The 63,533-nt window shown below is 51.1% G+C and overlaps 3 protein-coding genes across 3 annotated transcripts in view; all 3 read right to left on the bottom strand.

The window, feature by feature from the left end:
• Positions 1-9,090, bottom strand: part of LOC125355687 (proprotein convertase subtilisin/kexin type 9-like) — an 11,401-nt gene extending 2,311 nt beyond the window's left edge. The window contains exons 1-10 of the mRNA XM_048352125.1: positions 8,860-9,090; positions 8,171-8,362; positions 7,111-7,285; positions 4,190-4,332; positions 3,844-3,982; positions 3,483-3,679; positions 2,653-2,836; positions 2,108-2,281; positions 1,726-1,874; positions 696-864 (exon numbers count right to left, since the gene is read on the bottom strand). Of these exons, the coding sequence (XP_048208082.1) occupies positions 696-864; positions 1,726-1,874; positions 2,108-2,281; positions 2,653-2,836; positions 3,483-3,679; positions 3,844-3,982; positions 4,190-4,332; positions 7,111-7,285; positions 8,171-8,362; positions 8,860-9,090 (1,753 nt within the window). The remainder of the gene's footprint in view (positions 1-695; positions 865-1,725; positions 1,875-2,107; positions 2,282-2,652; positions 2,837-3,482; positions 3,680-3,843; positions 3,983-4,189; positions 4,333-7,110; positions 7,286-8,170; positions 8,363-8,859) is intronic.
• A 9,106-nt stretch (positions 9,091-18,196) lies between these two features.
• LOC125355686 (proprotein convertase subtilisin/kexin type 9-like) lies at positions 18,197-36,036 on the bottom strand. The gene is made up of 14 exons (XM_048352124.1): positions 35,836-36,036; positions 35,687-35,770; positions 33,961-34,152; positions 32,909-33,083; positions 32,015-32,154; positions 31,630-31,768; positions 29,400-29,596; positions 28,563-28,746; positions 28,017-28,190; positions 27,088-27,236; positions 26,727-26,895; positions 25,013-25,194; positions 23,492-23,630; positions 18,197-18,351 (listed from the first exon to the last, which is right to left on the bottom strand). The coding sequence occupies exons 1-14, from the start codon at positions 36,034-36,036 to the stop codon at positions 18,197-18,199; spliced, it is 2,280 nt and encodes a 759-aa protein (XP_048208081.1).
• Positions 36,037-47,709: 11,673 nt separating this feature from the next.
• Positions 47,710-62,901, bottom strand: LOC125355684 (proprotein convertase subtilisin/kexin type 9-like). The gene is given in 14 exon segments (XM_048352123.1): positions 47,710-47,828; positions 47,831-47,909; positions 49,269-49,453; positions 50,797-50,965; positions 51,835-51,983; positions 52,249-52,422; positions 52,796-52,979; positions 53,640-53,836; positions 56,145-56,286; positions 56,488-56,621; positions 59,093-59,264; positions 60,461-60,652; positions 61,820-61,880; positions 62,696-62,901. Coding segments are annotated over 14 exon segments (2,163 nt in total).
• Positions 62,902-63,533: the final 632 nt, after the last annotated feature.

Raw genomic sequence — 63,533 nt, 5'->3', positions numbered from 1 at the left:
TCTTGTCCTAGCTGCGTGGCTTTAGGAAAGGCACTCAGCAACTTTAGCTGCAAATGGAACTTGGGCATGGGCTACACAGTGAGTGCTTGTGGCTCTGCCAGCTTTGCCAGAGTCCAGGCTGCCAGGCCAGCAGCCACATGGAGCTCTTGTGATAGACAAGACTCCAGCCACTGGGCTCAGTTGACTGCTACTAACACAGCTAGATTTGAATCCCACCTAATCCTTACTATTCCAGAACCTTTAGACTCCCCAGTATTTAGCTGGCCAAGCATCAGCTCCTGAGCTGGGGATTCCAGATAATTCCCACAGCTTCTCAAACTCTTCCTGGCACCAGCTCCATCTGAGCACGGCTCCAGCCCAAGAACCACCGTCCCTAGCTCCTATGTGCGGCCTTCACCCATGACTTCCTGACACTTCCTGGTGCAGGTTTTTTATAGAGCGTCCCCAGATCAGAAAAACATTAGAGTGATGCTTGATGACAGTGGCCACCAGAATGCATACTGTCCCAGGGTAAACGCTGAGCATTTTTGATGAAGAAACTAAGGCACAGGGCTCATAAGAAACTTACTAGCTACTGTGTGGCCGATTGGATTCCACCCCAGCTGTGCCCACTTCTGACAGGCCTGACCTGCGGCTCCCCACCCACGCAACTTGTGAAGACCCAGTGCCCAAGCTGGAGACCATCTGTCACCTACCTGTGAGGACATGGTCAGGATGTGGGCAGTGGCTATAGGTCTTCATCCCCACCAAGGCTGGAGGAGCTGTGTGGATGCTGCAGTTGGCTCTGGGGAGCAGGCAGCATCTGGCCACCGCAGAAACATGTCTATCTCCAAATGATAGACAAGCATGCCTGTTCCCTAGGATCTGAGTCAAAGAGCAAAATGGGAACTTGTTGAGAAGAGGTTTTGGGAACTGCAGAACCTAGACTGAGAGGGACCCAATTTGTAAGTTCCCAAGTTCTCAGCACTGGTTGTCCTGCCCTCAAGGCAGGCTTTCTTAACAGCTATGACTTCTTTCCAACAATGACAATGGCTTTCAAGTGGAGACAAGAAGACCTGAGACAGCAGCACAGAGCCTATGGCTCCGTGGCCCGCCAGCCCTCTCCTGAGAAACCTCCCAGCATTGACTACTAGGCAGAAATGGTCTCCTGCCTCACCACCCAAGCCCTCTACAACTCCCAGGGCCACTTAAGGTCTGGGAACTCCATCAACTGCTTCTGCACCTTTGAGGTTCCCAACTCACAGAGCCTTTGTCATCCCAACCTGAGGGTCCTAGCTGTGGCTTTTCTGTGGGTATGGGAGGAGTAGGAAGAGTGCTAGCCCTGGGAATTGAACTCAGGGTCTGGGTGCAGTCCCTTAGCTTTATCACTCAAAACTGGCACTTTATCACTAGAGTTGCAGCTCCTCTTCCAGACTTTTAGTGATTAATTAGAGAAAAAGAATCACATGAACTTTCCTGCATGGACTAGCTTTGAATCATGAACCTCAATTTTCAGCCTCCTGAGTAGTTAGGACGAGAGGCATAAGCCAACAACACCCAGCTTGGAGATGGCTTTAGGCAAGGCAGAGAGCCTAAGCCACCACTGTCCTTTCTTTCCTATGAGCCTGAGGTGCTGTCTGTCCTGAGTGCCCTGGGAGCACCTGGCCTTTCCCAGGCCTTTAAGGTTTAGATAGGGACTGGAATCCAGAGGACAGAAGACTAGGCACACAGAGTGGAGCAGCTCACCCCCACATGCTCGCCCTCCCGATTCCCACTCGGGGAGAAACTGGAGCAGCCAAGCAGCTCCTCTTCTGGGTCACATTGAGCCTCAGCAGGGTCTGCCAGTGTTATGCTCCAGGGTGCTGACCACACAGTTCTGCAGAACAGCTGTCCACCTGCAACAAGGCCAAGAGTAAGGAGGTTCTGAGGGTGCAGGACACCTAGGAACTCCAGAGAAAGCTTCCATCCACTTCAATACCACATGAAACTTTTAGTTAAAACATCAGTGTTGTAAAAATGTCCTATCTGAGGGTGACAGTCCCTCTGTAGACTGGGTTGGGGATTGTCACCATCACAGAGGCCTCTCACACCCCTGGCTAGCCTCTGCCTACCCACCTGCCCTGCTCACCTGTTTCCTGGGTGGTGTTGGGCAGAGCGGCCACAAGGTTGGGGGTCATTACTCGTGCTTCCTCAGGGAACCAGGTGTCATTGATAGCGTTGTTGACAGAGTAGTGGATCAGCCTCTGCCTCACCTCAGCCACAGTGAGATTTGGCTGGGCAGTGAGCATCAAGGCTGCGATGCCTGATGGGGGAGGGAGAGGTCAGACAAGGTGATGACCTGGCCCTCCCTCCTGTCTGGAAACTCCTTTTAGGATACAAATGCACACACATACACACATCCTGTGCTCTTCCCAAAATGAAGTCACCTGCCATCCTTTGCTTAATGAAAGCTAGAAAGGGAGACATCTTGCTCTCCTACCTCAGGCCTTGGTATTTGCCATTGTGTGCACCAGGTGACCACCTATTTATCTCCCCAGACCCCATTAGTGCAAAATTGCACCATCACCATCAGGTCTGCCCATTTGGTCCTCCTGCTCAGAACCTGGCATTTGGAGGATCTGGCCAAAGGGGCTTCTGGAATCCTGGTGGCCCAGACAGTATTTGGTGACTCACCAGCCACATGGGCAGCCGCCTGTGCAGTTCCGCTCTTCATTACATAGCAAATGTCACAGTCATTGGCAGCACTGACAATGTTTTCCCCAGGAGCAAAGATGTCCACACAGGAGCCATAGTTGGTCCCCAGAGGTCCCTGGGTGAATGGCTGGTTCTGGGAATCAACAGCTCCTACTGTGATGACCTGGAATTTGGCAAAGAGTTGAGGGAAAGGGTGGAGGGGCAGACTGATCAACTCCTATGTACCTGTATGAGCCCCATGCAAATATCCCCTCTTGGAAAAATCTGGCTCCTGGGCACAGCCCCAGGGCTCCCACAGGATGCAGACAAAACACCCCTTGCCCCTGGAGACCAGTCTTAATTGGGAGACCAACAGTAAACAATGTGCTTATCAGGAAGCTGGAGTACTGTGGAGCAATCCACAATGAGGCAGGCTGGGTGCAGAGGGTTTTAAATCAGCATCTCTGTAAGACCATGTGGAACTAGAGTCTGAAAGTTTGTGGGGGAAATAAGGTGGCAGTACAGCTGATTTGCTTCTGCACCTTCCCCACATTCCAGGGCACAGAAATTCTGGAAGTGGGACACCTGTCTTCCCCTTAATACTGCCAGGCCAGACAAGCTCCACAAAAAGCAGTGGCTCTGCAAATGTCAATCAGGAGGGGGGAGGGTGGCAAAGATGGCAGATTTGCAGAAGGGACATAGTTGGTGGGAGGGGCTTTGAAGGCAAGGTAGAGCTAGTCCAACTGGTTTATTGTCACACTGGGGTAGGGGTGCTGGGCCTCTGACAACTTGCTAGGAGAACATGTGCACGAAGCCCTGTTGGCACCTACCTCAGGAGACGATGCTGGGGAGTAGGCACAGGCATTTCTCCGAAAGTTGCCTGCTGCGGCCACCAGCACTGCTCCAGCCCTTGCCAGGCGCTTGCAGGCACTATTGATGCTCCTACTGTAGCCACTCACCAGGGGCAGCAGCACTACCATCCGCTTGGAGGGCTTGGAGACCAGCTTTTTCCAAATAAACTCCAAACCTGAGAGAACAAAGCCAAGATGACTACGTGGAGAAGACATGCTGCTCTCCTCCAGCCCCTTGCCTACAAAACAGCAGTGATGGTTCTCTATTGTCAACCAGATGAGCCAATCAATGGTGGGTCAAATGCATCTGGCTAAAGTGGCTGTGGGGGTCTGCACTCACCCATGAGGATCCCGCTGACCGTGCCCTTCCCTTGGCAGTTGAGCACAGGTATGCTGTGTATGCTGATGTTCTTGGCAATGCCGACACTCTGCCCACTGACCAGTGCTGCCAGGTGGGTGCCATGGCTTTCACAACTGTCCTCCTGTTCCACCAACACAAGAACTAGATGAGAAAGCCGCCTACCCCATGATTTCCCAACAGGTCCCAGATGGACTGACAATGCCACCCTTCCTCCCCTACAATTGAGGACTTGGGATGGACAGTGATGTCTGGGGAGGGGCCACGGTGCTCCATGTCTGGTGGTCCTCACCTTCCTCCAGGATGGGCTTGGGGAAGGGCAGCTCACCTCTGTCCTGGGTGTGCTGGTGTTCAGCCACTCCTCCTCAGGTACTGTCTCAATGTTAGAGATGGTGACCCTGTCCATGATTTCCACATGATTAATCTGGATGCTCGTGCCCAAGAGATACACCTCAACAGGGTCGTCTTCATCTTCCCAAGGTGACATGTGTTAGAGGAGAAAGAGGAGAACCAGAAAAGCGATGTTATATGTGTTCATATGTATCAATGGTGTCATGCTCTGAGAACCCATTTTGAACACTGTTTTAAGGACTATAGATAAACTCAGTCTTCCAAAAGTCTTCACAAGCTACCTCCTAGTGGGACCATTTTATTGACCAGGCCAGTGAGACATACACATAGAAAGCTATTCAGAGCCATGTAGCTGGCCAATGAGAGAGTCAGGAAACTCCAATAGCATGCTGCCACTTACTGAGTCTTGTTATCAAGTCAGGTGGCCCAGCTCTACCTTGAGCTCTGTCATTGGCTGGGAGCAGCCCAGTGGGCAGGGCCTCAGTTACCTGCTCCTCCTACTGGTTCTCCTGAGGCAGAATTACAGCAACATAAGCTGTGTGGTTGCCCTGGTGACCAACTAGAACTGCAGTTCTGGTGACCAAAAATTCAAGATCAAGAGAACAGCCATGCTACATTCACTATGAAGGTTCTGGAAAAGAAGCCTCACTGGCTTCGTCCTCCTTCTTCTGTTGGCAGCTGGCATTCCTTGGATTGTGGCCACCTCACTCCAAGTTCTGCCTATCTCCTCATAACCTCTTAGTCCCATTCCATTCTCTTACAAGGTTTGGGTTTGAGGATAACAAAAAGGCTTGTCACCTGTGCCATGTGGCCTCTCTATGAATACTGAGCCTGCCCAGCCTGCTTTAGACCTGTCCATATGGTACCTGCTCTACCCTGTCCTAGTCCAACAGCTCCTAAAAAGCCTCCTCCATCCAAGCCTTTTAGAAGACTCTAGAAGGTGCTCCCCAACCCTGTGCCCAAGTCCTGTGGGGAGGGGCAAGGCCATCATAGACATTCCTAGGGGCCAGGATGGGGGGCCTTTCTACTTTGAAGAGACCATGTATACTTTGGACAGCTAGTCACCAGTGGCTCCAGAAAAGATATGGCACATTTTTAGACCTAGTTGCAGGATAGAGGTGTGACTCTAGTGGTAACCTAACAAACATGAGGACCTGCATTCAAATTCCAGTACCACCACCATTCCTTATCTGGAAGAGAGGTCTTTGCATGTGAGAGATCATTCCAGATGGATCAGTGACCCTAAATCAATTCATAGTGGCCTCACACAAGAATGGTGGAGAAGGAGAAGACTGGGCACACTGTCTCATATCTGTAATGGCTGCTGTTTGTGAGTAAGCAAATGAGTGGAACAAGTCCACCCCAGGTAAAAAGTTCACAAGACCACTTCTCAACCAATAACTAAGCTTACAAGAACACGGCTGTCATCCCAGCTCTTCAATAAGAATAACAAAGAGGATTGTGGTCCCGGTTCTGAGAAGTTATCTGAAAATAGTTAATGGATAAATGGCTCAATGCTAGGGGACTTGCCTAGTAAGCGTGAGGCCGAGTGCAAAGCCCAAGACTGTAAGGGAGGAAACAAAGAATGATGTTGGGCACAAGTATCTCATGTCTGTAATCCTAGCTACTCAGAAAGGAGGGATCTGGAGCATGAATGGTTCCCAGCCAACCTGTGCAGAGAGGTCCTCTAGATTCCATCTCCAACTAACTAGTAAAAAGCCAGGCTAAAAATGTGGCTCAAGTGGTAGTGTGCCAGGGTGAACTAGTAAGCTGAACATATGAGAAGCCCTGAGCTCATGCCTAATATTACCAATAATAATAAGTAAGTGCACAAAGAGAAAGAGAAATGGAAAATGAATGGTGAGAGGAGAAATCAAGAAATCGCAGGAAGATGTGGAGATGGGGCACAGGCAGGATGACAGCCCATCAACACCACCTGCCTTCCAAACCTGAAGGCCCTGCCTGTCCTTTGCCTCCTTGGGACCTCTAGACACTCAGTGAGGAGGGCAAGGCTGGGCACTGCCTTCTCACAACTAAGGGAAAGGCCCACAAAGGGAGGAGATTCCTCTGATCCTGAGATCCATGGAAAAGGAGAAGGGGTTGGGTTCACCCCCAGATCTGAGGCCCAGCACTGCATCGTCTTCAGATCTGCTCAGGTTCATCTAACACTTCACAGTCCAGCCAGAACCCCGGGTCCTCTCCCAAAGCATGGGCCCGTACTGCCTTCCCCAGCTCAGGGTCACTGTGAGGCCCCACCAGTCACAGCCATCTTCTTGATCCTGTCCTCCACCTTCCTCCTAAAGGCAGAGGGAAATGTGGGCAGAGAGGCCTGGAGACCAAAAGGAGACCAGAGACCTAGAGATGGGAAGCTCTGGAGAGCTGGTCATGTTTTGAGGACTGAAAGTTATAGAGACCAGAGACTACATCACAGTCAAGTTCAGTCTCCTCCTAAGGCAAGTGTGACCTCCTAGAGAGGAGGTGGGAAAATAATTACATAGGTGGTTATTCAGGCACCAGTGGCTCAAGCAGGTAATTCTAGCTACTCAGAAGCTAAGATCTGAGGATTACATTTTAAAACCTAGCCTGGGAAGGAAAGTTTGTGAGAGTCATATGTCTAATTAACGAGCAAAAAGCTGGAAGTAGGGCTGTGATATCTTTGAGCAGAAAAAACTAAGGGACAGCACCCAGGCCCTGAATTCAAGGCCCCAATGAAGAAGAGAAGGAAGAGGGGGAAGAGGAAGAAAAAGAAGAAGAAAGGACCTGAGGCAAATGTCCCTGTGTTGTGCACAGAGCACCTGGAGGGGGTTCAATCCCTAGTTGGTGAGGAGAAGACAGAGAGAAGGCTGATCAGGACCCAGTACAGGGAAGAGATGGTGGCCATGGAAGTTATGGTCTTACTTCTGTGGTTGAGGCTCTGCAATGGGTCCCACTCAGGAGAAGTCTGCCCCATGTTCCACGTGCTGATCAAAGACTGGTTCCACAGAGGAGAAATCAGCTGTGGGCTCCACAGGAGGCTTTGTGCAAAGGCAAAGGAATCCTCCTCAATGTATGTCACCTGCCTCAGCTTCAGGACCTGCAGATGCCAAGGACACAGAATCTCAATTTCATGAGCTTCTTAACCAGCAGCACCCGGCACTTGACCCAGCTGATTACAACAGTGCCCCCAGCCCGTCCCATTGTATCCCCTCCCATGTAGTCCCCACCCACGGACCAGACGACAAAGCCAGGGTCCTCACTCCTCTCCTAGGCTTAGGAGTATGGAGGAGCTGGGACTGGTGCTCCCACAACGGGTAGCTGAACCCCACATGAGTGGCAGGAGGGATTCTGGCTTCCACATCTCCTTTGGGAGCCAGGCAGTGCCAGTTCTAGGCAGGCTGGACAGTGAGGGGAGTCCTTGTGACCTGGATTCCATGTCCAAATCAGGATGTCAGTACCGGCCGCCCTGTGTGTCCACTCTCTTCCCCCATCCTTCTGTCTTCAGACCACAGGCCCCCTGGTGGTGGCTTCTGGGTGCTTAGCCAATGGGGGCAGGGTGAACCAGCAGGAATTTAGGGGCAGAGTGTGTGTGCTCAGCCCCCTCCCTGCCCTAGAGCATAACCCACTAGTGCACCATCCTCAGCAGTCCCTGACCTTTCTCTCACCTTAACTGTGGGCCTAAGATGCAATGCACCAGCACAAGGACACTGGCCATGTGAGCCACCAGTTGAGAGCACAGCAACACCCCATGGGGATGTGTGGTCCCTCTGCACTGGGATCCCTCTTGCTTCAAATGAGGTTGAATGCATGATGTAACATAGGAGAATTAGTCAGGATATTGAGGAAGCTGCCTGAGGAGGCTGGCATCACTGAGCTAGAGACCCACCAGTACTCAGTGTCTGCTGTCCCCTGAGTACCCTCCAGAGGGCACACACAGGCCTCTCCCCAGCCTGGGGAAGTACAAGCCTGGGCTGGGGCTCACCATGTCCAGCATCCCCACATTGTCAGACTTCATCAGGATACCAGGAAAGCTGTCTTTGAAGACATGCAGCACTTTGAACATGAAGCCCTGGCTTGCAGCCAGGGCCTGCAGGCTGCGGACAATACTCTCCATCTCCTGCCTCTGAGATTCCATGAACACCACCAGGTAGGTGTCAGGCACCTTCCAGGAACTCTGGAAACAAGGGAGGAAAAGGAGCATGAGGACATCGAAAGAAAGACTCGTCCCTGTCTACAGATGAAGTTAGAGCCAAAGAGACCTAGGGCATAGACAGACTACTAATAGTCACTGAATCAATGGGGCTCAAACCCCTCTACAACACACACAAAGCCCCTCTGACATCAACCACAAACAGATCGACACACTTCCAAACATGGTGTCCATCCCCTAGGGGAACTGTGGGTGACACTCGGCACCACTGTGAATGTGCAGTGAGCTCTGGCCCCATCCCAGCCACTCCAGTGACCTTCTGCCTCTAGGCACAGCCAGGCACTGTAGCAAACCCCTGCAGCTCCAGCTGTCCTAGCTCCGCACACAGTTCCTACAGTCCCAGGGCCATGGCAAGCCAGTGCCCAAATGAAGAGAAGGCTCTCAGGGATCTTCACCTCAGACCTTCCCTACACTGAGGAAAGTGAGGCCAGAGAAGAAATGGCATCCACATGGGTCCTCACTTCCTCTTCCTCACACACCTCAGAACTCCGGTACATGATGACTGTAGGCCAGTGGTAGATATCCCACGGTGGGGTAAGCCTCGACTCTTCTCTGTCTTGGTCCAACTCCTCTTGGTCTCCAGAGAAGTCTGGCGGCTGTTGGGCTCTGGCTTTTGCAGGGTTCAGCAGCAGCAGCAGCAGCAGTAGGGGCAGCAGCGGCCACCACAACCACCCTGAGCCATAGGAGCCCATCTGGAAATGAGGAGAGATTTGCGCCCTGGCACTAACACCCCAAAGCCTTGACCTGTGAGGACCAAGGATGCAGCCAGGCACAGTAGTCGGGTAGTGTGGATTGCCCCACCAGGTTCCCACCCAGAGAGGCGCCCTGTAGTGCCTGGCCACAGCCCAGTACCTCAAAACCAGGTGAAACCTAGAGTTGCTGAGTGCTGTACACTGGGAACCTGGGACTGTTCCATCTAAATAAATACTAATGCAGTCCAACCCACTTCACACACACCCGCAGGCCTGGATCATCAGGTTTCTGTGTCATCCTGCCCTCCACACACAACAGACTGTACTGGCAGGAAGGGTGGGCGTGCAGAAATAAACATCCCCAATCCTAATTTAGATGGACACCAGCCGGGGCTCTCACCTGGAGTTCTCACTAGCCCCTCCCACCACCCCCTCAGGGCTCCCTCTACTCTGACTGTGACTTCACTCAGTCTGATGGCAGAGTCCTCACTTCCCTCCCACCCCCTCCCATCGCCTTACTTATCACCCTAAACAGTATGGATCCCCCTCTGGACTCCACCCTTCCTTCTGCTCCCTGCATTCCATCCCCTCCTAGGCCTCCGTGAAGAGGGATAGCCTGGGTTTCAGTTCCAGTGTACAGGAGCTGAATTTAGAATCTGGGAGGATGCCACAGAGATACAGTCACATCTCAGTGTTGCAAGCCACTGAGTTGGTAGAGATTTATTTCAGGCACATGTGCAAGAAGCCAAAGGGAAAATCATCCAGAAAGCACCTACTGTGTGCCAGGCATAGGATGAAAGGGGGGAATGGCAGCCCAGCCCATGGGGCTCTCCCCAGTGGCTTTAGCACGATTGGCAGATAGCAGAAGGTTCTCCATGCTGGACTGAGACCTTGGGGTTTCACAGCTGATGCCCTTCCTATTTGTTGGCAGAGCCTCCAAAGAACCACAGGACCAGCACTGCACAATCACTGAACCAGCACCATACAGCACTGGACAGGATGGGTGAGGGGACAAGGACCGGTGCACTAATGCCTAAGCAATTCAGCTAGCTACTGAGCTCAGCTCACACACTCAGGCCTCGCTAAGGCCTGCCAGGGTGTCAGAGGCCCTGGCCTGGCTGGCTAGGTGATAAGCAGCTGTGGCCCAGCTGCTGGCAGCTGCCAGGGTCTCTGGGCAGCGCTGCACAGGACTCAGTTCACTCCAGCTTCTGCTCTTAGGGAGGTATGATTCAGGACTCTGGTTGCAAGGTGTGCATTCACTTAGCTCCCCTCCTTCCAGCATTGCTGTCTGCTGTACTGAAGCTTTCCTCCCGTCTCCCAGAGTGTCTGATACTTTTGTTTGCCTTCACTGCAGCCTTCAGTAACTTGCACACTCATCAACAAGGGGCAGATTTTAGTCTGTGTAGGGTGGAATAGTTGCCAGCTGTTAAAAAGGATGAATTAGCTGTTTCTCATATATTGATAAGAAATAGGTTTATACCAATAGCTTTCAAACAGCATGCTATGAGCTGGGCATGACTGGTGCTAAATACACAGGTGTAATCCTAGTACCTAGGAAGACTGAGATCGGAGGATTATAGTTCAAGGCCATCCCAGGAAGACAAATCATGGATGGAGGGAAGACACTCAATTAAGAGGTACATACATTCCAGCATATTTGTTATAGACAATGTTCTCCTGTGCAGACAGATGAGGATGAATTGGAGTGAGTCTCCATGTCTGCATTCTGCAGTTCTGACTTGGGATGAACAGGCGTCAGGCAGCCGCCTCCCCTCTCTGTGTTTATTCACATCTCAGTCAGACATGTCTGCTCTTCTGAAGCATCTAGCCCTGCCTGAGGGACACACTGAACTGGGGTCATCTCCCTGTTTGACAGATGGAGAAATTGAGGGCCAGCTAGGGAAATATCTTATCAACATCACAATGCTAGAAGCAAGGCAAATCTGATTTTTCCAGCAGTTTCTTAGGAGCCCCAAGGGATTGGGCGGGGGGAAGGGGGTGGTAAAGGTTGTACCTTGCCCCTAGAATCCACAGGCTCTTCCTTGGGCTGATGGAGCTAGAAGAGGCTGGAGGAGGGGGTCTGTGGCTCGGTGCATGAGTGCCCAGGTTCAATAAGGGCTGGCAAGTAGGACAAGCTGCCTGCATCTCTAACTGTCCGAGAACTGTCTCCCTCATGAGACTATGGACTTGATAGAAGAGGAGCCCTGACTGGGTCACCTTCGTGTGCTCAGCACCAAGCCAGAGCTTGATATGTACTTTAATGACTGATTAGGTCAATGTGGGCACTGTGTCCCAAGCACTGTTCTGCATGCTGGGTTACAGTGGTGAAGGCGATGGGCAGATGAGGAGTGTGGAGACGATGCCAGCTGGACAGCAGTGCTGAGGGGAGGGTACTCGCATTGTGGGCAGGGAAGGAAGAGCTGGGCTTGGAAGCAGGGCAGTGAGAAAAGCTCCTTTGGGAAGGGCTGTGATGACATGGTGGCATGGCCCCTGGCAGGGGTTGTGCCCAGCAAGATGACAATAGAGAGTCCAATGTGGGTACAGATCTAATAAGGTTTGATCCTACTCTGGGAGCAGGTGTGTGTGACAACAGGGCTGTAGAGAGGAGGCTGTTTTACAGGGACAGGGCAGATGGGAGGAGAGTTCATCTGAGCAAGGCCTCACAGGTACAAGGACTGGGTCCCCAGGACATGTGCTGAGGACCTTCCCCAGCCTCCTAGACTCCCCAGGAGAGACAGTGTTCAAGACGGGGGATAGGAGTGGCCCAGGGGTCACGTGATGTGTGTCAAAGACTTTGGAGGATACTGAGCTGGGAGAGGCGCCCTCAGCATCAGGAGGAATGCTACATGGCCTCAGAGACACCTACACAGTGTCAGAGACAGGCGGGGGGGGGAAGCAGATGCTCAGGAGAGAGAGCTATAGAGCTGAGGAGAAGGGCGTGTGGAGAGAGGGTGCTGAGGGTGGAGGCTGCTGGTCAAGGACCAGGAGGGCCCAAGCACAGAGGAGCTGTCAGGAAGGGATGAGGGACAGAGGGACAGGCCAAGAGCTTCCTTCTTGCCAAGAAGTTCTGGAGACTCTGTGGGGAGCAGTGGCAGTGGGCAGCTGGAGCAGCAGAGGGTACCCACAGGTACCCACAGAGGCAGGCCCCACAGCCAGCAGCCTGACAGCCAGTCAGGGCAGAGCCCACTATAGCCTGGGCAGCACCTGATCCAGCCTTCCCTCCACAGCCCATAGGGAGGTGGTAAGAGCATGGTGGTAAGAGAGGAAAAGCACATAGGAAGGGCAGGTTAGGTGTGGTGGGCACCCAGTCACAGGGATAGTGGGTCTCAGCAGCCTTGCTGGAGTAGGCAGCTCCCATGTTGTGGTCCAGCTATAACAGATAGCACATCCACAGAGCACAGAAACATCCACTTAGAGATGTTGTGGGGAGCTGATATTAATGTTTGAGGCCAAGACAAGACAGGGCACCACCTGAGTGCAGGGGGATTCCAGAAGCTTCTGAACAGAAGAGTGTGTTGACTTTCTGCTTATATGTATACACACATTCACTCCCTTGTACACACACATGACTTCTCTAAACCCACACAGTTTGGGGCCTCAACCTGTTTCTTTGCTCCCCTCTCTTTCCCAGAAGCTCCTCCACTCCTCTTGTCCTGCTCACTTCTGAGCCTGTCCAAAATTAAAGTGAACACAACAGCCACGATACGAGTCACAGACACTAGGTGGCAGCAGCGAGCAAGGTAGATAGGGTCCCCTCCCCAGGCAGCCCCCACTCTTGAGGAAAGAACTGGCATAGAAACAAATGTAGCAACGGTAATGACTAGATGCTATGTTGAAATGAACTGTATACCTTGTGGGTGAGATGGGAGGGCAAAACTGGTAGAGAGGGAAGGAAGGGTGACAATGTCCAAAAGGAAATGTACTTATTACTTATATAACTGTAACCTCTCTATTTTAAGTATTTTCAAATAAAAACACAGATAACTTGTTTTAAATGAAAAAGAAAAGAAACGTATGAGGCAAGTGTGGAGGTTTTCTCAGAGCTCCTGAGGAGAGCAGGATCCACAGGGGCACGGAGATAGGGAGGGGATGGGGCACTCACACTGTTGCTGGGGTGGCCAGGGACCACCTGCAAAGCTACCTCCTCCTGCTGTTTGTGTCACAAAGTCTAGCCTGCATCTGAGTGACCACAGCACCAGCCCCAGCCAGAAGTGCAGCTCCCTCCAGGATCACCTGGGTGCCCAGTGTAGGTGCAAGGCCCTGCATTTCATAAGCTCCCTGGGAAACATGGATGCAGCCCAGGGCAAAGCCACCACAGATTCATGGTACTGCTGGAACTTCCGTATCTGAATGGCCCAGGCCAGGCCTGTCTACCTTGCTGCCACCAGGCAGATCAATGCCTTCAATGCAGTTTCTTCCTCTTAGCATGCTTCCTTCCTTTCCAGTGACTCTATCCTTTGGGACTGCAAGGTCACTTCTTCCAGAAGCCCTCTCTGGACATTTCCTCAAGACATATACATGGTTGTGCCCCCTCCCCCCAACTTCAATCCCCTCCATGCAGCTGTGGACATGGGGTTTCAGATCCCGGTGGCTACTAAAGAGACCTCTGCTCAGGGGTTAGGGAATATGCGGAGGGACGTATGAAGAGGGCTATGGAGACAGTACAGAAAGGCCTCGGCACTGAGTTTGAATCCTACATCTACAACTAAACTCTGTGTGTCCAGGCCACAGGGCCCTCCCCACTATCAGTTTACTTATTGGTAAAGTGGTTACAGCATCTCAAACTCACTAAGGACTGGCAGAGCCAAGTGAAATGGTAGTTTTGGCAAAGTTACTGACCCATGGCACAAGACACAGGGATGAGGTACATGAAAAACAAGGCTGGGAATATGACTTAGTGGCAAGAGTGCTTGCCTCGTATACATGAGGCTCTGGGTTCAATTCCCCAGCACCACATATACAGAAAATGGCCAGAAGTGGCGCTGTGGCTCAAGTGGCAGAGTGCTAGCCTTGAGCAAAAAGAAGCCAGTGACAGTGCTCAGGCCCTGAGTCCTAGTCCCAGGACTGGCAAACAACAACAAAAACAAAAAAAATGAACCCCAAAGTATTTCTCTTGAATGCTCAATTGCCAAAATATCTTAAGGCTACCTTTAACAGCAGGGAAAAAGTTGTCATGTTTAGCTTTGGATTAGTCCTAATTTATTACCTGACAGTAGGCACATGGTGTTCCCCCCCACACCAAAAAAAAAATCAAAGAAGAAGAGACTTAGTATCTAGGTACTGCCTGTGCTCTTTCATAATGTTCTTTCCCTAATTATGTATTACCAAGAAACCATCACTGACCAAACAGAGCCTTTCTTTCCTTCCTTTCTTTTTTCTTTCCTTTCTTCCTTCCTTTTTTCTTCATACTATCATAACATCATACTGTCAATCTGCCAATATCATACCACCATACTATCATGCCATACAATGTCCCACTCTAACACCACATACTATCACACCACACAGCTTTATACTATCATACCATTATACTGTCACACCATAACAACCACACCATCACACCATCTACCACACCATCATACCACCACGCCATCAAACCACACACCATCACACTGTACATATCCATGTCACCATACCATCACATCATACAACCATACCATCACTCCACTATACCATCACACCACCATACCACCACGCCATCAAACCACACACCATCACACTGTACATATCCATGTCACCATACCATCACATCATCTTAACATCACACAATTATATCATCATACAACCATACCATCACTCCACTATACCATCACACCACCATACCATCACACAACCATAATATCACACCACCATACCATACCACCTCACAATCACACTATCATACTACCATACCATCACACAACACAACACACCATCACCTCACCTCACCTCACACCACCATATCATCACACCATCACTGTCACACTGCATACTGTCATATCACACAACATCATACCACGCATCTTTATACTATCACACCATCATGTCTCATACCATATACCATCACAGATACACTGTTACACCAGAGGCATATCATTATATACAGGCACAACATCACACCATAGACTGTCATACACCATCACATTCTACCATCATACCATTCTACCATCACACTGGCATACCATCACATTGTCACAAATTATACCATCAAACTATACACAGTTACATCACACAATCATACCATCACACAATCATACCATCATACTATCACGCCATCCTACCATCACAATATCATATCACACTGTCACATTATAATGCCATCACACCATCCACTGTAACATCACACCATCACATGACACATTGTCACACCATCACAGAACATATCACAACACCATACATCATCACACAACACGAAGTCACACCACATGCTGTCAGTCATCACACCATTACAATACAGGCTGTAATATCATTACACTTTCACACGATACTCTGTCATACCATCGTTGCATCACACACCATCATGCACATATTATACACATCACACCACACACCATCACACCACATTGTCACACCTTACTCTATTGCACCTTCATCACACCATACACCATCACAGCACACATTGTATACCACCACACTGTCACACCACCCTGCAGTTGTAGCTTCTGCCTCATTTATTTTTACCCTGAATGCATGGGTGATTTCACAGAAAACAACTTGCAGGTAAATTAAAATATCTCTTTTTGTGTTGACCAGGATTTTATTTCAAGCCTTGGTGCAGGCCTTCTCCAATGGTGTCACAGGTGCCCACCTTGGCTAGCAGAGCACAGGCGCAGGATGCATAGAAACCCCCTGGGGAAGGGAAGGTGAGATCTAGGGGACACAGGACCTTTTGGACATAGCACAGGGCATATCTCACCCTTGGTTGGAACCCCCACTCTTCATACAGAGGCCCAGCCCAGGTAAAGAGCTCCACTCTGAGGCAGCCAGGGAAGAACACAGAGTGTGCAGACCTGGTGTGCGTCAGCAGCACCAGCCCAGTCCTGGACTACTGCCCAGGGCTTTGCCCAGCTCCACAGGAAGCAAGGGGACTGGGAGGCCACAGACAGTGACAGCAAGACCTGCACCAGCTGCTCAGGCTCTTTGTCCCCCTCAATGACCCCAGGCATATGTGGTTGTCACTCTGCTCCCCTGGGATATCACCCCTTTTCTTCCCATCTCTGCTTCTGCTGTGTACTCTGTCTTCCTTGCAAGGTGATGCTGATTCCTTTAGGCTCCATGACCACATTTAGACTTCATGTCTCTTTCCTCCTGCAGTCCTCAGCTGAGGACCTGGGACATAGCCGACGCTCAGCAAATGCCCTCTGAAACAAACTGAATCAGGCTGGTCAGCTTAATTTCCCCTTCCTAAGCCAGCCAGTGGTTTCAGGGGAGCTTTGATGTTGTCCTGGAGCCTTCTTGCCAGGCTTTGGGATGTCTATGAGTCATTGAGAAATGTTAACATTCAGCCAGGTTCTGGTGGCTCATGCATGTAATCCTAACTACTCAGAAGGCCGAGATCTGAGGTTTGAGGTTCAAAGCCATCCAGGGAAGACAAATCTGTGAGACTCTTATCTACAATTAACCAGAAAAAATCTGGTGTGGAGATGTGGCTCAAGTAGTAGCTATGAAGAAAAAGGCCAAATGAAAGCACAAGGTTCTGAGTTCAATCTCTGCTACCAACAAAAAATAAAAAAGATGGGTAAGTAAGAAAGATAAGGAAGGAAGGAAAGAAGGAAGGAAGGAAGGAAGGAAGGAAGGAAGGAAGGAAGGAAGGAAGGAAGGAAGGAAGGAAGAAAGGAAGGAAGGAAGAAAAAGGAAGGAAGGAAGGAAGGAAGGAAGGAAGGAAGGAAGGAAGGAAGGAAGGAAGGAAGGAAGGAAGGAAGGAAGGGGACAGGTACTGGTGGCTCATGGCTTAATACTAGGAACTCAGGAGGCTGAGAGATCCGAGGAGCCCATTTCAAAGCCAGCCAAGGCAGGAAAGCCTGTAAGACTCTTATCTCCAATTAAAATACCAGAAAAGTGCAAACAGAGCTGTGGCTCAAAGTGGTAGAGTGCTAGCCTTGAGCAGAAAAACTCAAGGACAATGCCCAGGCTACAAATTCAAGCACTATGACAAAAGAGAGAGAGAGAGACAGACAGACAAACAAACAGACAGACACAGAGAGAGAACAGAAGTTAGAATACTAGGAAGTCAGGGGCTTTGAGTATAAAATTTGGGAACTCAAGGGGATAGAATTGTCTGCACATTTGGTGTGCTCTACATGCGCTCAGGGGACATAAATGCTAGGATTCTGGAACTCTGACACTCTGGAACCTGAGATGAGTAAGCCTGGTTGGGATGGCACCATAGAGCAGGGGGCAGGAGGCAAGTCAAGGTGAGAAATGTGCCTGCCCTAAGGGGAAATTATGAAGTGGAGATTCCTTTAATCTAGGAGGCTGAGATATCAGTAAGGCCTGAATTGGAAAAAAAAAAAAAACATTGGAAAAATCCCCTTGAACTCATCAAAAAGCACCATGATAGAGAAGGAAAGCTAGGCCAAGGCATGTGCAGCAGAATAAGGATAGAACAGTGCAGAATGAGTGAGTGTGGATTTGGGGGAGGGGGAGACCTTCTAGGGGTGAGGTTGAGAGTCAACAGAGGTCAGGCATGCACCCCACTATGGGATCATGGAAGCCCCAGAAGTGACAGGACCAGCAGGAAATGCAGTCAGCTCTGAGTGGGATGGATTATAGCACCTACCCAGAACTAAAACTAATTAGGAAGTGAGGCCCTGTGAGATCATTTAGCATTAGCAGAGTTGCCAAGCTGGAAATGGGGGAGCAGAGTCACCTCAGCCCCAGGTATCAAAGTCCAGTTCCTTGTCCAGATGGGGAACTAGGGGCTGTCAGGAAGCCCATGGCATAAGTCTTCCTCTTCCTCCTTGTGCCATTCAGGGCCTGTGTCTACACAATCATTCTTCTTCTCCTTTGTCCTCAGGGATGATTGCCAGCTTTGGGGCCAGGCTATAACCTGAGCCAACTTCTCCAGGGCCATGTCATCCTATGTGGCAGTGTCATCCACTAGAGCAAAGTGGTGGAAGGGGTCCAGTCAGCCCATATGGGCCTGGGACTCCTGTAGCCAAAAGCGGTGCTCCTCCCTGTCAGCTGGAGATGAGTTATGGCTGCTGCTGTCACTGGAGTTTATCTCCAGGTTATCTTGGAAGGAAGCCATGGGTGCAAGGGATGAGGGAGAGGCCCCGGGGACTGCAGAGGCACAAACAGAGGTCAAGAGTTAGCTGAATCAGATTATCAGGGTCCTGATCACAGCCACTAGCTGCAAGGCCTGAGGAGAGGAAGTTCACCTCTCTGAGCCTCAGATTCCTCACCTTCCAGGTGAGGAGAAATTAGAGTAGACACTGCTGAGCCTCTTTCTGAGTCTCATAGTTGATAACAATGTGCAAAACACATTGCACAATGCTTGGCATGTGGTACGTGCTCAAGAAACAGGGCTGTTGGATTACTGTGCAGACCATACCTCCAGTCATCCATATCTCCAACCATTCCCAGTTCTCCTCTGGTCCCTCACAGCCTTTGCCACCCCAAGGGTCCCACTGTTATCTCCTCTGCTTGCCTAGCTCGACTAGACTTCCACAGCTTGGAGGCTGGGCAGGCCTAGAATGGAGTATGTGCCAAGCTCTAACAGTGGAATGAATCAGGAGCTCACTCATAAGCATGTGGTACAGGCGTGCAGAGGGACAGCCTGGCCTGTGGTCACTAGAAAGGTTGACAACAGTGGACTCACGTCCTCTGCTTCTTTGTCCTCCACTAATCATGACAAATATCCAGAGAAAGCAAGGGCCTACTTTGTGCCAGGCATCAAAAATGCATTGCCCCAAGTCTTACAGCATCCCTGGGTAGTTAGAATAACTATCCCATTGGGGAAACTAAGGCTCCAGAGACTAAGAGATTTGCCAAGTTGACACAGGCAAAGAGCTGGTTTTTCAGCCAGGCTCATCTGACCCGAGGTCTGTTCCTCTGTTTGCTGCTGTCTTCATGTCCCACGTGCCCCACTGCCTGCCTCTCACTCCCAAGTGGCCTCCACTTTTGGTAGCCTCAAAGTTCTCCCCTCTTTGCACACTCACCTGCCCTGATCTTGGTTTATTTCTCATTCGTTTTCATCCAAACTCCTGTGGACAGGCATGGCAGTCTCCATCCAGGTCTGAGTGTCAGGAGGGCTACCCTCTCCTCCACCGCTGTCTCCAAACTTCAGCTCAGGGGGCAGCAATGGGTGGGGTCCTTGCTGTAGCCCATGATCTTCATCTGGATGTGGCCTAAGTTGGGCAGGCTCTAGTCATAGGCAGCTTCCTCCCATAGCCTGACATGGGGGGAGGGGGAGGGAGGGAGGGAGAGGGGGGGAGAGAGAGCAAGAGAGAGAGAGAGATGGCTAGATTGACAAGGATCTACTTAGCTTACCTCAGTGTCCTCCCCTGGCCTGTGTGTCCTGTTCATGAGATCCCACACATCTCGCCAAGAGCCCTCATGAGATCTTCCTGTGCCCATTCATGGGTGACAAGGCTGAGGCCTCACACAGTGAGTGAATTAAGGTAGAGCTGTAGCCTGACCCCAAGTTGGACTCTCTGTGTTCCCTTCACTTGATGTCTCAAAGGGAACCACAGGGCATGAAGGCAAAATGGATTCCAGTTCCAGGGAAGTGCACGGGTCTCAGATTCCTGAGCAGACCCTAACTCTATGCCAAGGCTCTAAGCAGACTTCATCATTTTCCCTGTGCACCTGGGCCACACTGGTATTGTTCCTTAGTTATTGTAGGCTTCTGGCATGCCAGGCTGTAGTAAGCTCCTCTAACTATCCTCTTACAGCAGGAGGCCCTGTGGAGAGACATTGCCTCAGGGACTGAAACTGGCGTTTAGCCACACTGTACCAACCCAGCTGCTGGTACAGGCCTCAGTGTCCTGGTTTCTGTCATTATGCTGCAGCCTGTGGTACATGCGGGTCAGAGAAATGCTGCCCTGCTCAAGGGTACATGACTAGGAAGTGACAGGGAAGAGGCTAGAAATCCTGGATGAAAAGAAAAACAAGGGTGGCCCTAGCCTCAGTGCTAGCGACTACATTGCCACCCCATCCTGTCCAGTCTCTGTCATGAGCAGAATGTGCTAGTGCTCTCAGCTCCCCCTAGCCAAGTAGAGCATCTCTGAGCCCCACACACCTGAGGCTGGAGCTGGCCCAGTCCCCATACACATGCCTCATGGAGTGGACTGGATGTCTTCTCATTCCTGCAGACTTGGGTTCAAATCCTGACACCATGTTTCCCACCTACAGAAGCAGCCTCACCGCTGGTCTGCATTCCCTCAACTCCTGTTTCTGGACATTAGCGACACACTTTCCCACACAGCAAAGCCACTCTCTTTCCCTAATCCACCCACTGAAGGGGAAGGTCCAGCTGGCTTCCATGGCATCTCAGGCCTGTTTCTCTCTATCTGTGCCTTGCTCCCCCTACTTGGGCTTAGTTCATTCACTCAAGGCTTTTGTTCTACTACTTTAGCCAGAGCCTGTGCAGCAAGCGCAGTACAATGTTAGTACCTCTCTGGTTGGTCCTCTTGCTCACTGCACTTCTTTTTTTTTTTTTTTTTTTTTTTGGCCAGTCCTGGGCCTTGGACTCAGGGCCTGAGCACTGTCCCTGGCTTCTTCCCGCTCAAGGCTAGCACTCTGCCACTTGAGCCACAGCGCCACTTCTGGCCGTTTTCTGTATATGTGGTGCTGGGGAATCGAACCTAGGGCCTCGTGTATCCGAGGCAGGCACTCTTGCCACTAGGCTATATCCCCAGCCCGCTCACTGCACTTCTAATTGCAGCCTATTTGTGGAGGTTGTGACTAAACTCAACTATTTAAGTGAAAGCTTTTACATAATCAACAGTCAGAGTAGAAGGATTGTGTTTTATTACCTTTTAATAGACATAGATTTAATGGCTTAGATGAAGACATATAGAACACACATAATGGCAAGTTAAAACATGACCTTGACGATGTTGATCCTTAGAAGACTGTGCCTAGCACCTGACCACACTGGATGCCGGGCATCTCAAGAAAGGAGAATCTCATGCTCAACGCCCCTAGAGGAGCCTGGAGAGCTGGGAAAGTTGACTCTGGAGGGCCATTGGCTCTGAAGGAAAGCTTTTTTAGCCCCTAGAAGGTTGGGAGATGTTGGCAGGGGAACTGCAGCAAAGGGACCCGAGTCCCACATGTGGGTTGACAGTTGTGTGGAGACTTAAGGAAACAGAGCTGCTGCCAAGCTCCTGTCACATGAGCACACAAGAGAGGGATAAGTGGTGGCTTTCTCTACTGCCACAAGAGAAATTCCTTTGTTTTTATACTTTAAGGGGGAAAGGTAAGTTACCTTTTGGTGTGTGGGGGTGGGGGGGTGGAAACAAACCTTCCTGTGTTGTTTACCTTTTGTATGTTCAATTGCTCAGTTTCAGCTCTCTTTTGACTATAGTCACATGTTATACCATGTCTCCCACTCACCATGTGCAGAACTTGGGAACCTTGGGAAGTGCCACAATGCCACTGGCAGCTAGAGTTGCCAAATCAAAGAGGCTCAACCAGCCCCAAAGTGCCTTTTTGGTTGTTTTGCTTCTGTGGGGACACATGACAGAGGTGACAGCTTCCCGCAGTGTACTTTGAACAGTCCTTTCTTCCACTGTCCCCTGCAAAAATCTCCTTCTGTTTGCGGGCTCTAGTTTAATTGTGTAAGCACCTAGTGTTGTCAGCCACCCCCACCCCCAGGAGGAGATGTAAGGCAAGCATTGAAGAGAACTGCGCTTCCACAGCACACAGATGAGTGACGGAATTTGTATGGTTCCAATGTTCTTATGATTTTGAGTGTAGGGTTCTAAAGCTGATTTAAGTACATGAAGTACACCTCATGCTCTGATATACCCCTTCCACTTCTCTCCACACCCATTTTTGCAGAAAGATTGTGCGATATGCATTAAAATGTTGGTGATGATATGTGTTGGGATATAGTCTCCAACAACTGCACACAGGAGTTCAAGTTCAGGAATGAAATTGCTACTTCTATGTGGTGTTTGCCTTTATAACCCAACCCCGAGCATGGCCCGGGCGCATGGTCCCAGCTCCCCAGTCTGGGCTGCGGCCCTGGCCAGCCAGCCTGCTTTTTACGGTTGCAGTTCCAGCTCCCGAGTCTAGGCTGTGACCCTGGCTGGTCAGTATACTTTTTACTTTCCCAATAAATCCATCTTTTTGCTTGGAAAAAAAAAGAAATTGCTACTTCTAGTCCTTATTTCCTAAGGAAACAATGACGCACTACACCCCTGCACCTGCCATCTGTCCTCGTGGGAAGCTACTTCAGGTTCGATCTCCACTCTTTGCTTTGATTCATTGTTAAGTTTTTGCTGCAATGAGCATAGTTTCAGCTTTGCTAGCAACCACCCCACTTCCAGTGGCTGCAGTCAATGAACCTGCTTTGGACTGTGCTTAATGTTACACCACAAAGGGATAATTGTGACAGGTTTTCCTTGGTGAGACCAAGTGTTCTTAGACCAAGAGTATTCACCCTAGTCCTTCCCTGGTCAGAACCACCAGGCAGCTTGGGGTCTTTCGGCTCCACAGCTTGCAGTATCCTGACCAGCTAGGACTCACACCCATGACAGCAAAGTCACCACTCAGTCAGTCGGGCTAGGAGTCTTTATTTAGCTGTGCACAGTGTCTGCTCTCTACCATCAGGATGGCAAAGAATAGCAATGAGCCATGGCAGGGCTGGGTTCTTAAAGGTAGAAGCTATGCACTCTATAGCAGGTGGTCACATAGCACAGATGCAGGGGGTCAACGCAGGGGGTAGAGCAAGTCACAAACAGGTTAAGCAAGCCATTTACAGAAGCAGAATTTTGCCGTCAGGCTGACCTAATATTAACTTTATTTTAAGAATTGTTACCATGTTTCCTTAATATCAACTAAACAAGCAGGAGTGGGCTAAAACAATCCAGTATTCAATCATAAGTGGACCAACCTGACAGTCACCATGACATTTCTGTAACTACCACTATGGTTATTTCTATAATCTTTTACTATAATCATTTTTGCAATCCGTTACTATGGTTGCTACCTACATACAGAGAGGAACATGGGCTACATATATTTTTTTTTTGTCAAACTACAAGGAACTAGTTTCACGAGTGGGGGTGCAGCCCTCGATCATGGAGTCATCAAAATGGAGTTATAGAAGCTAAGAGTAAATTCTAAGACAGTGAAATTTTTCAAGCCCCAGTGTTTCTAGGAGGTCGGGTGCGAAACTTTTCCTTGGTTTTCACAAGCTGGCCTGAGGGCTGGATCTGGCAGCAGATGGCTGTGACTATTACCAACTCCTTACTGGTCCATCCTCTTTTGTGAGGACCCCGGTGTCTCACCACACACGTGTTGTCCACAGGGAAAGCTCCCAGGGTGACAGAGGTCTCAGGATGGGCACTGCAGCTGGTCAGAGTCCAGCCCGCTTCACAGGTCACGGTGACCTGCCAGAGTCCAGGGAGGACAAGTAAGCACGGGTCCCTCATGCATGGTCAGGTTCCTAAGCCACCTACTATACTGTCCCTCCCAGCAATCCTCAGTGGGGACCAAAGTGTGGACACATGGCTCAGATCTGCCCCTGACACCACAAAGGGGCCGAGTCCAACACTGCCCACCACTCCCTCATGGTGTGTCAGCCCCAGTCTACCTGGGCACTGGGGCCTAGACAGACATCTAAACAAACCAAAGCCCTCTTACCCCCACTTCCCTAGACGCCACACCTCCCCCAGCCTTCCCCACCCAAAAATGGCAACTCCATCTCCCCAGTAGCTCCACAAGACCTTGCAACAGCCCTCCACTCCTTGTTCACGCTCATCCCCAGTCCAGACCAGAGACACCATCGTCAGGCCCCAAGCCCCTCCTGCCTTGGGCTCTACAAGCTAGCTCTCAGCCACCAGGACTACAGGTATAATTGTCCTCTCTTCAGGAACCTTCTTTCTTGTGCCAACCTTCCATGGCTGCTCAGGTGTTCCAGCCCTGAGCTAACTCCCAGTAGGTTTGTTAAGTGCACAGGTGTTGCTGTGTGTGTATATGTGTGTGTATGTGTGTGCACGCATTCATGCACGCCAGTCCTAGGGTTTGAACTCCAGACCTGATCCACAGCTCCACTTCTGGCAGTTAATTAGAAGTAAGAGTTTCCCAGACTTTTCTGCTCTGGCTGGCTTTGAGCCACAGTCCTCAGATCTCAGCCTCCTGAGTAGCTAGGAATATAGGCATGAGCCACAGGCTCCTGACTTGCCTTTTTTTTTTTTTAAAGGAATACTGGGACTTGAATTCATGAGTGCTAAGCAGGAACTACTACTTGAGTCATTACTCTGGCCCTTTTTGCTTTAGTTATTTTTCAGATAGGATCTTACTTTGTTATGCTTATGTGGGCCCAGACTGCATGTAATCTTCCTACCTGTGCCCCTCCTCCCCCACACAGAGCTGATATTACAAATGTACTATGCCCACCTTATTTGGTTAGATGGGATTTCTTTACTTTTGCCCAGGTGGGCCTGAAACTGAGATCTACTTCTTCTTTAAGAGTAACAGGTGTTATGGAATACCCTTATATTACTGTGTCCAGCCTCAGCATTGCATATGTATGCTATCCTCAAAGTGGTACATGGAACCTGGACAGCAAACCTTACTAATCTGGACAGAAACAAAATCAACCTCAACATACACACACACATACACACACACACACACTTGCATGCACAAACATACTGTATAAGGCAGCACAGGTAGGTGATCAGGTCCTCCTCCCCTGTATACTGACCACCCCAAGTAGATGCAGTTCTCAGCCATCTCCACCCCATCTCCCACAACTCCAACCCATCACCTTCTCCAAGGGACTCGATGGCCTGTACTGCTTTGTTTTGCACTGCAAGCTTGGAGCATGGCAGCAGGAAGCATGGACACTGGCCTCCTTGTGTCCCACGCACTGTCTGGGCTGATGACTTTTCTGCTTTGAAGTATGCGGGTAGTCACCAAGATTCTCTACCTCCCAGTGCGAGCTGCAGCCTGTGGCAGAGGAGGGCCAGCTCAGATACTACAATACAGAGGACCCTCTTCTTTTGGTCCATAATCACACCCCTTTATTTTTAGAGTCTAAAGCTAGAGAAACTCTGGAGCATTGTTGAGAAGAGACATTGGCTTGAGAAGCAGGACTTCGGGCTTAGCTCTGCAGCTGACCTGACTTGTAGGACCTCAGGAGAGCAGCTCAGCCACTCTGAGCCATAGATACTTGGGACCATATGATCTCCTCTCCACCAAAGAAGAAACCCTGGGGCAGCGTCTCCAGGCCTGAGATATTCAGCCAGTCCTAACCCCAATTCCCCCTTCCACCTCAGGTCCCTTCTATATCCACCACCAAGAGAAGCTCAGAATGAGCCTGGGTCTGTGGACTTGGGAGTCAGGTACACCTGGCTATAAAATCAGATATAGTTTGCTAGACTTCATCAAGCCACACTTTCTCTATTTGTAACACAGCCAGAGTGTAAGACAGCCAGAGCAATAGCACCCACTAACAGAGATGCTGCTTAGCTGAAGCAGGAACATGCCTGGAAGTCCCAGTACTGCCCATGCAGGACCTGGGCTCTGCCCACACGAGGGTATGGTAATCAGGACCAGAGCTCTTGTCCTAGCTGTGTGACTATAGAAAGGCACACAGAAACTTTTAGCTGTTAGGGGAATCGTGGCTTGGGCTACACAGTGAGTGCCTGTGGCTCTGCCAGGTTTGCCAAAAGCTAGGCTTCCTGCCAGGCCAGCAGCTACATGGAGCTCTTGTGATAGACAAGGCTCCAGCCACTGGGCTCACCTGACTGCTGCTAACACAGCCAGGTTTGAACCCCACCTAACCCTGACTATTCCAGGATTTCCAGACTCTCCAGTACTTAGCTGGCCACAAATAAGCTCCTGAGCTAGTGGTTCAAGACAATTCCTACACCCCCCACCTCCAACCCTTCCTGGCACCAAGCTCCATCTGGGCACGGATCCAGCCCAAGAACCACAGTCCCTAGCTCCTATGTGTGGCCCTCACCCATGACTTCCTACCACTTTCCTGGGCAGGTTTGTGACAGAGGATCCCCCAGACCAGAGTAAGGACTTCAGAGTAATGGTTGATGACAGTGGCCACCAGAATCCATACAGTCCCAGGCTAAGAGCTGAGCATTCATGATGGGGATACAAGGCACAGGGCTGATAAGGAACTAGCTAGTTACTGAGTGGCAGGTTGGATTCAACCTGAGCTGTGCCCCACTTCCGACAGGCCTGAACTGCGGCTCCTCACCCACACGACTTATAAAGACCCAGTGTCCAAGCCAGAGCCCGTGTGTCGCCCCTCTCATTCCTACCACTGATGCAGGGGAGGCAGAGAGAGGTGAAGTCACCTGCCCCATAGCACACAGCATGCAAGTTGCAGATCTGGCTTGGCTATAGATCCTGAGGCTCCCAAATCTGCTGCTCATATTCATAGGGACCACATGTATGGGGCAAGTCTCCTATGCAACAGGAGCTAGGGCATCCTCCTTACCCTGGCAGGACCAGTCCCCTACCTGTGAGGACTTGGTCAGGATGCAGGCAGTCAGTGTATGTCTTCAGCCCCATGGAGACTGGAGGAGCTGTGTGGATGCTACAGTTGGCTTGGGGGAGTAGGCAGCATCTGGCCACTGCAGAAACCTGGCTATCTCCAAATGCCAGGCAAACTTGTCTATTCCCTAGGATCTGAGAGTCAAAAAGAGAAATCGGAATTTGTTCTGAAGAGATTTGGGGACTGGAGGGGCCAGGACTACCCATGTGGTTGCTGTGTGTCCTGAGTCCCCCACAAGCACCTGGCTCTGCCCGGCCCTTTAAGGTTTAGATAGAGTCTGAAATCCAGAGAACAGAGGACTGGGCATCCAGAGCGGTGCACCTTACCTCCATACGCTCGCCCTGCCGCGTCCCACTCTGGGAGAAACTGGAGCAGCCCAGCAGCTCCTCCTCTGGGTCACAGTGAACCTTAGCATTGTCTGTCAGCCTGAGGCTCCAGGGTGCTGACCACACAGTCCTGCAGAACAGCTGTCCACCTGCAACAAGTTAGGAGGTTCTGGGGGAGCAGGACACCCAGGGGACTCCAGGAAAGCTTCAGTCCAAGGTGAGGGAGAGGAGCTTAAATATCACATGAAACTTTTACTTAACACTTGTGTGTTCTCTCTGATAGGTAGAAGTTGCATGTAAAATTCACTGGTTTATGAAAAATTGCACAGGATTCTAGATACTCACATACAGTGAGAACAAAAGAGGATGCTCTTAGGAGAGAATTACGATGGTACAATGCCTAAGCACCTCTTCATACTTATATATAGTGTATGTACTAAGATGAATTCCCAGGATATGGAAACAAATATTCTTTTTCCTTTCTTTCTTAGTTTTTGATGAATCTGTCTTCTTCCCCTTATTTATGGTGCATTTATGTGTATGTCATTGAGAGTGTGAAGGGAAGGCACAGAACTTGAGAGAAAACTAGTGAAAAAGTGCAGCAGTGGAACTCATTGGACATTGATGAAAGTAAACTGTACAACCAGTGGGTGGAGAGTGGAGGGACTGGGAAATAAAAAGGGAACAGATGATGCTGTGCCAAAAGAAAATGCACTCATAACCTGACTTATGTCATTGTAATCCCTCTGAACATCCCCTCTATAATAACAATAAAGTAAAATTTTTTTTTAAAAAAACCACCTCTTAACAAACCAAGCCTTGAGTGCTAAGGAGCACAGCCCTTCTGTAGTCCAGGTTGGTGATTGTCACCACCACAGAGGCCTCTAACACCCCTGGCTGGCCTCTGCCTATCCACCTGCCCCACTCACCTGTTTCCTGGGTGGTGTTGGGCAGTGCGGCCACCAGGTTGGGGGTCATGACTCGCTCTTCCTCAGGGAACCAGGTGTCATTGATAGCGTTGCTGACAGAGTAGTGGATCAGCCTCTGTCTCACCTCAGCCACAGTGAGATTTGGCTGGGCAGTGAGCATCAAGGCTGCGATGCCTGATGGGGGGTGGAGAGGTCAGACAAGATGATGGCCTGGCCCTCATTCCTACCTGGGAACTCCTCTTAGCACACACACAAATACGCACACATACACACATCCTGGACTCTTCCCAAAATGAAGTCACCTGCAATCCCTTGCCTTGTGAAAGCTGAAGAGGAAGACATCTTGTTCTCCTACATCCAGGCCTTGGTATTTGCCATTGTGTTCACCAGGTGAACACCTATTTATCCCCCAGGCCCCAATGATGCAAAATGGCACCATCACCATCAGGTCTGCTCATTTGGTCCTGCATAAAGCCTGGCATATAGAGGATCTGGCCAAAGAGGCTGATAGAATCCTGGTGGCCCAGACAGTACTTGGTGACTCACCAGCCACATGGGCAGCCGCCTGTGCGGTTCCGCTCTTCATTGCATAACAAATGTCACAGTCATTGGCAGCACTGACAATGCTTTTCCCAGGAGCAAAGATGTCCACACAGGAGCCATAGTTGGTCCCCTGCCATCCCTGGGTGAAAGGCTGGTTCTGGAAATTGACAGCTCCAACAGTGATGACCTTGAATGTGGCAGACAAAGAGTTGAGGGAAAGGGTGGACTGATCAACTCCTATGTACCTGTTTGAGCCCCATGCAAATGTCTCCTCCTGAGGAAAATCTGTCCATGGGGACAGCTAATACCCAAGACTGTCCCAGGCTCCTACAGGATGCAGATACTACTCCCCACAGCCCATGGAGATTTTACTTAATGGGGAGACCAAGAGTAAATACACAATGTGATTATCAAGAAGCCAGAGTGCGGTTAGGCTACCCATAATGAGCTTGGCTGGGAACAGATGGTTTTAAATTCAGTGTCTCTGGGACCCCATGTTGGGCAGAAGCCTGAAGGCTGGGTGTGGGAGGAGCAACACCAATTTGCCTTTGCACCTTCCCACCTTCCAGGGCCCAGAAGTCCTGGAAATGGGACACCTGTCCTCCCCTTGGTATGGCCAGACCCAGACAAAACACACAAAGCAGTGGCTATCCAAATGTCATTCTGAAGGGGAGGGATAGCACAGATTGACACTCTGTCAAAGGAGGGACGTAGTTTGGGGGAGGGGTTTTGAAGGCCAGCCAGGACTGGTCCCAACCCTTTTCTTATTGAGAGTGGGGTTTCTGGGCCTTTGATAACCTGCAAGGAAGGTCATATGCCCAAAACCCTGTTGGCACCTACCTCAGGAGATGACGCTGGGGAGTAGGCACAGGCATTGCTCTGAAAATTGCCCGCTGCGGCCACCAGCACTGCCCCAGCCCTTGCCAGGCGCTTGCAGGCTCTATTGATGCTCCTACTGTAGCCACTCACCAGGGGCAGCAGCACTACCATCCGCTTGGAGGGCTTGGAGACCAGCTTTTTCCAAATAAACTCCAAGCCTGAGAGAACAAAGCCAAGATGACTGCCTGGAGTGGACACACTGCCCTCCTCCAGCCCCTTCCTTCCTGAACAGCAGTGATGGTTCTCTGTTGTCAACTCAACAAGCCAATGTTGGGTCAAATGCATGTGAGTATGTGAGTGCTGATATGTGTGTGTGTGTGTGTGTGTGTGTGTGTGTGTGTGTATTCATATATTACATGGCTAACATTTACATCATTTCCTGATTTTTTTTAATGACTTCTCTTAAGTTAGTGGGCTTTGCTCAATAACACTATGGATCAAAGAAAGAAGGAATTCTGCCTCCACACAACCTTCTTACTCAAGATTGCAGAGTGAGATGCTGCAGGCATTTCTAGCCTACCTGGCTTGCCCTGTAGATTTCAGGCTGTTACATAAACACACAGGCACACGTGCACACACACACACACACACACACACACTACACATGGGCAGTGTGTATGCGTCACATGTGTGCATTTGGAAGCAATTGGTCATGACTGCAGATGCAAACCAGGCAGCCCCCAGGATTTCTCTACTTGCCTCTTGAGATGTATTAATATTCTCATTTACAAGATCCTCACAACAACCTGCCCTTACACTTCTCCAAGAAACAGGTGTTGAGGTGGGAGCCTGGTATTCCAAGAATGAAGGGTCGACTTCCCACTTGCCCACCACAATCCAGGCTGGCTCCAGTGCCCCACGGAGCTCTGGACCCACAGGAACCTGAGCCTGCCCTGGCTGTCTGCTGCCAGCTGTCAACCCCATGTAGTTCAGGATCTTGCTGCTGACAGCCCACATGCTCAGTTCCTGCTGTCACAGGGTTGTCACTGGACCAACTGCTGGTCCCTTTCTGGATATTGGCCACTGTGGCACAGGCAGGAATTGGAATCCTACAGCCACCCAGATGCCTAGGGGACAGCTGCTAAGGAGGGAGAAGGGAGTGGACATGGAGGTGAGGGGTCACAATCACAGTCACAGCGGCAGTTATTAGGCACCCGATGTGTGCAAAGTGCTGGGCTCATATCACACCTCATTTCAATCATCTGTAGACAGTGAAAGCACCAGTTCCTCTGTGCTGAGCCCTGCTCTGGCCAGATGATGCCATGCCCAGAATGAAAGCTTCCTCCTAACTCACTGACATTTGGGAGTCAAAGGTCAAGGCCAAGGTCAATCAGCAGGGGGATGAGGCAGGCACAAGGGGTCACTGTGATGATCCAAGGGCTATTGATTCCTGCCTGTAAAGGAACACAATGCTGGGATTCTCTGTGAATAAGATTTGGAGCAATGTACCCATACTGGGGTACATGCAGTCCAGCATGACCTGGGACCTGGGCCCTTAGGAAAGGTCAGTCAGTCAGTCCTAATGACCATAATCCAGCTTCTTCCCAGGCTCTGTGACCCTGGAAAAGTCACCCTCTCTGGCTGCTGTCACTGTTTTAACAGATGTCACCTGTTAGCCCCAATGTGGCATACAGAGCCCTTGCCTCAGCATTTGGCCACTGCAGCTCTATACAGAGCTCCTTCCCTGTTCCCTGTCATGTCCACCATAGTGTTGGCTCTCAGCAAGACCTCTCAGACCCAGGCCCCACTTCTCTCCCTGCAGTGGAAGCAATAACCTGGGACAGTCTGGACCATGGTTGCCACTTCCCCCACCAAGTCTGCCTAGACCAGTGACAGGGAGCAAGACAAAGAAGCAATGAGCATGCCTCCTCCCATGCCTGGAAGGGAAGCTGGCTCCCTTTATGTCTCCTCAGAGTCTGTGGAGATTTAAGCCCAGATAACAAATGACACTGTATCCACAGAGCAAGAGGAAAGATGGAATGGAGAAGCAGCATGGAACAGAAGCTAACTTTGAGCTGTGTCTCTGCTCCCTTGAGCTTTCAGTCTCTCACCTGCACTGGCTACCTTGAGGGTTCTGCCAGGTGCACAGTTGGAACTCTGTGGCAGAGGTTACCCTCTAGGTGTGGAGACATTGCTCCTCTCTGGCCTTCAGCCCCTCCCCTCCATGGCCAGAATGGGAGCTGCCACTCACCCATGAGGATCTTGCTGACCGTGCCCTTCCCTTGGCAGTTGAGCACATGCAGGCTGTGTATGTTGATGTTCTTGGCCACGCCAACACTCTGGCCACTGACCAGTGCTGCCAGGTGAGTGCCGTGGCTTTCACAATTGTCCTCCTGCTCCACCAACACAAGAACCAGATGAGAAAGCTGCCTACCCCATGATTTCCCAACAGGCCCTGAGTGGACTGACAATGCCCATCCTTCCTCCCCTACAACTGGAAACTGGAGATAGACAGTGACGGCTAGGAGGGGTCATGGTGCTCCAGGTCTGGTGGTCCTCACCTTCCTCAGGATGGGGTTGGGGAAGGGCAGGGTCCTCACTTTCCTCCAGGATGGGATTGAGGAAGGGCAGCTCACCTCTGTCCTGGGTATACTGGTGCTCAGACACTCCTTAGGTACTCTCTCGAAATTAGGGATGGTGACCCTGTCCTTGATTTCCTGATGACTAGGGCGGATCCCAGTGTCCATGAGATACACCTCCACAGGGTTGTCCTTGTCTTCCCATGGTAACATTTGTATTAGAGGAGAAAAAAGAGAAGCAGGAAGGTGATATTATATGTGGTTCATGTGTACCAATGGTGTCATGCTCTGTGTACCAATTGTGGACACTGTCTTAAGGAATGTAGATGAACTCAATCTTACAAACATCTTCCCAAGCTAGCTCCTAGTGGTACTATTTTACTGATCAGGCCAGTGAGACATAGACATAGAGAGATGGCCAAAGCCACATAGCTGGCCAATGAGAGACAGTGAGGAAACTCCTGGATAGCATGCTGCCACTTAATGAGTCTGTGATCAACTCAAATGACCAAGCTCCACCTTGAACAATGTCATTGGCTGGGAGCAACCCAGAGGGCAGGGCCTCAGTCAACTCCTCCTCCCAATGGCTCATGCCTGCAGTCCTATCTACTCAGGAAGCTGAGATCTGAGGGTGTCAGTTCAAAAGTAAGCCTGGGCAGGGAAGTCTGTGAGATTCTTATCTCTAATTAACCAGCAAAAAGCTGGAAGTAGAGCTGTGACCCAAGTGGTAGAGCACCATCTTTCAGTAGAAAAAGAATAAGGCACAGCACCCAGGACCTGAGTTCAAGGCTCCCCCACCCCCGAAAGAAAAAAAGGTAGAGGAGAGGACCTTAGGCAAATGTCCATGCATTATGCATAGAGCAACAGGAGGGCACGCTGTCCTGAGTCAGGAGAGGAGTAGACAGAGAGAAGATGGGTGAGTGAGGGTGCCCATGGAAATTGTGGTCTTACTGCTGTGGTTGAAGCTCTTCAATTGGTCCAACTCAGAAGAAACCCGCCGTGTATTCCACATGACGCTCACAAAGTGGTTCCACAGAGAAGAAATGTGATGTGGGCTCCACAGGTGGCTCTGTGCAAAGGCGAAGGAATCCTCCTCGATGAACTTCACCTCCCTCAGCCTCAGGATCTGCAGACGCACACAGGATCTCAATCTCATGAATTACTAAGCCAGCAGCACCCAGCACTTGACCCACCTGGTCACATTAGTGCCCCCAATCCGGCCCATTGTATCCCACAGTCCCCTTCCATGGACTAGACGACAAAGCCAAGGTCCTCACTCCTCTCCTAGGCTTATGAGTGTGGGGGAAGCTGGGACCAGTGCTTCCACAGCTGGTAGCTGGGCCCCACTTAAGTGACAGGAGGGATTATGGCTTCCACATCTCATCTAGGAGTCAGAAAGTGCCAGTTCTAGTCAGGCTGGACAGTGAGGGGAGTCCTTGTGACCTGGGCTCCATGCCCAAATCAGTAACTCAGCACTGGCCGCCCTGTGTGTCCACTCTCTTCCCCGATCCTTCTGTCTTCAGACCACAATGCCAGGCCCCCTGGTGGTGGCTTCTGGGTGCTTAGCCAATAGGGACAGGGTGAACCAGCAGAAATTTAGGGGCAGAATGTGTGTGCTCAGCCCCCTCCCTGTCCTACAGCATAACCCACTAGTGCACCATCCTCAGCAGTCCCTGATCCTACTCTCACTTTAGCTGTGGGCCCAGGCTGAAATGCCAGCACAAGGTCACTGACCAGGCTGGCCAGTAGCTGGGATCCCAGCTGCACCTAGTCAGGCTGTGTGTCCCTCTGCACTGGGATCCCTCTTGCTTCAAATGAGGTTGAATGCATGATATAACATAGGGCAGTTGGCCAGGCTAAGGAAGAAGCTGCCTGAGGAGGCTGGAATCACTGAGCTGGAGACTCACCAGTACTCAATGTCTGCTGTTCCCTGACTGTCCTCCAGGAGGTACACACAGGCCTCTCCCCAGCCTGGGGAAGTACAAGCCTGGGCTGGGGCTCACCATGTCCAGCATCCCCACGTTGTCAGACTTCATCAGGATTCCAGGAAAGCTGTCTTTGAAGACATGCAGCACTTCAAACATGAAGCCCCGTCTGATTGCCAAGGTCTGCAGGCTATGGACAATACTCTCCATCTCCTGTCTCTGAGATGCCATGAACACCACCAGGTATGTATTGGGCACCTTCCAGGAGCTCTGGAAACAGGGGAGGAAAAGGAGCATGAGGGCATTGAAAGAAAGACCCATCCCTGTCCACAGATGAAGTTAGAGCCAAAGAGACCTAGAACATAGAGAGACTACAAATAGGAGCTAACTTAGTGGGGCTTAAACCTCTCCTCAACACACAAAAAGACCCACTGATATCAACCACAAGCAAATCACACACTTCCACACATGGCGCCCATCCCCTTGGTCCTCTTGGTGCTGGTGTACTTTGTCCAGGTGGCTGCCCAGCCTCTGCTCATTCACCTCTTAGGATGTGACAGTCTTCTACAGCAGAGTATAGGGCAAGTGAAGGGCAGCGATGACTAGAAATGTCCCTTTATGATCCATTTACTTATTTTAATTAATATTGTTGAGACACAGTCTCTCTTTGAAGCCCAGGCTGGCCTCAAACTCACAGTCCTCCTGCCTTAGCCTTCCTCATGATTTGACTACAGATGTGCACCACTCAGCTTATGGTTTATTATCTTCACCATAGATCACCACAAGATCCCTGGAGAAGGTGAAAAAAAAAAAGAGTCCAGGATTAAGGTAAAAGGTTGTGATGACCAGCAGATGGCCCTGGGGTCTGCTGACCTTTCCCATTCCCTGAGGCAGAACAAGGCAGGTAAGGCCAGGAGGAGACAGCAGCTGCCTGCCTCTGACAAGCCATCTCTCTGTGGCCTCATAAGCTGCCACCAGCTGAACTCTTTCCCTTTCCAACTCCTTCCTTTCCCCTGGGGAAGAACCCTCAGACCTCTTTTACTGTAGGCTTCAGGTTGAGGGACTGCGGGCCGCTCACCACTAGTGAGAGGACACTGGGATCCAATCTCCTATTGGATCTTATGTCCAGGCAACAAAGCCCCAGCCCCCACTCCCGGACTCCCTTCCCAAGGAGACGCAGTCCATTCTATTCCAGAGTCTTCCACAGCAAGGGGGGGGGGGGGCGGAAGGGAGAGGCGGGAGGCGCGCACAGGGCAACATCTCCCAGACTTTGGGTACCAGCTAGGTCAGATTGTGACTGCCCCCCCAACCCCCGCAACCTCCGTTCCCCTAAACCTCACCAGGGCAGGCCTCTGGATTCATTTTAGTTTGTGCTTTTCCTCACCTCAGCCATAGCTAGGGTAGGGTGCCAGGGGATGAAGGACTTGCTTGCCCCACTCTTCCAGGTCCTACAATCCTGCTCTCCCACCCACTCTCTCTCCAAGACACACACACCCCGCCCCCCGGCCCCAGCACCTTCCGGGCCCTGTTGTCAGACTTCTCCCCGCGCCAGGCAGGAAGCAGCACCATGCCCAGAGTGTGCCACGCCCGCTGCTCCCTGAGTAATGCGCTGGGCGAAGTCTGGTGTGCACCCCTGGTTGCGGGGGCCGCAACCAGGCCTGAGGCAGGCGGTGGGAGGGTACAGTGTGTCCTACACACATACACACACACACACACACACGCACACACCAGCCACTCCCGGGACCCTCGGCCTTCATGCGCAGCGCCCTGCGGGCCAGTCATGGCAGCTCTAGTAGTCCCATACCCCTGCCCCCGTGCCTAAGGTCCCCGGACTGCGCCAATCCGGTGGCCAAATGAGCCAAAGACTCTCGGGGATCTTCGCTTTACACTGGGGAAACCAAGACCAGAGGAGAAATGACATCTACGCCTCCTCCCCCCCCCCCACACCCGCACCTGGAAGCTCCGGTATAGGATGCCTGTGGGCCGGTGCTGGATCACCAATGGCAAGGAGAGGTCCGTCCCCTCAATGTCTGGGTCCAGCTCCTCTTGGTCTCCGGACCCACTGAACTGCTCTTGAGCTACGGACCTCGCAGGGCTCAGCAGAAACAGCAGCAGCAGCAGCCACCACAGCCTCCCAGAGCCTTCGGTGTCCATGGGGCAGGAGGAGAGATTTGCACCGCGTGGCGCCGACACCCAAAGCCAGGACCTTCGAGGAACAAGCACACACCCAGGCTGAGCAGCCCAGTTGTCCGGCTCGATGTGTAGCGCCTGCCTGCCTCCCAGTGCCTCCAAGTCAAGTGAAACCTAGAGTGAAGAGTGCTGTATACCTGGAACCCAGAACATTCCCACCTGAATACATACTAATGGAGCCCACCCCCTCCACAAACACACCTGCAGGCATCCGGTTTCTGTCCCATCCTACCCTCAGTACAGTGTCAGATTGTCCTGCTGGGAGGGTAGGGATGCAGAAAAAAACATCCCAATCCTAATGGAGCTGGAGCTGGACTCCAGCCCTGCCCTCTGGTCTCCGCCTCTCACCTGGAGTGGTCACTCAGCCCCTCCCACCACCCCCTGGGGCTCCCTCCACTCTGACTGTGACTCCACTCAGTCTGAGGGCAGAGTCCTCATTTCCCTCCCATCTCCTCCCACCACCTAGTTTAGCATCCTAAACTTAGCCTGGTCCCCCCTCTGGCCTCCACCCTTCCTTCTGCTCCCGGCATTCCATCCCCACCTAGGCCTCCATGAAGAGGGATAGCCTGGAATTTCCGTTCCAGGGTATAGGAGCTGGATCTTAGGATCTGGGAAGATGCCACGGAGATACAGTCACATCTCAGTGTTGTAATCCACTGAGTTTGTGAAGATTTCTTTCAGGCACATGTGCAAGAACCCAAAGGGACAAGCATCCAGAAAGCACCTACTTGTGCCAAGCAGAAGGATGGAAGTGGGGACTGGCAGCCCAGCCCATGGGGGCTCTCCCCAGTGGCTTTACCATGGTTGGCAGATAGCAGAAGAGTCTCAGTGCTGAGCCCACACCTTGGGATTTCACAGCTTCTGCCCCTCCCACTTGTTTACAGAGCCTCCAAAGAACCACAGGACCTGCACCACACCAGCACTTAACCATCAGGGTCATCAGTGACATGGGGGTCATAAAGTACCCACCTTCCTGACACAAAAACAGCAGCTGTGTTCAATTGTGGCTAAATTGGCAAGTGGAAGTTGTCTTTCCTGTTGGCTGTTGGTAACTGAATTGTATCTGCAGCTCCCCTTTGGGCAGCTTCCTCAACACAGCTCCCTCCTCTAGCAAGAATGACTGGGAGTGCCTGGGTGAAAAGTGATCAAGACCACATATCAACCAACAAGCTGGGTTTGGTGATTCACAGCAGTAATCTCTAGTGTTTGGTGGCAATGGTGTGAAGTCTTACCTGAGCTAATGCAGAAAGGGCTGGGGAAGTGGCCAAAGTGGCACAACACCAGCCAAACATGTAGGAGCCCTGAGTTTAAACCCAAGCATTGAAGAGAAATAAAATGCTGAAAGAAGGGTTAGCTCTCCCTGGGAGGTTTGGAAAGGTGGCCCCTGTCCACTTTCATTTTCAGCTACATGGACCTTAAACTGAACTTTTTGCTCAGCTGTTTTGCTCTGGTGCTCTACCACTTGGGCCACCCATCCAGATATCTTTACTGGTTATTTTGGAAGTAGAGTTTCCCAGACTTTGCTGCCCAGGCTGGCATCAAGCCATGGTCCTCAGATCCAGATCCTAGCCTCCTGAGTAGCTAGGGTTACAGGAGCGAGCCATTGTTGTCTGACTACAATCATATTTATTAATGACATTTTTAGAAACATTTCTTTGCCTGCCAGTACAGCTTCAAGTGTCTTTTCAGCTCCTGACAGAAACTCACAGAAAGCCCCAAGTCCTCTGTAGCCCATAGCAGACCGGTTTTCCCAACAATGGCTGCCCATCACTCTAGTATCATTCATTCAGCTGCCCATCTTTACTGCTCATACTAGAAATGGCATCTCAGCAATAAATGCTCCATGACTTTGTGGGGTTGGGGAAGGGGGTTCATGGATAAGACTTGAACTAAGAGCCTGGTTGCCATCCCTCAGCATTTTTTTGTTCAAAGATAGTGCTCTCCCACTTGAGTCACAACTAAACTTCTGGCTTTTTACTGATGATTAACTGGAGAAAAGAGTGTCATAGACTTTGTTGCCCAGGTTGGCTTTGAGCCATGATCCTAAGATCTCAGCCTCTTGAGTACCTAGGATTACAGGGTGAGCCACAGGTGCCAGGCTTCTCCACCTCTTGGTAACTGTTTTTAGCTCTCCATTTTGCCCTGTTAGTAGCTCTGTCAGTAACAAACTAACCATGTGTCTGCATCCACACCCAGCCATTTTATTCCTTAGGAAGTGATCCCAAGGAAATAATCAATCCAGCGTACAGAACAGAACAACCATTGTGTAAAATGCAGTGCATTGAGTGGAGGGGCCTAACGTAATCCAGAAAGGATCCCAGGGATGTCTCCTGGGACATCCATGCCCAGGAGGTGTGAGGGAACAAGGACCGGTGCACTAATGCATAAGAAATTCAGCTAGCTAACAAGCTCAGCTCACACATCCAGGCCTTGCTAAGGCCCTCCAGGCTGTCAGAAGCCCTGGCCTGGCTGGCTGGGTGGGAAGCAGCTCTGGTCCAGCTGCTGGCAGCTGCCAGGGTCTCTGGGCAGAGCTGCACAGGACTCAGTTCACTCCACCTCCTGCTTTTAGGGAGGTGTGATTCAGGACTCTGGTTGCAAGGCGTGCATTCACTTAGCTCCCCTCCTTCCAGCAACGCTTAGGGAAGCTTTCCTCCAGTTTCCCAGAGTGTCTGATACTTTTATTTTCCTTTACTGTAGCCTTCAGTAGCCTGCACAGTCATCAACAAGGGGCATATTTTAGTCTGTGTAGGGTGGAATAGTTGGCATCTTTTAAAAAGAATGAAATAGATGTTTCTCTGTTGATAAGAAATGGATTTGATGCCAGTAGCTTTCAAACAGCATGTTATGAGCTGGGCGTGGCTGGTGCTAAATACACAGGTGTAATCCCAGTTCCTTGGGAAACTGAACCAGCCCAGGACAAACAATAGATGGTTAGGATATGTTCAAACTATTAAAAGGTACATACATTCCAGCACATTGGTATAGACAATGTTCTGTGTAGACACAGATGAGGCCAAATTGGAGGGAGTCTCCCAGTCTGCATTCTGCCATTCTGACATGGGATGAACAGGAATTAGGCAGCTCCCTCCCCTATCTGTGTTTATTAGCACCTTTGTCAGACATTTCTGCTCTTCTGAAGCATCTAGCCCAGCCTGAGAGGCACACTGAATTGGGGTCATCTCCCTGTTTGATAGATGGAGAAATTGAGGGCCAACATTGCAAGACTAGAGGCAAAGCAGATCTGATTTTCCCAGCTGTTTCTTGGGACCCTCAAGGGGCAGGGGGAAGATTGTGTGTTGCTCCCAGATGTCCTAGGCTCTTCCTTGGGCTGATGGAGCTAGAAGAGGCTGGAGGGGGGCTGGGGCTTTAGCCTAGTGCATGAGCTCAATAAGGGCTGGCAAGTAGGAAAAGCTGCCTGCACATCTGTCTGAAACTCTGTCTCCCTCATGAGACTACAGACTTGATAGAAGAGGAGCCCTGACTGGGTCAACTTTTTGTGCCCAGCACCAAGCCACAGCTTGATATGTACTTTAATGACTGATTAGGTTAATGAGGGCACTGTGTGCCAAGCACTGTGCTGCATGCTAGGTGAAGCTGACAGGAGGATGCGGAGTGTGGAGATGATGCCAGCTGGACACCAGTGCTGAGGGGAGGGGATGTGTGTTGTGGTCAGGGAAGGAAGAGCTGGACTTAAGATCTCAGCCTCCTGAGTTGCTAGGATTATAGGCATGAGCCACTAGTACCAGGTCACATTTTTTTCCCTTCCTTCTTTCCTTCATCCCTTGCTCCCTCCCTTCTTCCCTCCCTCCACCCCTCCTCCCTCCCTCCTTCCCTTCCTCTGTCCCTTCCTTTCTTCTTTCCTTGCTTCTTTTTTTCCCTTCATACTATCATACCCTCACACTCTCAGGCTGCTGGGCTAGATTTACCTCCCCTGGTGTGGGGATACTAAGCTTACTCCCTTATCAGTGCTCCCCTTTTCACCCTCTCCCCTGGGCGCCTGACCTGCGGGCGGCCAAGGTGGAGTGAAGGGGCAAGGCTTAGGTGCACGTGGCCGAACGAGACTCCTTCCTCCCTCCTTATACCCACCAAGGAAGCCAGGCGCGCACGAGTCTCGGAGACGCTTCGGAGAGCAATCTGGTTTAATAAGGGAGGGGCTAACAGTCATAGAACAGTGATGACAAGGAAAGGGGGTGACAGACCAAGAACTGATGATAGGCTGGCGAGCTTGTCCGTCCAAGAGCAGCTTCCTAGGACCTCCCTCATGGGCTAACATCACTTCCCATAGTACCACCCTCTGGGCAGTGCCCACGCCAAGGGGGCACACGTGCTAGCTGGCGAGAAGTGGGGGGCTGGTCTCAAAGCTACCCCTTCTGATTCCGGACCAAGAAGGAGATAGGTGTGGCTAACTTCCATACTGCCCCAGGGCTGGGGGAAGGGCAGCGTCTCGGGAGCACTCTCATCGCCCTTCCCCCTTCAAGGCCAAGCTGAATCCCCAACATCAGGCCACACACCATCATACTATCTTACCATCATACGTTCACACAACACACTTTCATACTACACACCATCATAGTGTATACATCACACCACCATACCATCACACCATATAATGTCACACTGAATACTCTCACATCACACACCATCACATCACACACCTTTATAATATCACACCATCATATCACCATATTATCACATTGTATACCATAACCACCACACCATCAAACCATATGCTGTCACATTGCATACTGTCATATCACATACTGTTGGGGATTTAACTTGGCCTTAAGGGGGGAAGGGCAACTAGGGCTCCCTTAGAGACGCTGCCCTTCCCCCAGCCCTGGGGCTGTGGAAGGTAGTCTCTCCCACCTTCCGGCTTCAACCAGAAAGAAGCAAGGCAGCCCCTGCCCCTGGGGTCGAGCATGTGTCTGATGGCCGGGGACCCCAGAACCCAACCCTGGGGGGCTGGGTCGCCGCCCACAAAGGAAGTCCCCTGACATCACTTGAGGGACAGCCCTTGGGACCAATCAGGGCCCCTTGGGACCAATCAGAGGCCCCTCTCCTGTGCCCGCCTTTGGGGTATATCTCTTAGCCCCTTCATTTGAATAAATCAGAACGCCCATGAGGTCTTCTCCGAGACTCCCATGCTTCTGTGAGTGTCTTTCTTGAAGGGCCTGAGGAGTCTGTTCAACCACATGCACTGAGGCTTACACCCGTAGGTCAGGCGCCCAGGGGAGAGGGTGGAAAGGGGAACACACTTAAGAGAGAGAGAGTAATCTTGGCATCCCCGGACCCAGGGGAGGTAAATCTAGCCTGGCATATGGCGACCCGAACATGGGGGCACAGAGCCCACGGGAATAAGTCCGCGGCTACTGTTAAGCCATCAAGAATTGGAGTGGGATCTCCGGGACTCGTGGCTCCCCCACCGGGCAATCAAGGCGGTGGGGCAGAATCAATCCGCGTCCCAAGAGGCCGGATCGGATTTTTGGCACTTGGACCAAGAGTCGAGGGATTTCTGCAGCCCGCGGAGATGGGCGCGCAGCTTCGTGAGTCTCTGGGTACCAGGTGGGGCGGCGGCCGCAGTCTAGTCCAGGGCCCCCCACCCCCCCCCCCACCCCCCCCCCACCCGGGACTTCTTAAAGTCCCGACTTGGGAGCGGCCGCACACTGTGTGCTGGCCTGTGGAGGCGTGGAACCCAAGGCAGCGGCGGGAGCCGCAGGGGGTCACGGCCCCGGCAATGATTGGGACTTGGCGGCGAGCGCGGGCGGCACAAGCAGCAATGCTTGGGACTTGGCTATAGAGCGCGCCGTTCCTGACCACTGGCGCAGAGCCAGGGCTATGGGGGTAGGGGCGGGGGCAGCGAGTGAGACCCGACCCGGAAAGCGGCGGCAGCGGGTATTGTGAGTATACAATATGAATCTGCGTGAGTCTGTGAGTGTTTCTGTTGACTGAGGAGAGGTTTCCTTTTGTTTTTATCAACCACGTGGTTCTATTATGGGCAAAATAATACCATTTGCCACTGGAATTCCAAAAAACTTACATGGCCAATTTAAAAAAAAAAAAATTCTAAGCATGCCTCAAAGCTTGTGCACAAGTGTCTGTATGTCCGCCTGTCTGTAAAATTTGGCATCATGGTTTCAAAATTACTTGCCTTTTGATTACTATTTTAACTTACTTTAATTCTTATGTTAAACTGTTCTTTGCAGCCTGTGGGTGGAGTCACAGTGAACAGCCTGGAGGCAGTGGTGGAGGACGCAGATCAATTCTGCCCCACGGCCTGGATTACCCCGTGGGGGAGCCACGTGTCCCGGAGATCCCACTCCAATTCCTGAGGGCTTACCGGTAGCCTCGGACTTATTCCCGTGGGCTCTGTGCCCCCATGTTCAGATCGCCATATGCCGGGCTAGATTTACCTCCCCTGGGTCCGGGGATGCCAAGATTTACTCTCTCTCTCTTAAGTGTGTTCCCTTTTCACCCTCTCCCCTAGGCGCCTGACCTACGGACGCCCAGGGTGGAGTGACGAGGACACAGGTAAGCCTCAGTGCACGTGGCTGAACGAGACTCCTCAGGCCCTTCAAGAAAGACACTCACAGAAGCATGGGAGTCTCGGAGAAGACCTCATGGGCGTTCTGATTTATTCAAATGAAGGGGCCAAGAGATATACCCCAAAGGCGGGCACAGGAGAGGTGCCCCTGATTGGTCCCAAGGGCTGTCCCTCAAGTGATGTCAGGGGACTTCCTTTGTGGGCAGAGACCCAGCCCCTCAAGGGTTGGGTTCTGGGGTCCCCGGCCATCAGACACGTGCTCGACCCCAGGGGCAGGGGCTGCCTTGCTTCTCTTCTGGTTGAAGCCGGAAGGTGGGAGGGACTACCTTCCACAGCCCCAGGGCTGGGGGAAGGGCAGAGTCTCTAAGGGAGCCCTAGTTCCCTTCCCCCCTTAAGGCCAAGCTAAATCCCCAACAACATACCATCGCACCACACAAATTTATACTACACAGTCACACCATATACCAACACTCTATCACCTGTTAAACCACACTGTCATTACTCTGTCATATCATTACATCATACACTGTCATACTATATACCATCACACCATCACATTGTCACACTGTTACAATGAATACCATCACAACATGTGCTGTCACATCACACAAAGTTGCACCATTAATCTCACACCATCACGTCACATCACATACTGTCATGCTACACACTATCCTGCCATTATACCATAAGACCACATACTCACATCCTAGTACCATCACACCACACACCATCACACTACACATTGTCACACCATCACAATAGAAACTATAGCACTATACATAATCACACAACACAGTCAAACCATACAATGTCACACATTGTACCATTACAACACACACGGTCATATCATCACACTATCACATGATACACTGTCACTCAATCATCTCACCATACACCATCATGGCACACATAATTCACTATCACACCACACACCATCACACTGTCACACCACCATGAAGTTGTAGCTGCTGCCTCACAGGCATGCCACCTCATTTATGTGGCCCTGAGAGCATGGACATTTCACAGAAAGTAATTTGTGGGTAAATAAAGATGACTCTTCATGTTGACAAGGATTTTATTTCAGACCTTGGTGCAGGTCTTCTCTGATAAGGTCACAAGTGCCTGCCTGGGCCAGCAGAGCACAGGAGCAGGTTGCACCCCCCCCCCTCACCATTATCTGGGCATGAGCAGAGATGCCTGCCTGCGGTCACGTCAGCACAGAGGAGGTGCTGCACATGGACACTGCACAGGGAGAACCTCCTGGGGAGGGGAGAGTGAGATCTAGGGGCCACAGGACCTTTTGGACATGGCACAGGGCATCTCTCTCCCTTGGTTGGAACCCCCACTCTCCATGCAGAGCCCCAACCCAGGTAAAGGGCTCCACTATGAGGTGGTCAGGGCAGAACACAGAGTGTGCAGACCTGGTGTGCATCAGCAGCACCAGGCCCAGTCCCGGGCTGCTGCCCAGGGCTTTGCCCAGCTCCACAGGAAGCAGGGGGACTGGGAGGCCATGGACAGTGACAGCAAGACCTGCACCAGCTTCTCAGGCTCTTTGTCCCCCTCAATGACCCCAGGCATATGTGGTTGTCACTCTGCTCCTCTGGGATGTCACCTCTTTTCTTCCCATCTCTGCTTCTGCTGTGTATTCTGTCTTTCTTGCAAGGTCACTAGATTCTGAATCCTTTAGGCTCCATGGCCACATGGAGAATTCATGTCTCTTTCCTCCTGCAGTCCCCAGCTGAGGACCTGGGACATAGCCGATGCTCAGCAAATGCCCTCTGAAACAAACTGAATCAGGCTGGCCAGGTTAATTTCCCCCTCCTAAGCCAGCCAGTGGTCTCATGCAAGTAGTGCCATTGTTCTGGAGCCGTATTGCCAGGCTTTGGGATGTCTATGGGTCATTGAGAAATGTTAACATTCAGCCAGGTTCTGGTGGCTCATGCATGTAATCCTAACTACTCAGAAGGCTGAGATCTGAGGATTGAGGTTCAAAGCCAGCCTGGGAAGACAAATCTGTGAGACTCTTATCAACAATTAACCAGAAAAATCCTGGTGTGGAGGTGTGACCCAAGTAGTACATATGAAGAAAAAGTCAAATAAGAGCACAGGGTTCTGAGTTCAATCTCTGTCAACAGCCCCCCCCCCAAAAAAAACAAAAAAAAAAAACAAGGAAGGAAGGAAAGGAGGGAGGGAGGGAGGAAGGAGGGAAGGAGGGAGGGAAGAAAGGAAAATGTAAAACAGGCACTGATGGCTCACCCCTGTAATCCTCGCAACTCAAGAAGCTGAGATTTGAGGATCATGGCTGCAAGCCAACTCATGCATAAAAGTCCATGAAACTTTCATCTTCAATTAATGACCAGAAAACTAGATGTGGAGATGTGGCTCAAAGTGGTAGAGTGTTAGTCTTGAGAAGAAAATTCAGGCAGAACACCCAAGCCCACAGTTTAAGCACTACGAATGTCCAAAGAAGGAAGAAATATGAACGCTAGAGAGTCAAGCAGCTTTGAGTATAAATGTAGGGAATCCAAGAGGGTGGCATTTTCTGATGGGTCTACTATGCTCTACACGTGCTCAGAGGCCACCAGCTCTTGGGTGTCTTGGCCCAAATGAGAGCTCTCTCCTTCCCATGACTTGGTACAAAGCTCTGACAAGGATGCCAAACTCAAGCTACTAGTCTATAAACATCCTCCTAGGAGCTTTGGCTCTTCCAACGAGTTTACTACCCAGTACAAATCATGTTCCTCCCCGCCCCTCTATATAGCTAGTTTCCTGGCCTGTTCTCATTCTGTGTCTTGTATTGCTCACATGAGTCCTCTCCCTGGTATTGGTCGAGATCTTTCTTTCTCTGAAGGACAGGCCTTTCTTCTTCAATCACAGTGACCAACTGTCAACTATCTGTAGGAAGCTATTTAGGTTCAGGGATCAATCCAGGTGGTTTGGGGTCAGTCCTGGGCCTTTAGGGAAGGGGTAAGCAGAAGTAATGGTGGAACTAGAGATACAGATCTGACACTGCAGCCATTATCATTCAATGACTATTGAGCATTTTGCACATACTGAATTGCGAGAAGACAGGTTGGAAGGAGTTTTGCCTCTGTTGAAATCTCATCATTTTTACATTGACTGAGTGGAGGTTTAGCTGGGCACAGGAGGGCCCACACAGAATGGGATAACTATACTCTGTAAAATGGATAAAGACATCATATGCTATGTGAATTCTATAGGGAGGCCTAGCAGAACTGTGTTCCTCCAAACTGGATGGCACTCACTGCCTGCATAATGACTTAAATCCAGCCTGAAATGAGCAGAATAAATTTTTCTAGGGGTCTCTTGCAGAATAGTGCATAATTAGAGGGACTGTATTAACTCAGGTTCTCCCAAATTCTTGTCACCTGTAGTTTCCCAAAAGTCAGAAACTTTCCTTTAACCCACCTGGAAAGCTCCTAATTCACATGGCTCTAGGTCTGGTTCAGAAACCTGGTTGAAAGTGCCACCTACTGCCAGAAGAGATTACTGCAGACTGAAGTACAAGACAATGGAAGTTAGGTTTATTCCTGCCTAGTCCTTGTTTTTCTCTGGGGTCTTGCTGACCCATCCCACCATGGGGAAGAGGGCTTGTGCTGTGATGTAGCACAAAGAGCAACTGAATGGTAGCATGATAATTGGAAAGCTAGTCATATGCCATGCTTGGTTTCAAGCCAAGAACCACAGTCACGCAGCACCCTGACTCCTTAGAAGCATCTGCAGGTTTATGAACAGGGGTTCCATGAACATTCTCTGTGCTAGACCCTGTCCTCTTAACTGGGGCCTGTGATGGGAACGGGGTTGGGATCGTGGGCTCAGTGGTGGAGCAGATCCTAAGATGAGGCACCACAATTGTGAGTGGGTCTTGGGGTGGGTACAGATCCTCCTTTATTATATTCCTCTAAGATGATCACCCAGAGGGAGTTCCTGGTCTCTCATCAGTCCCGGCTGAGCCAAGCACTCTCCTTGTCACTCAAATACAACTACAAAATAAAATGGTTACAAAACCTGCAATAAATATCAAGTATCAAGTCACAAAGGCAAAACAGGTCAGAAAACCTGCTTGCTATAAAAGGACAACAAAGAACTGGGTGCCAATGGTGTAAGTCTCTAATCCTAGCTACTCAGGAGGCTGAGATCTGAGTTCCATCCCAGGCAGGAAAGTCTGTGAGACTATAATCTCCAGTAAACTACTCAAAAAGTTGGAAATGGAGCTGTGGCTCACGGGGTAGAATGCTAGTCTTGAGCCAAAAGAAAAGCGTTTAGGCCCTAAGTTTAAGCCACAGACTGACACATAAAGGCAACAGAGACCCAAAGGTCAAACAAGTGTTCTTTTATTTTTCTGTTTATTCACGTATGGGCAGTGGATCCTTACACATACCACCTGCACCCCTCATGTGTCCACCCGGCCCGCATGAGGGAAACCACCACAGGAGAGGCCCATGCCCCCAGGGAGCAGCCCTACAGCATGCAGGGGAGGCTCTGGCTGCCTTCACACTCTGCCACCTCCCTTTATATCACCTCACTTCCAGGCTGTATACCTGGCAGGCAATAAGTCCCCAACCTGGTGTAGGGCAGAAGGGGTATCAGGAGAACTAGGGATTGGGGTGCTATCTGTTGCCCCCTACTTCAGGTGATCCCAGTCATAGATATAGATGAAGGTGGAATAGAGTGAGGATAGCAGGGAGAAACTGAGGCATGGCCTTTTGGTTACCTGAGACATTCTTGTCCTAGCTGGGGCTGTATCCCACACAGTAAGAAGATCATGATGGGTCCCCAGCCCATCATTCTCAATTGTTCCTGCTAACACTGGCACCTTTCAGCCCCAGGGCCTCCCCCAAGCTGGTGTCAACTACTGAAAGCAAATGCTCATGAAAGCTGACTCTGCCCACACATCTGCCAGGAACGACACTTGCTGTCAAACCACCCTTCCTTGCTCCTAATGGGAGACCTTCCTGTACCTCTCTCACAAAGGAGGGCACCTGTGTGAGACCAAGTTCTCTCAGGCCATGACTCCTCCTTCCAGCTCTGCCCTGGTCAGCACCAACAGGCAGGTTGAGGTCTTTCCATCTGCTCTACAGCTGGCCTGTGGGCTGGATCCGGCAGCAGATGGCCATGACTATTAGTACCTCCTTCCTGTTCCTTCCTGTTTTGTCAATGCGCTGGTGCCTCACGACACACGCGTTGGCCACGGGAAGGCTCCCAGGGTGATCGAGGTCTCAGGATGGGCACTGCAGCTGGTCAGGGTCCAGCCCACATCACAGGTCACAGTGATCTACCAGAGTCCAGGGAGGACAGTAAGTCTGGGTGCAGCATGGGTGCAGGGACCTGGTACAGCAGGTCCCTAAAGCCACCTGCTACACTGTCCCTCCCAGCAACCCTCAGTGGGGACCAAAGTGTGGAACACCCAACTCAGCTCTGCACCTCATACCACAAAGTATCAGCATCCAACATTGCCCACAGCTCCCTCATGGTGCCTCTGCCCCAGCCTACGGGGCACTGGGGCCCTGACAGACATCTAAACAAACAAACCAAAACCCTTCCCACCTCCCACTTCCCTAGAAGCCACACCTCCCCCAGCCTTCCCCACCCAGAAATGGCAACTCCATCTCCCCAGTGGCTCCACAAGACCTTGCAACAGCCCTCCACTCCTTGTTCACACTCATCCCAAGTCCAGACCAGAGACATCACCCTCAGGCCCCAAACCCTCCTTCCTTGGGCTCTACAGGCTAGCTCTCAGCCACCAGGACTACAGGTGTGATCGTCTTCAGGAACCTTCCTTTTCCTCCAACCTTCCATGGCTGCTCAGGTGTTCCAGCCCTGAGCAAACTCCCAGTACATTTGTTAAGTACACAGGTGTTTCTGTGTGTGTATGTGTGTGCACGCGCACGCACATTGTGTGTGCACTTGCATATACACCAATGCTGGGATTTGAACTCCAGATGTGAGCCACAGCTTCACTTCTGACTTATTGTCTTTTTTTTTTTTTTTTTGCCAGTCCTGAGCACTGTCCCTGGCTTCCTTTTTGCTCAAGGCTAGCACTCTCCCACTTGAGCCACAGCGCCACTTCTGGCCGTTTTCTGTATATGTGGTGCTGGGGAATCGAACCCAGGGCCTCATGTATAGGAGGCAAGCTCTCTCGCCACTAGGCCACATCCCCTGCCCCATTTCTGACTTATTAAGGCAGGTAGTCAGAGGTAAGGGTTTCAAGGACTTTCATGCCTGGGTTGGCTTTAAACCCCAGTCCTCTGATCTCACCCCCTTGAGTAGCTAGGAATACAGGTCTGAGCCACAGGCTGTGGCTTCCTTTTTTTAAGGCAATACTGAGGTTTAAACTCATGAGTGCTAAGCAGGCACTACCACATGTGGCAAAATTCTGACCCTTTTTACTTTACTTACTTTTCAGATATGATCTCACTTTGTTTTTCCCTGGTGGGCCCTAATTGCATGCATTCCTCCTACCTATGACACACACACACACACACACACACACACACACACACACACCACATGAATACACATTCTGTGGTCAACAGCACAGTTGCTCAGGTCCTCCTCCCCTGCGCACTGACCATCCCAAGAGGATGCAGGCCTCAGCCATCTCCACCCACCTCCCACAACCGCAACCACTCACCTTCTGCAAGGGATAAAGTGGCCTGTACATCTTCGTTTTGCACTGCAGGCCTGGAGCATGGCAGCAGGAAGCATGGACACTGGCCTCCTTGTGCCCCACACACAGTCTGGACTGATTAGGACCTCGCTTCCTTGTAGTATTCCGATAGACACCAAGGTTCTCTATTCCCCAGTGGGAGCTGCAGCCTGAGCAGAGGTGGGTCAGCTCAGACACTGAATGTGGGGGACCCACTATCTTTGTTCCCTCAACCAAACCCCTTTATACTTCAGGTCAAATGCCAGAGAAACCCAGGAGCAACTTTGAGTAGAAAAGCTGTTGCTCTGAGTAGCAAGACCTACAGTACAGCTGATTTGACTTATAGGACCTCAATCACTGCTCATCCCAATCCTTTCCCACCTCAGGTCCTTTCCCAATCCATCACCAAAATAGTTTAGCATGAGCCTGGATCTGTGGACAGTTGGCTGGACATGATCAAGCCTCATTTTCCCTATTTGTAAGACAACCAGAGTAATAGCATCTTCTCACAAAGTTGCTGTTTAACTAAAGCAGGAACAGGCCTGGGAAGTCCCAGTACTGCCCATGCAAAGCTCTGTCACATGAGGGTATATGATAACCAGGACCAGAGCTCTTGTCCTAGATATGTGGCTTTAGGAAAGGCACTCAGCAACTTTAGCTGCAAATGGAACTTGGACATGGGCTGCACAATGAGTGCCTGTGGCTCTGCCAGCTTTGCCAAAGGCCAAACTTCCTGCCAGGCCAGAAGCCACATTGAGCTCTTGTGATAGACAAGACTCCAGCCACTGGGATCAGCTGACTGCTACTAACACAGCCAGGTTTTAATCCCACCTAACCCTTACTATTCCAGAACCTTCAGATTCCCTAGTACCTTACTGCCCAAGAATTAGCTTCTGAGCTAGTGATTCAAGATAACTCCCTTGATTCTCCCCAAACCCATTCTGGCACCAAGCTCCATCTGAGCATGACTCCAGCCCAAGAACCACAGTGCCTAGCTCCTATGTGCAGCCCTCACCCATGACTTCACAACACTTTCCTGGGAAGGTTTTTGACAGAGGGTCCCCCAGACCAGAGAAAGGACTTCAGAGTAATGGTTGATGACAGTGGCCACCAGAATGCATACTGTCCTGGGCTGAGCATCACAATGAGAATATTAAGGCACAGGACTGATAAGGAACTTGCTAGCTACTGAACGGAAGATTGGAGTAAACCAGAGCTGTGCCCCACTTACAACAGGCTGACCTGCGGCTCTCCACCCACAAAACTAGTAAAGAGGTCCCAGTGTCCAAGCTGGAGACCATCTGTCACCCCTCTCATCGCTGCCACTGAGACAGGGGAGGCAGAGAGAGGTAAAGCTACCTGTCTCGGGCCACAGCATGCAAGCTGCAGATCCCGCTTGACTATGGATCCCAAATCTGCTGCTCACACTCATGGGGACCAAGCCTGTGGGACAAGTCTCCAATGCAGCAGGAGATGGGGCATCCTCCTCACCCTGGCAGGAACAGTCCCCTACCTGTGAGGACATGGTCAGGATGTGGGCAGTGGCTATAGGTCTTCATTTGCATCAAGGCTGGAGGGGCTGTATGGACACTGCAGTTGGCTTTGGGGAGCAGGCAGCATCGGGCCACCGCAGAAACATGGCAGTCTCCAAATGCCAGGCAAACGCGTCTGTTCCCTTTTGTCTAAAAGCCAAAGAGAGAAATGGGAACTTGTTCCTTTGAAGAGGTTTGGGGATTGGAGAACCTAGACTGAGAGGGACCCAGTCTGCCTGTTCTCGTTCCTGAGCCCTCACCACTGCTTGGCCCCCAGGCAGGCTGTCCTGCCATGGACAGCTCAGCGATGGCTTCTTCTCATCACTGACAATGGCTTCCAAGTGGAGACAAGGGGACCTGAGACAGCAGCACAGGGCCTGCGGGCTCCCTGGCCCACTAGGCCTCTCCCAAGAAAGCTCCCCTGAATTGACTTGTCAGCAGAAATGTTCACCTACCTCCCCACCAAGCCCTCTACATATTCCAGAGCCACCCAGCATCTGGAAACCTCATTACCTGTTTTTGCAGCTTTGAGAATCTGAAAGCACAGAGCCTCTGTCAACCCAATCTGAGGATCCTGGATGGGGCTTTGTTTTTAATGGGAGTGTGGGGAGTACAGTACTGTAGTACTGCTTTTGAACATGGGGTCTGGGTGCTGTCCCTTAGCTTTATCACTCAAGAATGGCACTCTATCAATGGAGCTGTATCTCCCCTTCTAGCTTAATTAGAGATAAGAATCACATGAACTTTCCTGCCTGGGCTGGCTTTGAACCATGAGCCTCAGATCTCAGCCTTCTAGGTCATCAGGATAAGAGTCATGAGCCACCGGCACCCAGCTTGGTGATGGCTTTAGGCAAGGCAGAGAGCCTACGTCACGGCTCTGCTTTTCCTCCTATGCCCATGTGGGTGGTATCTGTCCTGAGTCCCTCAGGGGTACCTGGCCCTGACCAGGCCTTTACAGTTTAGACCAGGACTGGAATCCAGAGGACAGAGGACTGGGCATGCAGAGTGGGGCAACTCACCCTCACACGCTCACCCTGCCGCATCCCACTCTGGGAGAAACTGGAGCAGCCCAGCAGCTCCTCCTCGGGGTCACAGTGAGCCTTGGCAGCTTCTGTCAGCCTGAGCTCCCAGGGTGCTGACCACACAGTCCTGCAGAACAGCTGTCCAGCTGCAACAAGGCAATAAGTTAGGAGGTTCTGGGGGAGAAGGACCCCCCGGAGACTCCAGAGAAAGCTTCATTCCAAAGTGAGGAAGAAGAGCTTTGATACCACGTGAAACTTTTAGTTTAAAAAGTTTAAAAGTTTAGTTAAAATTTAAGCCTCTAGTCCTATCTGAGGGTGACAGTCCCTCTGTAGACCAGGGTGGGGATTGTCACCATCACATGGCCTCTCACACCCAGGGCTGGCCTCTGCCTTCCCACCTGCCCTGCTCACCTGCTTTCCGAGAGCTGAGGGGCAGTGTAGCCACCAGGTTAGGTGTCATGTCTCGCTCCTCTTCAGGGAACCAGGTGTCATTGATAGCGTTGCTGATGGAGTAGTGGATCAGCCTCTGCCTGAGCTCAGCCACAGTGAGATTTCGCTGGTCAATGAGCATCAGGGCTGCAATGCCTGATGGGGGACAGAGAGGTCAGACAAGGTGATGGCCTGGCAGTCGTGCCTACCTGGGAACTCCTCTTAGCACACACACAAATGCACACACATACACACATCATGTGCTATTCCCAAAATGAGGTCATCTACAATCCCTTGCTTAGTGAAGGTGAGAAAGGAAGACATCTTGCCTTCTACCTCCAGGCCTTGGTATTTGCCATTGTGTGCACCAGGTGAACATCTATTTATCCCCAGACCCCAGTGATGCAAAATGGGAGCATCACCATCAGGTCTGTCCATTTGGTCCTCCTGCACAGAACCTCACATTTGGAGGATCTGGCCAAAGGGTCAGCTGGAATCCTGGTGGCCCTGACAGTGGCTCATAACTCACCAGCCACGTGAGCAGCCGCCTGTGCACTTCCACTCTTCATTTTATAAGAATTGGTACAGTCTCTGGAGGCACTGACAATGTGTTCCCCAGGAGCAAAGATGTCCACACAGGAGCCATAGTTGGTACCCAGAGGTCCCTGGATGAAAGGCTGGTCCTGGGAATCGACAGCTCCTACAGTGATGACCTGGAATGTGACAAAGAGTTGAGGGAAAGGCTTCAGGAGCAGAAGGGTAAACTGCTATACTACCTGTGTGAGCCCCATGCCAATGTCCCCTCAGGAGGAAAATCTGGATGCTGAGCACAGCCTGCCCCAGACACCCACACAGACAGCCCTCCCCATGCCCCTTAGAGATAGTTCAATGAAAAACAAACAATAAACAGACAATGTGGTTATCAAGAAGACAGAGTGCAACACACAGTGAGTGAACCAGGCTGGTTGCAGGTGGTTTTAAATTCTGCTTCTTTGGGAGGCCTGTTGGCCCAGAGTCTGAGGGGAAGGGCAAAGGGGGAGCAGCACCAATTTGCTTCTACACCTTCCCCACATTCCAGGGCCCAGAAATTGTGGAATTGGGATATCTGTCCTCCCCTTGGTACGGCCAGACCCGGAAAAGCCCCACACAAAGCAGTGGCTCTGCAAATGTCAGTCTGGAGGGCAGGGATGGCACAAATGGAGGATTTGCAGGAGGGGTGTGGTGTGGGGAGTGGGCAGGATTTGTAAGAGGGGCCTTGAAAGCCAGGCAGAGCTAGCTCCACCCCTTTCCTCACTATGGGTGGGGGGGGGGGGGTACAGGGCCTCTGATAGCCTGCAAGCCTAGTCATATGCCAAAGCCCAGCTGGCACCTACCTCAGGAGATGACGCCGGGGAGTAGGCACAGGAATTACTCCAAGAATTGCCCGCAGCAGCCACCAGCACTGCCCCAGCCCTTGCCAGGCGCTTGCAGGCACTGTTGATGCTCCTACTGTAGCCACTCACCAGGGGCAGCAGCACTACCATCCGCTTGGAGGGCTCGGAGACCAGCTTTTTCCAAATAAACTCCAAGCCTGAGAAAACAAAGCCTGAAGTAGACATTCTACCTCCTCCAGCCCTTTCCTTCCTAAACAGCAGTGATGGTTCACTATTGTCAATTTGTTGACTCAATGTTTTGTGAAATACATCCAAGTACTAATATATATGTATGTGTATGCCAGTGTATATACATATATACACATACATGTATGTTCATCATATGTGCATATATGTGTTTGCAAACACACATATTACAGGCTTAACATACATATCATTTACTCTTTTTGTCTAATGACTTCTATTTAGGCAGTGGGCCTTGCTCAATCACATGATGGCTCAAAGGAGGAAGGAATTCTGCCTCCACACAACCTTCTGACTCAAGACTTCAGGTCAGATGCTGCAGGCGTTTCTAGCCTGCCTGCCCTAGCCTGCAGATTGCAGGCTCACCAGCCAGATGGCAAGACCACTCCTCAAATCTCATTACATACACACAGACACAAACAGACACACATACAAACACACACATGCACATGCATGCGTGCATGCGCACGCACATACACACACACGAGCATGTGTCCCATATGTGCACATGGAAGCCATTGATCATGACTGCAGCTGTAAACAGCAACCCCAGGACTTCCCCTGCTGCCTCTTCAGATGGTCAATATTCCTGTTTACAAGATCCTCACAACAACCTCTCCTTACACTTTTCCAGGGAACAGGTGTTGAGGGGGAAGATTAGAGCTCAGAGAATGAAGGGCCAACTTCACAATCGCCCACCACCCTCTAGGCCTCACTCCAATGACCCTCAGAGCTCTGGACCCACAGAACCTGAGCCTGTCCTGGCTGCCTGCTGCCAGCTGTCAACCCCACTGTGTAAATAGGCACAGGTACTCTGGATGTCTCCAGGGCTCCAAGGGGAGCTGATGGCCAGCCTTTGAGGATGGGCCCCTTCAAACTGTGGTCTGCTCTGGCCACCCAGCATGGACTGGAGACCAGGAGTCTAACCTCACTTCGTTCAGGATCGTGCAGCAGACTGCCCCACTTGCTCAAGTCCTTTTGTCACATGGGCGTCACTGGGCCAACCCCTTGGCCCCTCTGGTTCTGGGCCCCTGTGGCCGTGATAGGAGTCTCACAGCCAGCCACATGCCTAGGAGACAGCTGCTGAGGACGGAGAGGGGAGTGGGCATGGAGGTGAGGGGTAACAAGCAAAGCAAAGCTGCAGTTATTAGGTACATGATGTGTGCAAAGCTCTGAGCTCATATCACACCCCATTTCAGTCTTCTGTGGACAGATGAACTGCTCCTGGTGATGGAAGTGACAGTTCCTCTGTGCTGAGCCCTGCTCTGGCCAGGTGATGCCATGATTGAGACTCTAAAGAGGAGTTGTTCTTCCCTGTGCCACACCCAGCATGAAAGCCTTCCTTCCACTCACTGACTGATGGGAGTCAAAGATCAAGGCCAAGGTCATTCAGTAGAGAGATGAGGCAGGCACAAGGGGTCACTGTGATGAGCCAGGAGCTATTGATTCCTTCCTGTAAAGGAACACAAAACTGGGGCTCTCCGTAAATAAGATTTGGGGCAGTGTACCCCTACTGGGGTACATGCAATATAGCATGATCTGGGACCTGGGCTCTTGGGGAAGTTCAGTCAGTCCTCCTGACACTAAGCCAGCTTATTCCCAGGCTCTGTGACCCTCGGCAAGTCACCCTCTCTGGCTGCTGTCACTGTTTAACAGATGTTACCTGCCAGGCTCAGGTATGGAACGCAGAGCCCTTGGCTCAGCAATTGGCTATGGCAACTCTATACAGAGCTCCCTCCCATTCCCTGTCATGTCCACCACAGGCCTGGCTCTCAGCAAGACCGCTCAGACCCGGGCACCACCTCTCTTCTCCCTGCAGTGGAGGCAATAACCTGGGACAGTCTAGACAATGGTTGCCACTTCCCCCACCATGTCTGCTTAGCCAGTTGTGGGAACACTGAACCCCCCTCCCCAGACCTACCCCATGCTAGGAAGGGAAGCTGGCTTCCTTTCTGTCTCCTCAGGGTCTGTGGAGATTTAAGCCCAGATGACAAATGACACTGTATCCACAGAGCAAGAGGAAAGCATGGAATGGAGGAGCAGCATGGAGCAGAGTCTAACTTGGGTTGGGTCTCTGCTCCCTTGAGCCTTCAGTCTCCACCTACCCTGGCAACCTTGAGGGTTCTACCAGGTCCACCACTGGAACTCTGTGGCAGAGCCTACCATGCCCTCTTAGGTGTGGAGACATTGTTTCTCCCTGCCCTTCAGCCCCTCCCCTCCATGGCCAGATGGAAAGTCAACAGAATGGGAGCTGCCACTCACCCATGAGGATCCCGCTGACTGTGCCCTTCCCTTGGCAGTTGAGCACACGCACACGGTGTATGTTGATGTTCTTGGCCATACCAACCATCCGGCCACTGACCACTGCTGCCAGGTGGGTGCCGTGGATTTCACAATTGGTCTCCTGCTCCACCAACACAAGGACCAGATGAGAAAGCCACCCACCCCATAATTTCCCAACAAGTCCTGGGTGGACTGACAATGGCTGCCCCTGTTATCCTACTGAGGAGTGGCAATGGACAATGATGCCTGGGACAGGCCATAGTACTCCAAGTCTGGTGGTCCTCACCCACCTTCAGGATAGGGTTGAAGAAGGGCAGCTCACCTGTGTCCTGGTGCTCAGCCATTCCTTCTCAGGCACTCTGTCGAAATTGGAGATGGTGACCCTGTCCTTGATTTCTCCATAACTAGGCTGGATACCAGTGTCCATGAGATACACCTCGACAGGTTTTTCCTTGCCTTCCCATAGTGACAATGTGTTAGAGGAGAAAGAGAAGAAGCAGGATGGTGATGTTATATGTGGTTCACATGTGTCAGTGGTATCATGCTCTGTGAACCATTGTGGACACTGTCTTAAGGACTATAGATGAACTCCATCTTACAAACATCCACCCAAGCTATCTCCTAGTGGTACTATTTTACTGATCAGGCCAGTGAGACATAGACATAGAGAGATGGCCAAAGCCACATAGCTGGCCAATGAGAGACAGTGAGGAAACTCCCGAATAGCATGCTGCCACTTAATGAGTCTGTGATCAACTCAAATGACCAAGCTCCACCTTGAACAATGTCATTGGCTGGGAGCAACCCAGAGGGCAGGGCCTCAGTCAACTCCTCCTCCCACTGGTTCCCTTGAGCAGAATTACAATAGCACAGCTCTACAATTTCCCTGGTGACCAACTAGAACAGCAGTTCTGGAGACTAGAAATCCATGCTGAAGAGATCAGCCATGATGCATGCTCTATGAAGGTTCTGGATAAGAAGCTTCACTAACTTTGTCATCCTTCTTCTGGTGGCTGCTGGCATTTCTTCACTTATAGCCACCTCAACCCAAGTTCCACCTATCTCCTCATAAACTCTTCATCTCATTCCATTCCCTTACAAGGACTGGTATTGAGAATAGGAGACAGGCTTGTAACCTGTGCCATGTAGCCTCTCTATGAATGAAGAGACAGTGCTGGTCCTGCCCAGCCTTCTTTAGACTTGTTCATATGGTACCTGCTCTAGCCTGACTCAGTCCAACAGCTCCTAAAGGGCCCCTTCCAGCCAAGCCCTTGAGAAGACTCCAGAAGGGGATCCCCAAACATGTGACTCATTCCTCCAAGGAGGGACAAGGCCATCACAGATATAGCTAGGGCTCAAGAAGTGAATTGCTTGTACTTCAAATCTGTAGAAGAGCTAGTTACCAGTGGCTCCAGAAAGAACATGCTACATTGTTTTAGACCTATCTTCAGGCTAGGGGTGTGACCAAAGGGGTAACCTAACAAATGTGAGGCGCTGGATTCAAATTCCAGTCCCACCATCAGACCTTATCTGGAAAAGAGGTCTTTGAAATTGAGAGATCATCCAGGATGAAATAGTGGCCCTAAATCCAATAGAAAGTCACCTCACACAAGAATGAGGAGGAAGGCTGGACACAGAGCCTCACATCTGTAATCCCAGCTATTTGTCAGTCAGAGAATGAGTGTATCAAAGGACAAAGCCACCCAGGCAAAGAGTTCACAAGACCACATCTCAACCAGTAGCTAGGTATTGTAGTCCATGCCTGTCGTCCTAGTTACTCACCAATATAACAAGGAGGATTGTGGCTCCTATCACATATTTGTAGCATAAATATGAGAACTTATATGGAAAAATTAATAATGTATAAATGACTCAAATGGTAGAGGACCTGGCTAGCAAGCATGGGGCCCTGAGTATAAATTCAAAGACTGTAAAGGAGAAAAAATTAGAAAGAAGTTGGGCACCAAGTTCTCAAGCCTATAATTCTTACTCAGAAGGGGACATCCAGATCATTAATGATTTGAAGCCAGCCTACACAGAGAAGGCCTTTAGATCCCAGCTCCAATTATCTAGAACAATCATTTCCAGGCATCTGTGCCAGGCTCATCCAACACTACATATTTCATCCAGAACCTCTGATCCTCTCCCAAATCAGGGGCCCTCACCGCTTCCACAGCTCAGTGTCACTATGACAACCACCAGACACAGCCATTCTCCTGGTGCCCTCCTCTGCCTCCCTCTGAAAGACAGAGGGAAACAAGGGCAGAGAGGTCTGGAGACAGAGAGGAGACCAAAGACCTAGATGGGGAATCTCCAGAGATCTGTTCTTGTTTTGAGGCCAGTGAGTTATAGAGACCAGAGACTGTAAGTCATAATCAAGTTCAAAGACCTAGATGGGGAACCTCCAGAGATCTAGTCTTGTTTTGAGGCCGGTGAGTTATAGAGACCAGATACTGTAAGTCATAGTCAAGTTCAGCCTCCTCCTAAGGTAAGTGTGGCCTGCAGCAGAGAAGATGAGAAAAAGAGTTAGGAAGATGGTTACTCAGGGACCAGTGGCTCAAGCATGCAATCCTAACTACTCAGCAAGCTGATCTGAGGGTGGCAGCCTGGACAGGAGAGTCTGTGAAATTCTTACCTCTAATTAACCAGCAAAACACTGGAAGTAGAGCTGTGAGCTAAATGGTAGAGTACCACCTTTGAGTAGAGAAAAAGTAAGGGACAGCACCCATGCCCTGAGTTCAAGTCCTCTATTTTAAAAAAAAAAAGCAAGGTAGCATAGAGAACCTTAGACAACTGTCCTTGCATTGTGCACAGAGCACCAGGAGGGGTGCAATTCTAAGTAGGGAGAGGAGAGGACAGAGAGATGAGCAGGCAGGCCAGGACCCAGGACAGGGAAGAGATGTCAGCCAGGGCAGCTGTGGTCTTACTCCTGTCATTAGAACTGTGAATCTGGTTCCACTCAGTAGAGTTCCACATGTTCCACATGGCACTCAAAGACTGGTTTGACTGAGGACAAATCAGCTGAGGGCTCCACAGGAGGCTCTGTGTAAAAGCAAAGGAATCCTCTTCGATGAACTTCACCTGCCTCAGCCTCAGGACCTGCAGATGCCAAAGACACAGGATCTCAATTTCATAAGTTACTAAGCCAGCAGCACCCAGCACTTGAACCACCTGATCACAGTAGTGCCCCAGCATGGCCCATTGTATCTCCTCCCATGAAGTCTCCCCAACCCCACAGACCAGATGACAAAGCCATGCTCCTCATTCCTCTCCTAGGCTTAGGACTGTGGGGGAGCTTGGACTGGTGCTCCCACAACTGGTAGCTGAATCCCAGGTGAGTGTCAGGAGGGATTCTGGCTTCCACATCTCATGGGGGAGCCAGGAAGTTCCAGTTCTAGGCAGGCTGGACAGTGAGGGAAGTCCTTGTGACCTGGATTCCATGCCCAAATCAGGATGTCAGCACTGGCCACCCTGTGTGTTCACTCCCTTCCCCATCCTCTCTGTCCTCAGACCACAGTTCCAGTCTCCCTCGTAGTGGCTTCTGGGTGCTTAGCCAATAGTGGCAGGGTGCACCAGCAGGAATTTAGGGACAGAATGGGTCTGCTCAGCTTCCTCCTGCCCTGGTAGTGGGCAGGTGGGGGGGGCACACCTGTGTGTGGCTTCTTTCCCGACCGTCGCCAGTTGACACTGACCAGTGCCCCTCTCACTTGTCTCTGAGTGTCTCAGTGTCGCCAGGGTCTTCTCACTCTGAGGATCTACTCTTAGTTCTTAAGTGACAGCAACCCAGGATCACTTCTGGCTTATGGCAGGGCACTGAATTTCTGACTCCCAGCAAGGGAGGTGCCAGGCCCAGCCTCCTGCTCAGAAGTTGCCTTGACCTATAGGGCCCCTGCTTCCCATCTCTGTCTCCCTCCACTGGTGCTGAGCATACTCCATGTGTTCATCATCCTGGGCCATCCCTGACCCTTGTCTCACCTTAGCTGTGGGCCTAGGCAGCAATGAACTGAGCACAAGGTCACTGGACAGGATGCCCAGCAGCTGGGAGCCAAGCTGCCCCTAGTTGGGGCTGTGTGGTCCCTCTGCACTGGGATCCCTCATGCTTCAAATGAAGGTAAAAGCATAATGTAACATAGGGGAAATGGCCAGGCTAAGGAGGAAGCTGCCTAAGGAGGCTGGCATCACAGAGTTAGAGACCCACCAGTATGCAATGTCTGCTGTCCCCTAAGTGTCCTCCAGGGGGCGTGCTCAGGCCTCTCCCCAGCATGGGGAAGTGCATGCCTGAGCTGGCTGCTCACCAGGTCCAGCTCACCCACATTTACAGACTTCATCAGGATACCAGGAAAGAGGTCTTTGAAGACGTGTAGCACTTCGAACAAGAAGCCCTGGCTGGCAGCCTGGGCCTGCAGGCGGTGGACAATACTCCCTATCTGCTGCCTCTGGGATTTCTTCAACACCAGCAGGTAGGTGTTGGGCATCTTCCAGGAACTCTGGCCCCAAGAGAGGAAAAGGAGCATGAGGACACAGAAATAAAGACCCATCCCTGTCTATAGATCAAGTTACAGCCAAAGAGACCTAGGGCATAGACAGACTACAAATAGGAGCTGACTCCGTGGGGCTTAAACCCCTCCCCAACACACACAAATCCCCACTGACATCAACCACAAACAGATCCACACACTTGTAAACATGGCGCCCATCCCTAGGGTAACTGTGAGTAACCCTCAGCACCAGGTCCCCTTGGTGCCTCCATGTGCTCTCCAAGTGCTAGACAGATCTGGTCATCCCTGAAGCTCTGTCCAAAAGCCACCCCTCCTAGTCAGCCCAGTGTCCAAACTCTTCCCCAGTCTAACACATCTCCATTTCTCCCCCTGCAGAAGCAGCCTCACAAGAACCCTCACAGACCTCAAAGCCAGAAAAACATGGACCTGAGACCCTACCCATCCACTGTTTACTGGATGTGCAGCCAAGAGCAAGCTACTTAAGCTCCCAATCCCTGTCTCTGTATTCCAGACTGCAATACCCATATCACACCCAAGCCCAGGGAATCAGAACAGTGCCTCTTCTAGAGGGAGAGAAGAACCTATGTGGACCTCAGTTTCTCATTTCCTTAATAAAAGTATAGGTGAACATTCTTTTCTACTTGTAAGAAACAAAAATGTTTGCATTCTGGCCTCTCTATGAGTGAAGGGCCAGACGTGGGCCTGCGCACCTGGGTTGTACCATCCACACGGTAACTGCTTTACCCTACCCCAGTCCAACAGCTCCTAAAGAGCCCCATCTCAGACAACAGCTCGATATAGTAGTGGGCACCTATCATCCCAGCTCCATTGACCTTATAGCAAAAATAACCAGAACAACATAGAAAGAGTGGATTAGATCCAACTACATTGTATGCATACAGATAAGTTATGCAGTGAAACTCCTTCAGAAAATTAATGTATGCTAATATGAAAGTGAGAGCAAAAAGGGGCTGGAGGTCTGGCTCAAGTGGGTGAGTGCCTGCCTTAGCAAGGGCAATGCCCTCAGTTCCAATCCAAATTAACTTAAAAAAAATCATTCAAAATTTGACTCCAACAAACTGCTCATGGGATGAATATGTGAACCTGAGGGATTTCCTTGAGCAATTCCCAACAGGGATGAACACTCTCAGGTACTTGGTCCAGGTAGCTAGCCAGACTCTGCTCGATCATCTCTTCGGATGAGGCACTTAGCCTTCTACAACAGAGATGGAGGGGGCAGGAGTGGGTAGTCATAATTAGAAATGCCCCCTTATGATCCATTTAATTATTATTATTTACTTTGAAGCCCAGGCTGGCCTCAAATTCACAGTCCTCTTGCCTCAGCCTTCCTTATGGTTGGGTTACACATGTGCACCATGCTGAACTCATGGCTTTTTTTATCCTCACTACAGTCGCACAAGATCCCTGGAGAAGGTGAAAAAAGAATCAGGGAATAAGACAAAAAAGTTGTCTTGAGCAGATCAAGTGCCTGGCAGCCAGGGGCCCTGCACATGACCCTGGGGGCAGCAGACCTTTCCACTCCATCCCAGAGGTGGAGCAAGGCAGGGGCGGCCGGAAGGAGACAGCAGCTGCCTGCTCTGACAAGCCAAGAGATCTCTGGGGCCTCAGAAGCTGTGATAAGCTGAACCCCTTTCCCTTTATCGCCCCTGGGGTGGGGGTGAGACGCACCACTGCCAGATGCCTGCTTGCTCCTTGCCTGCTACACCCAGCTTGATTTGGGGCGCAAGGTTTGGTGTCCATCCTGGCCACCGTGGGGCTGAATCCGGACCCCAGGCAGGAGATCTGAGTGCCCAGTGAGCCCTGGCCCTCAACCCAGCCACTCCTGCCACCCTCCGTCTCCAGGTGCTGCCTCCACTCCTACTGGATCCTGCTAATCTATCTCACCATCCAGTGCTCATGGTTTGCGGTGGCCGAATGAGCAAAAGGCTCTTGGGGATCTTGGCTTCACACTAAGCCTTACACCAGGGAGACTGAGGCCTGAGAAGAACTGGCATCCACATGGCTCCTCACCCCCCTCCCGCCTGCACCTCAGAGCTCCGGTATAGGACGCTTGTGGGCCCATGCTGTATCTCCATCGGTGGGATGAGCCCCAAGGCCTCCCTGTCTCTGTCCAGCTGTTCTTGGGCTCCAGACCTCGCAGGACTCAGCAGCAGCAGCAGCAGCAGCAGCAGGGGCAGCAGCAGCCACCACAACTTCCCAGAGCCGTTGGTGCCCATGGGGCAGGAGGAGAGATTTGCACCCTGACTCTCAGAGCCAGGACCCAGGAGGACCAGTGCAGCTGTCTGGCTCACTGTGCAGCGCCTGCCTGCAGCCCAGGGCCTGCAAGTGGAGGGAAACCGCAGTGCAGAATGCTGCACATCTGGAACCCAAGACTGTTCTATCTGATTAAATACTAATGGGGCCCGCCCCCTCCACACAAACCGGCAGGCCTGGAGCATCCTGTGTTCCATCCTATCCTACACACAGGGCCAGATTGCCCTGGCAATCTCTCTCTCTGTGTGTGTGTGTGTGTGTGTGTGTGTGTGTGTGTGTGTGTGTGTGTGTGTGTGTGTGTGTGTAGAAAAAAAAAGTCATCCCAAATCCTAATGGAGCTGGACTCCAGCCCTGTGCTCTGGTCTCTGCCTCTCACCTGGAGTTGTCACCAGCCCCTCCCACCCCCCCCTGGGGCTCCCTCCACTCTGACTGTGACTCCACTCAGTCTGATAGCAGAGTCCTCACTTCCCTCCCACCTCCTCCCACTGCCTAGCTTAGCATCCTAAACTTAGCCTAGATCTCAGTCTGGACTCCACCCTTCCTCCTGCTCCCTGCATCCCATCCCCACCTAGGCCTCCCTGAAGAGGGATAGCCT

The sequence above is a fragment of the Perognathus longimembris genome, chromosome 7, assembly GCF_023159225.1.
Source record: "Perognathus longimembris pacificus isolate PPM17 chromosome 7, ASM2315922v1, whole genome shotgun sequence".
NCBI classification, from domain to species: domain Eukaryota; kingdom Metazoa; phylum Chordata; class Mammalia; order Rodentia; family Heteromyidae; genus Perognathus; species Perognathus longimembris.
The sequence above is the reverse complement of the archived record's forward strand: the minus strand, read 5'-3'. Positions and strand labels throughout refer to the sequence as shown.

Bases quoted from the DNA above. Each gene is read 5' to 3' on its own strand.
- LOC125355686 (XM_048352124.1), bottom strand. From the start codon at position 36,036: ATGGACACCGAAGGCTCTGGGAGGCTGTGGTGGCTGCTGCTGCTGCTG. The intron at 35,771-35,835 runs GTGCGGGTGTGG...TGGTTTCCCCAG, and splicing joins TCCTATACCGGAGCTTCCAG to TGTAAAGCGAAGATCCCCGA. The intron at 23,631-25,012 runs GTGATGGGTTGG...GGACTCTGGCAG, and splicing joins CATCGAGTCCCTTGGAGAAG to GTCACCGTGACCTGTGAAGC.